The 61,838-nt window shown below is 38.9% G+C and overlaps 2 protein-coding genes across 2 annotated transcripts; one reads left to right on the top strand and one right to left on the bottom strand.

Annotated features, from left to right (window-relative positions):
* Window positions 1-44,215: 44,215 nt before the first annotated feature.
* Window positions 44,216-45,057, bottom strand: LOC122039737. The gene is made up of 3 exons (XM_042599199.1): window positions 44,559-45,057; window positions 44,375-44,491; window positions 44,216-44,303 (listed from the first exon to the last, which is right to left on the bottom strand). The coding sequence occupies exons 1-3, from the start codon at window positions 44,844-44,846 to the stop codon at window positions 44,256-44,258; spliced, it is 453 nt and encodes a 150-aa protein (XP_042455133.1). The 5' UTR covers window positions 44,847-45,057; the 3' UTR covers window positions 44,216-44,255.
* A 2,004-nt stretch (window positions 45,058-47,061) lies between these two features.
* On the top strand, window positions 47,062-52,609 carry LOC122041325 (glutamic acid-rich protein-like). The gene is made up of 9 exons (XM_042600965.1): window positions 47,062-47,299; window positions 48,426-48,531; window positions 49,618-49,907; window positions 50,097-50,202; window positions 50,304-50,681; window positions 50,754-50,833; window positions 50,918-51,042; window positions 51,290-51,514; window positions 52,307-52,609. The coding sequence occupies exons 1-9, from the start codon at window positions 47,199-47,201 to the stop codon at window positions 52,345-52,347; spliced, it is 1,452 nt and encodes a 483-aa protein (XP_042456899.1). The 5' UTR covers window positions 47,062-47,198; the 3' UTR covers window positions 52,348-52,609.
* Window positions 52,610-61,838: the final 9,229 nt, after the last annotated feature.

Below are 61,838 nucleotides of genomic sequence, written 5' to 3' on the forward strand. Positions count from 1 at the left end.
CCATTTTTCGGCCTTCTCGAGGAATCTTCCGCTCTAACTTCTCATCCCTCGAAAATGTCGCACACTTCCTTCTTGTCCGCCAGTGTACTCTTCCGTAGCGCCTCGTCCCTCAGACGTACTGAGCCCGTCGACTCTCTCCTATGTTGTCCTTCTCTCTAACTACGTCTTTTGCTCAACTTTCTATGCTTCTAAGTTCCTGCACACTTAAACACAATGCATCAAAAGACAACAATACCTAACTCTGACTTGGTTAATCACATCAAAACTACCACGGGGTACTTACAAACTCTCCCTTTTTGATGTGAACAACCCAAGTTAAGTTAGAGTAACAAAAAACAAATGACAGTAAGTTAATAATTTACAATTAAGAAAAAATATTCAAAAATTAGAATGTACCCTCCCCTAGACTTGACCTCTAATTCCCCCCCCCCCCCCCCTTGATCACATTAAAAAGAGGGGTAAGCTATGTAAGTAACTTGAAATAAATTTAGAATAAAGTCTAAGGGATAAAAAATTTAACAACAAGCATCCAGAAAGTTATGAAGTTTTAAATTTCGAAAAATCTAAATTTTTACAATTTATAAATTATTTTTGGAAAAAAATAATATGAAAAATATTTTTTAATCTTGAAAAAAAATTTTAAAATTTTTTGTAACAATAAAACAGACATAGTCAAAGTAGAGATAAAACTTTTACTTAAAATTTGAAATTAATCTAAGCAGTAGTAAATTCTTTTCAACATAAAGCCATATTTATCTGAGTGTGCATTATAGCATGTAGCTTGGCAAAAAAAAATCAAAAATAAGTTTTAAAGAATTTTTAATATTAAAAGGTAGCATTTGGATAATTAATTCATAGAAAATTTACCAACGGTCAAAAAATTTTAGAAATATTTTATAAGTTAGAGAGAATGATAAGGTTTCATAGAAAAAATAAAGTTTGCAAAGATATTCCTGAGAAGTATTTTTAAAATGAAAAATATCATTTTTTTTTAAATTAATAAAAAATAATATAATGACTAGAATATTTTGAAATTTTTCCTACTAATAAGTGATGAAATTATCTTTCTCAACAAAATTGAAGAAGACATTAATTTCCAATAAAAATTATATGAAACAATTTATTTAGATAATTCTGAGTAAATAAAAAATTAAATCAATTTAAAAGTACAACTTGCATAAAAATTTAATTTAAGCACGATTTTGGAATCCAATATAGTTCCTACCAACTGGATTAATCAAGAATTTTCTAGGGATATATTTTGATGATAATTTTTTAATTTCTCCCTTATGATATTTAAGATAACAATTAAATCCTGAATGATTTCTAATTTGTTGAACATGAGTGCATGCATAATTCTTCAAATTTTCTATTTCTATTTTTAATTTTTATTTTCAATTTTTATCTTGTCGAAATCTTCTAATTGACAAGATGTTGCTAAGGTTAGTTTTAATTCCTCATTTTCCTCTTTAAATTTTCTATTTTCAATTTCTAATTTACAGAAATTTTTCGACTACATTTTTATAAACTTAAATAACTAGTCAGGAGATAGTGATCGTACCTGACTTACCTTATCGATCTCTGATGCTCCCCTTATAAAATTGCTTTCTTCTGATGTTGCTCCCCCTTTATCGATGCTCTCGATGCTCATCTCCGATGAACTTGCTCCGTCGTCTTCTTGGTGACTTATCATCAATGCAAGTCCGATATAGGCTACGATGTCCGAATCTGATGACGATGTTTCATCCCATGTTAATTTTAAATTCTTGTGCTTCTTCTAGCTCACCCTTGTCTTTTTCTTTATCCTTGTTCTTCAGTTTTAGGCAATTGTATTTGATGTGTCCTTCTTCATTACAGTGGTATCATTTTACCTTTCTTTTCCTTCTTTTACCCTACACTTAATTAAACTTATTTGTTTTAATAAACTTTTTGAACTTTCTTACCATAAAAGTCATTTCATCATCATCAAGAGACATTTTTGTTGAGTCACTTTAGAGCTATGGGGTGAATAGCTTTTCACGCTTTGACGATGATGTGCAACAGATAAAATCAAAGACAAGCTCTTCAATGCTAACAAGTAGATTTACTTGATATTCACCTCAATAAGAGGTGACTAATCCAAGGATCCACACAAGACTCACTCCCCACTATGAAAACACCTCATTCTCATAACAACCGGAGGTAGAAAAGCCTCGTACAACACAAGAACAAGAATACAACTTTAAACAAGAAGTAAATGTAAAAATACAACTCAAAACCTCTCCTTGCTTGATCTCTTGTTGCTTGTGGATGCCTCTGGACCAGTTGGAAAGTGCTACAACACTTGTCTTCCAAAGCTCAAGATCTGGTAAAATGTATGGAGAAGAATCGTGTAAGTGCTACTGAGAATAGTGTTCAAAAAACCCTTTTCTAAGGTTACTGTTGGCGTCTTAATCGATTAAGAATCCCCTTAATCGATTACCACATCTGCAACCTGCATAAATGACTATATTTTCTACCTTAATTGACTACCCTAGTCGATTAGGCATTGTTGAATCGATAAGCCAGATCGATTCAGCAACATTCTGTTCGATTGCGAGACATATCTTAAGCAATCAACTTGATCACTTAAGCTTTCAACAGAATCATTCTATTCGAAGCATAAAGGCACCGTAAGCTATTACCCTAATCGCTTACGATGTCTAATTGATTACATCAATCGATTAGGAAGTCTTTCTTGTGATTCCAAGCTTAAGAAATTACCCTAGTCGCTTAAGCTATGATAATCGACTAACCTAGTCGATTACCAAATCCTAACTTCCCAACTGAAGTCTAGGGTACCTTTACCCAATATTCAGTTAATCTTGACCTGTTAGAACTCCTCTTTGCCTAGTATCTAGTCAACCTTGATTTGTTGGGACTTGCTCATCAAGTGATCGGTCAATTCTTTGACCCACTTGGACTTTTTTCCTTGTGTTAAGTATCCAATCAATCCCTTGACCTACTTGGATTTCCAATCACAAGGTGTCCGGTCAATCTTGACCCACCTAGATTTTCATGTGTCTGGCTTCACTCACCAGGACTGTCACACTGCCTAGCTTCACTCACTAGGGCTTTTTATCTGCTTAGTTTCATTCACTAGGGCTTTTCACCTGACTTCACTCATCAGGACTTTCCTTCTACCTAGCTTCACTCATTAGGGCTTTTCAATTACCTAGATTCACTCACTAGGGCTTCTCACCTGGCTTCACTTACTAGGATTTTCCTTCTGCCAACCTCCCCATTGGACTTTCCCTTGTCTAACCTCTAGTTAGGACTTCCCAGTCAAGTATCCAATCAACCTTGACCTACTTGACCCTTCTTCATGCCAAACTGGCCAAACACCAAAGGGGGCATGCTCCAACAATCTTCCAAAATGGACAATTGCAACTGTAATTTCTATACATTGCCAAACATCAAAACTTAAACATCATGACTCAAGCTTGAGCTAACTTAAGCTTAGTCAAACTGGTCAACCTTGACCTAGGAAAATTACATCAATAATTTTAGATTCTGATTCATCCATTTTTACCCTTAAGGCAATGTTGTACTTAGGCTCCTTCTTCAGATCTGCACATCTAGTTTCATGCACTTCAAGTATAGAAAATAATTCCTCTAATGTACTTACTTCTAGATCCTTAGAGATGTAATATGCATCTACTAAGGTTGACCATTAAGGAGTCCTAGGAAAAGCATTAAGCATGTACCTTAGTGAATCTCAGTTGGTTACCTTTTCTCCAAGATTCATGAGTCTGGTGATGAGTTCTTTGGTTCTTGAGTGGTGTGCGACAATTTTACCTTTTTCTAACTTGAGGTTGCTAATTTAGATCTGGATTAGATCCCATCTTGCAAGTTTTTCTTCCAACATCCCTTCATGTAGTTCCAGAAATTTCTCCCAGAGTTCCTTGGCTAACTCGTTGGCTCCAATCCGGTTGACTTCTTGTTGTAATAAAATGCTCAGCAGATGAAATTCTACCTTACAATTTACCACGAAGTCGGCTTGCTCCCTTTTAGTCCACTGATGTTCTTTTTTGTCCTTTGGTGCTACAAAACCAAACTTCATTATTAATAATAAATCAAAATCTATTTCAAAAAAAATACTTCCATCTTTTTTTTCTAGTTCACGAACTCCCTCTCGAACTTAGGTAAGTAGATGCTCGGTCCGGCCATCGTCTTGTTTGCTTTAGTTGGCGGTTAGTCTTTCTGAGGCATCCTTGCTCTGATACCAATTATTGGTCCCTTGCGGCCGGTAAGAGAGGATGAATTCTCAGAAAATAAAAATGCAAACCTTTCCCGATCTTATAGCTCTATTAAAACATTTGTAAAAGAACTAATTAAAAAGGAGAAGGAAGAGGCAGATATTTTACTTGGTTTGTAATTAGGATATTATTAATCCAAGACGTTTGAAAGCTCACTAAAATATCCTTCTGGCAGAGAAGCTTCTTACAGCAGTTAAAGCACTAGATCATAAAGCTAAATAGAAAGAGGATCGTTTACAAGTGTTGTGTTTAGCTACTAGGATTAGGGTTGTATTTATAGCCCTGATCCAGGTGCCTGGAAGGGTTCCGGGCGCTTGGGCATGGATAAAACTTTATCCCAATCACAACGAATCACAATAGCTGGTGACTCGATAAAATTTTTGGTCCGGGCGCCCGGATCGGGCTGAACCAGCCTCGACTAGGGCGCGAGCCTAGGGTGCCCTGGCTGCCCCAAGGGTCCGGGGTCCGGGGTCCGGGCGCTCGGAATAGCTTCGGGCAATCGGACCACAGTTAACTTCTGGTTGACTTTTCGTCCAGGTCTTCTATTCTGGCTCTGCTCGCTTGGGTGATTTCGGACATCCGGAATAGGGCTCACTCGAGCCTATTTTCTTGCCTTCTCGAGTAATTTTCCACTCTGCCTTCTCGTCCCTCAAAAATGCCTCACGCTTCCTTCTCATTTGTCAGTGTACTCTTTCGTAGTGCCTTATCCCTCGGACGCACTGAGTCCATTGACTCTCTCCCATGTCGTCCTTCTCACTAGCTACATCTTTTGCTTAACTTCCTGTGCTCCTAAGTTCCTGCACACTTAGATACAAGGTATCAAAAGATAATAGGATCTAACTCTGACTTGGTTGATCACATTAAAACTATCAGGGTACTTACAGTAAGAACTTTACAAACATATCCATATATATAGAGAACTATATGAAGTCTTATAGAAAGTCATTCCAATGAACTAGTTACCATAACTAGCATTCACGTTTAACTCTCGACATTCCAATGTCTCCAGCTAGTGAGAAACAGCTGCTTGACCAAACCAAGAAGTATAACCCGTGCTAGTCTTACAGAATTGATGATATCTGAATGCACTCATTCCATGACTAGGGAATTTTCAATACGTTCATAATTATACATGTAGAGATAATCACAAGTTGTGAACCAATCACAAATTCTCTTATGCTATAAATTGTATTATGAACATTCAATAAATGAGTTTAAGATTATTTAAACATATAATATGTACCCAAATAGTGAATCTATATTTATCAAATAAATAATAAAAAATATAAAGCGATTGTCTTAGAACATCTCTTAAAATCTAACACTCCCACTTGACCTAATGCTAATCACCACGGTGTCCTAAATCATAAGTATGGTGTGACTCTCAAACTTACTTTATGGCAAAGTCTTTATCAAAGAATCCACTAGGTTCCTTTCAGTGGAAATTTTCTCGAGTTGTATTTCTTTCTTAGTAATGATGTCCCTGATTAGATGATAGCGGCGAAGCACGTGTTTGGATCACGAATGAGACCTAGGTTCTTTTGCTTACACAATGGCTCCAGTGTTATTGTAGTAAACAGATAATACTTCAACAGTGGATGGAACCACACCAAGTTCGGTAATGAACTTCTTAATCTAAACTGCTTCCTTTGTTGCGTTCGAAGCTATAATGTATTCCACCTCATGAGTAGAATATGCAACAGTTTCTTACTTAGAACTCTTCCAACTAACTGCACTTCCATTTAATATGAATATGAATCCAGACTAGGACTTAGAGTCATCCTTGTCTATCTGAAAACTGGCATCTGTATACCTGTGTATGATCATATCACCATCTCCATATACTAAGAGCATATTCTTAATTTTTCTCAAGTACTTAAAGATTGTTTTGACAGCCGCTCAATAATCCACTCTTGGATCTGACTGGTATCTTCTCATAACACTTAATAATCCATTCTTGGATCTGACTGGTATCTTCTCGTAACACTCAGAGCATACGATACATTGGGCCTTGTACATAACATATCATACATAATAGATCTTATTATGGACGCATAAGGTATCTTATCCATTTATATCCTCTCTTCTTCTATGCATGGGCACATAGATTTCGAAAGGTGAATTTTATGCCTCATAGGTATGGAACCTATCTTGGATTCAGACATGCTAAACCATTTTAACACTCTATCTATACAACTGTGAGAGACCAAGTAACTCTTTCAGTCTATCTCTATAGATCTTCATCCCTAGGATACAAGTTGCTTCTCCCATATCTTTTATGGAGAATATCATGGACAACCAAACTTTAACCGACTGTAGATATGGCATATCATTTTCTATAAGTAATATGTCATCAACATATAATATTAGAAATACAACCATACTTCCACTAACTTTTTGATACACATAAGGTTTATCTAGATTTTGTGAGAAATCAAACTCTTGATCATCTTATCAAAACAGATATTCCAACTCCTAGATGCTTGTTTTAGTCCATAAATGGACCGTTGAAACTTGCATACTTAATTCTTATTAACAGATGTGAAACCTTCAGGTTGTATCATATACACGTCCTCAAGTAGGTTTCCATTAAGGAAAGTTATTTTCACATCCATTTTGTCATATTTCATAATTATGATGAGCTGATATAGCCAAGAGTATCTGAAGGGATTTAAGCTTGAGGCTATGAAGGAAGGTTTTAGCACCAATCGTCCACCCTACTTCGACGGAGCGGACTTCCAATATTGGAAGAGCCGTATGGAGTACTACCTCAAGACCGACATCTCCATGTGGTTCTTGGTCAAGGAAGGGTTCACACCTCCGAAGGACGAAGAAGGTAAGGAACTAGAATCGTCAAGGTGGTCCACCGAGCAAACTCGCAAAGGACAAGCCGATGCCAAGGCGGTGGTCACTCTACAATGTGGGATAGCCAAAGATCAACTTGTCAAGGTAGGTCCTTTTTTTAGTGCAAAAGATTTGTGGAACAAGCTCATCGAGCTCCAAGAAGGAACCCGAGACTCTCGGATCGCCAAGAGAGACTTGTTCCTAAACCAACTGCAAAATCTCACCATGAAGGAGAACGAAACGGTAAGTGAACTACACGGAAGGTTCAAAGAGATCATCAATGGTCTTCATTCCGTAGATGAACGCGTAGAGAATCGCGATCTCGTAAGGTACGCTCTCAAAGCCTTTCCGAGGAATGCCTTGTGGTCATCTATGGTAGATGCCTACAAGGTCTCCAAGGACCTTTCAATTGTTAAATTAGATGAATTCTTTTGTGAAATGGAACTTCATGAACTTGCTAACAAGGGTCAAAAAGAGAAAGGTATTGCATTAGTTGCAGGAGAAAAGAGCAAGGATGGAAGAAGGAAGAAAGAAAAGAAGAAGGAGAAAGAAATTCCTACATCCTCATCCTCCTCCGAGTCTGATGATGAAGGTGGATCATCATCAAGCGAGATGGCCAACTTCGTGAGAAGAATCATGAGAAGGAGCCGGAGATACAAAGGGAAAGGTAAGTCTATTGATCAAAATGTTGATAAGACTAATGTTACATGTTATGAGTGTAGCAAGAAAGGACACTATCGGAGCGAATGTCCAAAACTAAAGAAGAAGGAGGAAAGGGCCAAGAAGAAGAAAGCTCTCAAAGCTACTTGGGATGAATCCTCCTCAAGCTCATCGGAGGAAGAAAAGAAGGAGAAAAGCACTCGCCAATTAGCGCTCATGGCAAGGGAGGAATCGGACTCCGGAAGTGATACATCAACCGCGGCTTCATCATCTTCGGATGATGAAGAGGCATTTGTCAAGGGGGAGCATCTATCAACTTGGTTTGTTGATAGTGGATGCTCCAAGCACATGACCGGGAATAAGTCACTCTTTACTACCCTTCAAAACAAAAATAGAGGTAATGTATCCTTTGGTAATAATGGTAGTCTTAAGGTGATAGGAGTTGGAGATATTCATATATCTGAATGTCTCCAAATCAAAAATGTCCTTCTAGTCAAGGGGATGACCTTTAATCTCCTAAGTGTCAGCCAATTGTGTGATACGGGTTACACAATTGAGTTTCATTCAAGTCAATGTCTGGTCAAACACATTGACACACTTGACACGGTACTAGTAGGCACAAGGGTAGACAACATTTATCAAGTATCTTTTAAAAGTGCTACTAATGCCTCTGCTAAGTGTTTCATGTCAAAAAAAGAAGAATCATGGTTGTGGCATAGGAGGTTGGCCCATGTGAACATGAAGAATATTCGAAAGCTGGCCAACAAAGGATTAGTGCGAGACCTACCAAGCATCAAGTACCAAAAGATAAAATTATGTGATGCATGTCAAAAGGGTAAGCAAACAAAAGCGTCTCATAAAGGTAAAAGCGTTGTAAGTACATCTACTGCTTTAGATTTATTGCATATGGATTTGTTTGATTGCAGTAATGTTATTTCATTGAATGGAAGTAGATACTGCTTAGTGATCATTGATGATTTTACTAGATATACATGGACTTTCTTTTTGAAAAATAAGGATCAAACCATAGATGTTTTTGTTTCTTTTTATAGAAGAACTGAAAATGAAAAATCAACAACAATTAAAACAATTAGGAGTGATCATGGTGGAGAATTTCAAAACCATAGATTTTTAGAATTTTGTCAAGAAAAAGGATATAGCCATGAGTTCTCTACTCCAAGGACCCCACAACAAAATGGGGTTGTGGAGAGAAATAACCGAGTCTTGCAAGAGGCTGCACGAAGCATGCTCAATGAGTACTCACTACCGAGCTACTTATGGGCTGAAGCTGTAAATACCGCTTGCTATGTGCAAAACCGAGTCTTGATACATAGGTTTTTAGGAAAGACTCCCCATGAACTTTGGTTTGGGAGACCCCCTACAATTAAACATCTTAGGGTGTTTGGTTGTAAGGTGTTTATCTTGAACACCAAGGATCATCTTGGAAAGTTCACGGCTAAGGCTGATGAAGGGATACTGGTCGGGTACTCTCTCATCAGGAAAGCCTATCGAGTCTACAACAATAGGACTAAATTGATTGAAGAGTCCTCGGATGTAGCATTTGAAGAAATCCCTAAATCAAATGATCAATCAAGGGATGTAGGAGAAATTCAATTTGAACTTAGAAATCTAAGTTTAAATGATCAAAACATAGAAAGAGTCGAAGTTGACTCCGATGACGATGAGCAAAAGCAAGAGAGGGCTCAGTCTGATCCTTTACCTGATACTGAGCCCTTGCCTGTGTCTAGCGAGACCACTCATGAGGCACCGCCAACACCAAGGCAATCTAGGATAGCCTCTAGTCATCCCCAAGACCAGATTGTGGGAGACATTCAACAAGGGGTTAGGACTAGATCATTCTTTAGAAATGAGTCTAATGAGGTCGCCTTGATCTCAGAAATCGAACCAAAATTAGTTGATGAGGCATTGCACGATCCTGATTAGATCATAGCTATGCAAGATGAGTTAGGTCAATTTGAAAGGAGCCAAGTATGAGACTTAGTTCCTAGACCTAAGAAGACCACCATTATTGGGACCAAATGGGTCTTCAAAAATAAGTTAAACCAAAAGGGAGAAGTCGTAAGAAACAAGGCAAGACTTGTAGCCAAGGGCTATAGTCAAGTCGAAGGCCTCGATTATGATGAGACCTATGCTCCCGTGGCCCGATTAGAGTCCATTCGTTTAATGCTAGCTTTTGCTGCACATAGAGGCTTCAAGCTCTATCAAATGGACGTTAAATCGGCCTTCTTAAATGGTTTCATTAAAGAAGAGGTCTATGTTGAACAACCACCGGGGTTTGTGAATACCGAAGCTCCAAACCACGTGTACAAGCTCAAGAAAGCTCTTTATGGGCTTAAACAAGCACCTCGAGCTTGGTATGAAAGGTTGTCAACTTACTTACTAGAAAAGGATTTTGTAAAAGGTCAAATAGACCCAACACTATTTCTGCGTAGAGATGGTGAAAACATATTTGTAGCCCAGGTGTATGTCGATGACATAATTTATGGCTCAAATAACAAGGGCTATTTGAATGAATTTATCACTCACATGGAAAGTGAGTTTGAGATGAGTCTGGTGGGAGAATTGACATTCTTCCTTGGACTTGAAATTAAACAAACTCGAGATGGCATTTATGTCCATCAAACGAAGTACACTCAAGAGATGCTCAAGAAATTCAAAATGAGTGACTCTAAGGAAGTATCCACTCCAATGGCGACGAACACTCGCCTTGACAATGATGAGAATGGAAAACCAGTTGATCTAACGCAATATAGAAGCATGATTGGTAGTCTTCTATATCTCACAGCTAGTCGACCGGACATACTTTTTGCTGTGGGCATGTGCGCTAGATATTAAGTATGTGCCAAGGAATCTCATTTAATTGCAGTTAAGAGGATTTTGAGATATCTTAAGGGCACAATTAGTGTAGATCTCTGGTACCCTCATACTGAGTCTTTTGATTTGATAGGTATACTGACTCCGATTATGCTAGGTGCAAATTGGATCGGAAAAGCACTAGTGGGGGTTGCCAATTTTTAGGTTCATCATTAGTTAGTTGGTCAAGTCGAAAGCAACATTGTGTTGTTCTCTCCACAACCGAGGCTGAATACATTGCCATGGGAGAGAGTGTATCACAATTGTTGTGGATGATCCACACTCTAGAAGATTATGGACTTTCGTATAAGGGAGTGCAAGTGTTGTGTGACAACATCAGCACAATAAACCTAACGAAAAATCCAGTCCATCATTCAAGGACCAAACATATTGAAGTGCGTCATCACTTCATTAGAGATCACGTAGCTAGGGGAGACATTGCACTCACATATGTTGAGTCAAAGTCAAACCTAGCCGATATTTTCACCAAACATCTTCTGGAAAATGAATTTAGTCATTTGAGGAGAGAATTGGGAATGTGTTTGGCTCAATAGGCCATTAGGACCCCATTATGATCAATTAGGACAATTAAAACAACAAGAGAAATTGGGAAATTAATTTGGGCAACTTGGGAACATCTCACACAAACTATAAGGTTTAACAAATGATTTTTGTTTGCTAGAAATGGGGTGAGATGCTAGGATCAGCCGAATTATTCAAAATGTATTATGCATCCCTTGAATAATAAGGTTGAAGAGACATAAATTGAGTATGGGGAAGACCATTACATAATTCATGTGTATTTGGTTCCTAGATCTTACTCATATATTCCAACCAAGGAAACTTGGTTGGGCCTTTACCTAGATTTTATCTAACTTTGGTTAATGTGTTGATTGATATTTTTGATCGATACCTTTCATGATTTTGATTGAAAATAAGACCAGTTATTGAGGTAATGATAGCAATTTAGTTGTATTTTGACAAACTTGAAACTGAACATAACAAGGTCGAAAATTTCAATTCTCAAGCTTTGAGTTGTCTGTGTTTCGAAATGTCTGGAACTTTCGGGCTATAAACAATCTCAGACCATAATCTTTAGGAAATAGTTATGCATGTAGATTCTTCAGGGACTAGGTACTGAATTTGGAAGTTTTACTGGAGAAACTTCTACGAATTATTGAACACCTTTACGAATTTCAGACACTGATCGGTCTACAGACCGATCAGGAGAAGGTGGATCGGTCTGTCGACCGATCCAAAAATCTCTCCAGCCTTTCTGTTAGTAACCTGATCGGTCCGGGGACCGATTAGGTCAGTCTGGTACGCAGAGAAGGTTACTGATCGCCTTCTGATCGGTCTACAGACCGATCAGAAGGTTCCCTGATCGGTCCAGGGACCAATCAGCGGCTACTGATCGTCTCCAGATCGGTCCAGGGATCGATCAGGAGGCTCCTGATGTCTCCTGATCGGACAGTCGTCCGATCATTTCAACACTTGGACACCCATCTCCCTTAAAGCTTCCCGATCCTTTCCTTTCTCCCTTCACGCTGAAGCCCTAGCCGACACTTTCCTACACCTCACCTCTTCTCTTCTCTTTGCACGCCGGAACCCTAGCCAACGATACTTCAATGGCCTCAAGGTAACTCCATACTTCTCTAGAACTTGACATTTTAGTTTCATTTCTCACCATATCTGTGCTTTTTTTTTCGGGTGTTGGTGGCTCCGGTGCTCACTTACTTGCCCCATTGTATCACATTGTTAACCCTTAGGAAGAAACTAGTGGGTGAAGGAACCTCTAAGTCTAAGTCACCTGAGAAGTCGAAGTCTAAGGCTCTTTCCCTACCTCAACCATCTGTCTCTGGGAGGTTTCCAAACCACCATTTTGAGGAAGCTTTTAAACAAAGAACCTTTAAATTACTCCCTTGTAGGTCTATTGATCGAAAATTCATGGACGAATTTTGTCCAACTATGTCAGAAATAATTGCCTACTACAAACTTGATACACTTGTCTATTTAGAACGAGATATCAATTATGACTTAGTATCTGAGTTTTATAACAACCTTCATCAAACTAATGATGTAAGTTATAAAACAAAAGTTGCTAAGCAAACTCTTGATTTCAGTTTCTCAGCCTTCTTTGATTATCTTGCTTGCCGTAGATGTTCAGGTAATGTTTTTTCTATATATCCTGACTTACCAGACCCCTTACCCCCACCCTTTGATGTATCATCTGACTCTATTTATGAGTATTTCTTCAGACATCCTAGACCAAGTGGGCTAGATGAATTAGATGTTGAGTTTCCTACTTTTGCAGCTTTGAGATTATCTGCCCAAGATTACATCCTCTTTAAGATTGTCACAAACTGCCTTCTGCCAATCATATCTAAACCCTTGTCTGAAATCCGACCATATCATTGCCTGATGCTTTATGGACTGCGTCAGCGTCTCGACTTTGACATCATGTCTAGCATCTATTCTTCGATCATCTCCTATAGTAAGCCAAACAGCTTCACTGTTTATATGCCTTATGGGCATATAATTACAGATTGGCTCGAGACCGTTCAGATTGATGTCTCCAAGGGTAGAATAGTCAAGATGGTCAGGCAGGACTGCAGACTTGGGAAGCGGGCATTTTCTAAGTCTGGCATCATAGGACAAAATGGGAATATTCGGTGGAAGGATGGGAGAGCTCTAGGTGAGTTACCACGGGGACCTCTACGACAGGTTGCGGCTGCTCCTGTTGCTGCTCCTCCTGCTGCTGCTGCTGACGATGGAGAGGCAGATCCTGATCTGCGCTGGCAGATTGCCGAGCTGGAGAGTCGCATTGATCGGCATGATGAGCTGCTGGTTGCTAAGCTCCACGGGATGCGCGTCTGGATTGACCAGCGCTACGATGAGTTACGCAGTTAGCAGCTGGCGACACATCAGGCGATTATGGGATGGATGGCCAGATACCCACCTCCGCAGGATTTCCCAGGCTATCCATCCTCGAGCAGCGGCATGCCACCTCAGGGACCCACTCCTTTCGTTGATGATGCTGATGCTCCTCATGATGAGGAGGCTGATTGATACACATTGTTCTATGATGTCATTTTGATTATCTGTGTTTTGGATGTTGTTTGTTGGATACTTTTGTCTGACCTGGATACTTGCTGATTTCATATATATATGCTGCTTTTTCTTTACGTTTCACTTCTTATTTGCTATTAATTTGCTGTTCATATGTCATGTCTTGTATGTTTCCTATTTCTTTATTACTGTCTTATAATACACTTAGAGGGCATTCTAGGAGATTAAGAAAAAGACAGTATGGGTTAAGGGGGAGTCCTCTAACGTTTTCTTACATAATTCGTACCTTTTCGGTGTTTGACAAAGGGGGAGAAGATAACTAAGTTTAGAAATAAATGAAAGTTTGGCTTTAGGGGGAGGATCATGATTCCCCTATTCGGCTTTAGGGGGAGGATCATGATTCCCCTATCCTTACATGGTGTTGTATCTGTCTTAGGGGGAGGATCTTGATTCCCTTAATATTAGGGAAATATGAATATTTCTGATCTAAACTTAAATCGTGTTGTCAAACAACAAAAAGGGGGAGATTGTTAATACAGTCTGACCTGGCTGTTGTTTTGATGTTGACACTGATTTAAGTTTGTATCAGATATTGATTAGACTCAGACTGATTAATGATCAAGGTTGATCATGTGGAGAGGAAAAGTCTAAGTATGGATACTTGGCACGCAAAGTCGAAGAGGGCTCAGTAGCTCGTTCTCTGGACCGGACGAAGTCGGAGAGGGCTCGGTAGCTCGTTCTCTGGACTAGGTCAGAGAGGGCTCGGTAGCTCGTTCTCTGGACCGGACGAAGTCGGAGAGGGCTCGGTAGCTCGTTCTCCGGACTAGGTCAGAGAGGGCTCGGTAGCTCGTTCTCTAGACCGGACGAAGTCGGAGAGGGCTCGGTAGCTCGTTCTCCGGACTAGGTCAGAGAGGGCTTGGTAGCTCATTCTCTGGACCGGACGAAGTCAGAGAGGGCTCGGTAGCTCGTTCTTCGGACTAAGTCAGAGAGGGCTCGGTAGCTCGTTCTCTGGACCAGATGTGGAAGTCAGAGAGGGCTCGGTAGCTCGTTCTCTGGACTAGGAAGAAGTTAAGGTTTAGGGCTGGGAAGCTCTAAAACAAACAGAAGCATTGGATCGGTCTATTGACCGATCCAGTGATACTTTGGTTGTCTGGATCGGTCGACAGACCGATCCAGTGATACATTGGTCATCTGATCGGTCTCGTGACCAATCAGTAACCACACAAAAGCTTTATGTGGGTTATCTGATCGGTCTACAGACCGATCAGAAGGAAGAGATGGATTCTGGAAAACTATAGGGGATCGGCCTGTGGACCGATCCACCTATAGGCTGATCGGTCCATAGACCAATCAGAATCATCCCGGACCGATCAGGATGTGTCCTGATCGGTCCAGAGGGCTATGGATCGGTCTGATGACCGATCCACAATGATGTCGTTTGTCTTCTGCTGTTTCTCTGTGATTTCTGATTCACCTGATCAAATCATCTGCTGTGAGATTTTTAAGTTGCAGGTTGCAGGTGTCGTGCCAATGGTTAATTTCAAATTAAGCTCCATCAGAAGAAAAAGACCAAATGCTCTTTCTACTGTATTTCGCTGCAAATGGTGCAAATGGAGCATCAACGTTCACTGGCTGCGATCAGTTAGCAACAGTTTGACCCTTGCTTATTGGTTCGAGCTCAGAGACACCAATGAAGACCATGGATGGTATTGGTGTGAGTTCAGAGAACCAGATGAGGAGGAAGAGTGATTGGCGACGCCTAAGTTGGTCGCAGTGATTCGATACACGTGACAGTGATTCGGCTCTGGCTGAAGACAGTGAGAAAGAAGCAGAATAAGAAGAAGGCGGAAGAGAGGTTTGGTAAGATTTTTGAAACTCTCTGTCGACCGAAGCAAGGGTGCTATGTTGTTGAGCTCTTGGCTGAGGAATCCCTTCTGTCTTTGCATTCTGCTCCATGGCTATAAGTTTCATTGTTCATTTCTTTTGGCCACTGAATTCTGTAAGTCCTGTGCTTCATTTCAAATCTTTTCTGTGACTTTGTGGAGAGGTTACTCCACCGAGAAGGAGAAATACTTAGCCGAAATTTGTCCGGGGTGTGATCTACCGAAAGATCAAGGGATCGTCCACCTTACGGACACGCCGAGGAGTAGGGGCAAGTTATCCCCGAACCTCGTACATACTTGTGTAAGCTGTGGGTTGTGTTTCTTTCCTTGCATCAGTTTTCTTTTTGTTTATTTCCGCTGTGCTAACAAGCTTTTGTGAGGAATTGATTGAGTTTTTAGTGGAGGCTATTCACACCCCCCCTCTCTAGCCATCCGAAGGTCCTAACAGATCGTACCGGTTCCACTGTACAAAAATTTTGTACAAGTGTCGAACCTTTTCCTAAACAACCTATTGTGTTCTTTAGAAGTTAAATTAGGAATCGCAAATGGAACTTAACATTATTGATTCCAAATTTAACTTATCTGTTCTTAATGGTTTAGACTTGGATCGCAAGCGGAACTTAACACTATTAATCCAAATCAACCTATGTTATAAATTTAATTAAATATTAATTTCCAAAATTGGCTTCCAGGACTGCATGGCGAGGCACATGGCCTTCTTGGGTATGGGAGCAACCACCACCGCATAGACAAAGCCTTTTAAGGAAAGCTAATATTTAATTTCCTTATATAACTCTATGTTTAACCAAAAAGAACAATTGAATTACAAATTCAAAAAACAAAGAAAAACACAAACTCGAATTACAATTTGAAAAACTAAAATCTAATGCCTCTTGTGTTTGGAATTCATACAAAAGAAAAACTAGTATGATGCGGAAAATAATTACTAATTATACCTTCCTTTGTATGCAACGACCTCTTGATCTTCTACCGTATTCCTCTTCTTATCTCGGATGTTGTGTGGGCAACGATCTACCGAGATGAGAACCACCCAAAGCCCTCTTCTCCTTGCAAGGTTCGGCCACCACAAGTACTCTAAGAATAGATGAGGTTCGGCCACCACCACCAAGCTCCAAGCGATGCTTCCTTTCTCTTCTTCTCCAAGCTAGAATCCGGCCACCTTCAAGCTCTAAGAGATGATGAGGTTCAGCCAATGAAGAAGAAAGAAAAGGAAGAGGGAAAAGCAATAGGGTAGGCCACCACCAAGGAGGAAAAGATAGGAAGAAATAGAATAGAGTCGTTACCCATGAAGGCACCTCTACCCCCTCTTTTATAATCCTTGGTATTGGCAAATAAGGAAATTCAAATAAAACTTCCTTAATTCCTTTGCCATGAAAAGGAAAATTTATTTAATTAAAAAAAACAATTTCTTTTTCATTATTAACATGGCCGGCCACCTATTAGCTCCAATCAAGGAAAGTTTAAATCACACAAGAATTAAAACTTCCTAATTTATTTCCGGAAATTTATTAAAAAATTTCTCTAATAATTTTTCCCTTGGTTATAAAAGGAAATTTTATAAATTAAAATCTTTCTTTTAAACATATGAATGATTTCCAAAAAGGAAAGTTTTCTCTAAAATTAAAATCTCCTTTCAATCTATAAATAAGGAAAGATATCAAATCTTTTCTTAATCTTTTGTAGAAACTTAAAAGGAAATATTTAATTTTAAAACTCTCTTTTTAAATCATGATCATGGTTACAAAAAAGGAAAATTTTATCAAAATTAAAATCTTCTTTTCAATCTACAAATAAGGAAAGATATCAAATCTTTTCTTAATCTTTTGTAGAAAGTTATAAAAGGAAATATTTTAAATTTTAAACTCTCTTTTAAAACCATGGAATCCACATAAGAAAATTTTAAAATAAAAATCCTTTTAATTTCCTTAGGACCGGCCACACCATGCTTGGACTCCAAGCATTGGCCGGCCCCAAACTTGGCTCAATCTTTGAGTCTTGGCCGGCCCTAGCTTGAGCTCCAAGCTAGCTTGGCCGGCCACCAAAGAGTGGGTAAGAAAGTGGGTATAGGTGGGTATAATTCTCTATATACAAGAGGCTACAATAGGAACCGAGAGGAGGAATTGATTTTGGTCTCCCGATGAAATCAAACTTCTCGTGTTCGCCCCGAACACTCAACTTAATTTCATCAATAATAATTCATACCACTAAAGAATTATTATTAAATTACCGCACCAATCCCAAATTACGTTTTGAGCTCCTTCTTATTATGAGTGTGTTAGTCTCCCTGTGTTTAAGATGTTGAATGTCCACTAATTAAATGAGTTACTGACAACTCAATTAATATCTTAGTCCAAGAGTAGTACCACTCAACCTCATCGTCATATCGGACTAAGTCCACCTGCAAGGTTTAACATGACAATCTTTATGAGCTCCTCTTGAGGACATTCTCAACTTAGATTACTAGGACACGATTTCCTTCTATAATCAATAACACACACTATAAGTAATATCATTTCTCAACTTATCGGGTCTATTGATATATCGAGCTAAATCGTACCCTTTGATAAATCAAAGAAATAAATACTAAATATATGTGCTTGTTATTATATTAGGATTAAGAGTACACACTTCCATAATAACTAAGATCTTTGTTCTTTTATTAAGTCAGTATAAAAAGAACTTATCTTAAATGGTCCTACTCAATACACTTAGAGTGTACTAGTGTAATTTATTAGTCAAGATAAACTAATACCTAATTACACTACGACTATTCCAACGGTTTGTTCCTTTCCATTTTTATCGTAAGCAACTATTTATAATTTATAAAGAACTGATAACATAATCTTCTGTGTGTGACACCACACACCATGTTATCTACAATATAAATTAATTGAACAACTACACTTAGCAAATAAATGTAGACTTTTGACCAAATGTGATTCTTTATTTCAAAACAAATGTTTACAAAAAGCTAGGCTTTTAGTATACACTCTAACAATCTGCCACTTATACTAAAAGACTATGCTGTCATATATCCTGTCATACATCTGATTCCCAACCCTTCAACATGCCCATCAAAAGCTCTTGCCTTAAGGGTCTTAGTGAAAAGATCTTCCCTATTATCACTTGATGCAATCTAGGCGACAACAACTTCTCCTCGTTATATAATTTCTTGTATTGGGTGGTACTTGCGCTCTATTGTGTTTACTTGCCTTATGGGCGTATGGTTTCTTCGAATTTGCTACTACACCACTATTATTACAATAAATTATAATAATTTTTGGGCAAACCAGAAATCATGTCTAAGTCCATCATGAAGTTTTTGAGCCATACAGCTTCTATGGCTGTCAGAGGCTGTCACATACTCACCTTCTATGGTGGAGTCTGAAAAAGCACCTATGCTTAACACTCTTCCATAGTTATGAATTCACCTCCTAAAGTGAACACAAAACCCCGTGGTCGACTTACTATTGTCCCTATCTGATTGGAAGTCAAAAATTCGTGTAACCCATAGGGATCAAATTATCTGCCTTGTAAACTCGCATATAATCTCTAGTCCCTCTAAGGTACTTTAGTATATGCTTTACGGCAGTCTAGTGTCCCAGTCCTGGGTTACTTCGATATCTGCTAACTATGCCCTGGGGAAAGCAGATATCCAGTCTCGTACACAACATTACATATATTAGGCTCTCGGTAGCCGAAACATAAGGAACTGCCTTCATGTCCTCTATCTATTTTGATGTCTTCGGAGACATCTCTTTAGATAAAGATTCTCCATGCCCAAAAGGTAGAAAAACCTTTCATGGAGTCTTGCATGCTTAAACGAGCTAGGATAGTATCTATATATGAAGCTTGGGATAGGCACAACATCCTTTTCTTGCGATGTCTAATGACTTTGATCCCAAGAATGTGTGCACATTCTCCTAAGTCCTTCATATCGAATTGCTTGGACAACCATACCCTTACTTCCGACAACACTTTGATATTGTTTCCAACTACCAAAAATGTTATTTACGTATAGTACAAGAAATATCACCACGTTTCCATCACACTTTTTGTATACACAAGACTCATTCAGACACTGAATAAACTCATATGACTGGATTACTTCATTAAATCGGATGTTCCAAGACCTTGAAGCTTTGCTTTAGTCCATAGACTGATTGAGCTTGCACACAAGTGTTGGTTGCTACTTGGAAAACCTAATGGTTCCACTGTACAAAAATTTTGTACAAAGGTCTAAACCTTTTTCCTAGCTACCATGTGTTCTTTTAAATTAAACTTGGATCGCCTAAGGAACTTAACACATTTGATCCAAAGTTTAATTTATTTGTTCTTTTAGGTTTAGACTTGGATCTCCTGCGGAACTTAACACTTTCGATCCAAATCACCTAGGTTATTAATTCTATTAAATATTAATTTCCAAAATTGGCTTCCAGTACTGACGTGGCGAGGCACATGGCCTTCTTGGATATGGGAGCAACCACCACCGACTAGACAAAGTCTTTTAAGGAAAACTAATATTTAATTTCCTTAAATAACTTTAGGTCAACCGAAAAGAACAATCAAATCACAAGGAAAAAGAAAAAAAAGAACACAACATCGAAAATAAATTCGAAATACTAGAATCGCATGCCTCTTGTATTTGGTATTATTTCCAAAAATAACTAGTATGATGCGGAAAGGAAAAATACTAGTTATACCTTTTAGAAAGACCTCTTGATCTTCTACCGTATTCCTCTTCTAACCTCGGACGTTGTGTGGGCAACGAACTTCCGAGATGAGAACCACCTTTCCACCTTCCTTCTTTCTTCTAGATTTCGGCCACAATGAATTTCTTCAAGGATGAAGAATTTCGGCCACCACCAATGCTCCAAGAGATGCTAGAGACGAGGCTTGCTTTCTCTTCTTCTTCTCCTTCCTTGATCCAGCCACAAACAAGAGCTCCACCAAGAAGATAGGTTTCGGCCAACAAGAGGAGAGGAGAGAAATAGGGTCGGCCACCAAAACCAAGGAAGAGAGGGAGGAAAAGAATAGAGGTTGTTCACCCATGAAGGCTCCTCTACCTCCTCTTTTATAATCCTTGGTCTTGGCAAATAAGGAAATTTTAATAAAAACTTCCTTAATTCTTTTGCCATGAAAAGGAAAAATTTATTTAATTAAAAATAATTTTTCTTCTCATTACTATAATGGCCGCCCACACCAAATCTCCAAGCAAATAAAAATTTTAAACACAAATTAAAACTTCCTTATTTGATTCCGGAAATTTTATAAAAAATTTCTCCAATAATTTTTATCCCTTCATGATTGGTTAAAAGAAAATTTTATAAATTAAATCTTTCTTTAAACATGTGGATAATTTCCGGAAAGTTATCTCTAAAATTAAAATCTCCTTTCAATCTACAAATAAGGAAAGATATCAAATCTTTTCTTAATCTTTTGTAGAAACTAATAAAAGAGAATTATTAATTTTTTAAACTTTCTTTTAAATCATGAACATGGTTAAAAGGAAAGTTTTTACCAAAATTAAAATCAACCTTTTAATCTACAAATAAGGAAAGAGATTTAGCTCTTCTCTTAATCTTTTGTAGAATCTTATAAAAGGAAAGATTTAAATTTTTAAACTCTCTTTTAAATCATGTTATCCACATAAGAAAAATTTTAAAAAATAAAAAACCTTTTATTTTAATTTGGGCCGGCCACACCAAACTTGAACCCAAGCTAGGGCCAGCCACCTTGAAGCACCCATGAACCAAACTTTGGCCGGCCCTAGCTTGGTCTCCATGCTAGCTTGGCCGGCCCCTATGGGATGGGTAAGAAGATGGGTATAGGTGGGTATAGTACTCTATAATTAAGAGGCTACGATAGGGACCGAGAGGAGGAATTGGTTTTGGTCTCCCGATAAAATTAAACATCCCGTGTTCGCCCTGAACACACAACTTAATTTTATTAATAATAATTCATTCCACTAGAGAACTATTATTGAACTACCGCACCAATCCCAAATTACATTTTGGGCTCCTTCTTATTATGAGTGTGTTAGTCTCCCTGTGTTTAAGATAACAAATGTCCACTAATTAAGTAAGTTACTGACAACTCACTTAATTAATATCTAGCTCCAAGAGTAGTACCACTCAACTTCATCGTCATGTCGGACTAAGTCCACCTGCAGGGTTTAACATGACAATCCTTATGAGCTCCTCTTGGGGGCATTCTCAACCTAGATCACTAGGACACAGTTTCCTTCTATAATCAACAACTCACACTATAAGTGATATCATTTCCCAATTTATCGGGCTTATTGATTTATCAAACTAAATCTCACCCATTGATAAATTAAAGAAATAAATATCAAATATATGTGCTTGTTATTATATTAGAATTAAGAGCACACACTTCCATAATAACTGAGGTCTTTTTTCCTTTATAAAGTCAGTATAAAAGAAACGACATCAAATGGTCTTACTCAATACACTATAAGTGTACTAGTGTAATTATATAGTTAAGATAAACTAATACATAATTACACTACGACCTTCCAATGGTTTGTTCCTTTCCATCTTGGTCGTGAGCTACTGTTTATAATTTATAAGGAACCGATAACATGATCTTCTGTGTGTGACACCACACACCATGTTATCTACAATATAAATTAATTGAACAATTACATTTATCATAAATGTAGATATTTGACCAATGTGATTCTTATTTCTAGATAAATGTTTATACCAAAAGCTAGGCTTTTAGTATACATCCTAACAACAAGATGCTCTTTGCCCTTTGGAATGAACCCTTCTGGTTGCTTTATATGGGTGTTTTCTTCAAGAATTCCATTAAAGAAAGTTGTCTTGACATCCACTTACTAAATATCATAGTCCATATGAGCAGCAATAGATAAAGGAATCCGGATAGACTTAAGCATGGCTACCGGTGAAAAAATTTCCTTTTCCAACAAGCCTTGATTTGAAAGTTTCCACCTTCCCATCTATCCCTCTTTTCCTATTGTAGACCTATTTACACCCAATGACTTTTACACCATCTGGTGGTTCTACAAGCTCCCAGACTTTATTAAAATATAGATATTCTAATTCTGTATTTATTACTCTTTGCAAAGATGCTGCATCTTTATCTTGGAGTGCTTCGTCATATGTTCGGGAATTAGATTCATGTTTACCAAGGATTCAGTCCAAAGACTTTCCCAAAACATGAATCTTTCAGGTTGCCTAACAACCCTCCCACTACGACGAGACACTGTCAGTAATTGTTTATCATTTGTGATACGTGTTGCAGTTTCTTGTGATATTTCATCTTGTACAGTTGGTACTAGATTAGACATGTCCTTTATTATTTCCTTAAGAACAAATTTACTTATGGGCTTTTGGTTCATTGGTGCTAACCATGACCTTCTGATTTTTAGGACTATAAACCTCCTTTCATTTTTCTAGGATAACACACAAACAAGTGAACTCCTGTCCAACTTATCAGTGTCTTCCTTCAGCACATGTGCTGGACTACCCCAAATTCGAATATGCTTCAGATTAGGCTTACGCCCATTCTTCAATTCTATAGGAGTAGAGGGTTCTGACTTTAGAAGGTACTATATTCACTTCTGTTTCCAGAGTATATCCTCAAAATGAATTTGGTAATTTTCTGAATAACCATCATTGATCTAATCATTTCTATTAGAGTCCTATACCTTCTTTCTACTACACCATTCTGTTGGGGTGTACCAGGTGCAGTTAGTTGGGATTGAATCCCGACTTCTGATAAGTGACTCCTAAACTATCCTAAGAGGTACTTGTCACTACGATCTCACCATAGTGTCTTGATACTTTTACGTTGACGTTTCTCCACATCAGCCTTGTACTCTTTGAACTTATCAAAAATACTTAGACTTGTGGCACATCAAGTAAATGTACCCGTGTCTCAAATAGTCGTCTATAAAAGAGATGAAATATTCGAGACAACCTCTTGCCTAGATAGTCAAAAGTCCACACAAATCAGAATGAACCAATTCCAACATATCTTTGGCTCCATACCCCTTAGACTTAAAAGCTTCTTGGTTATTTTTCCTTCCAAGTAAGACTCGTAGGTTGGAAAGATTTCCACTACCAATGAACCCAAGAGTTCATTGGTTATTATCTTTTGAATCCTACTCAAGTTAATATAACCTAGCTTTAGATGGCAAAGATAAGATTGGTTCATCTCCGAAGGTTATTTTCTCTTTTAAAAGTTAGAAGATGTGTTATTAATTTCCATTTGTTGCATCGTGGAATTTGTTGGATTTATAAATTGTCAACCAACGTACCAGAACAAATATTTTCCCTCTTTTCCTTGATAACAACTTTGTTATCAAAAGAGACAGAATAACAAGTTTAGAAATTGAAATATAGTTCTTTCTAAACTTAGTACGTAAAGACAATTTCTCAAAATCCAAGTTTTATTCCTCTCGGAGGATAAACACCTCCCACTGCAACATCTACTACTTTTGCAGTAGTGCCCATGTAGACGGTGATTTTCCTTTCATATAGTTGTCGAGTTTCCTGGAACCTATGCAATAAATTACAGACATGATCAGTGGTTCCCGTATCTACACACCAGGTACCGGTAGATAACTCCATGTAACAACTAATGAATAAAATACACCTTTATTGTTCTTAGTTCTAAGAAGACAGACCACCTTAATGTCCAAGTCTTATTTCCAATCATTATAATTGGGACCACTAAGTCTATCCTATAGTATAACAACTAGGGAATTGACCAACATTTTAAATCCTAAGAATCACAAAAATATTTGGTCAAGACCAACTCCTTAAAAATCTTCATGAATTTTGTATGTCACGTTAGTGTGGATGTATACAAATTCAAAGAGGAGATTTTATCCATTAATTTTATTATCTCGTCAACCTTACTTTATGACGAATAAAATTAATAGTTGGTCTTGTCTTTAGTCAAATATTTGGTCAAAACTTTGAATTTAAAATAATATTGATTCCTCAAAGCAATATCATTTAGTAAATGAGAAACAGCTGCTTGGCCGAACCAAAGACTATAACTCGTGCTAGTCTTGCAGAATTGATAATGTTTGAATGCACCAATTCGACAACTAAGGAAATTCTAATACTTTCATAATTGCACATATAGAGATAATCGCAAGTTATGATCCAATTACAAATTCTCTCATACTATGAATTATATCGCGGTCATTTAGTAAATGGATTTAAGACTATTCAAACATATAATATGCGCTCAAATAGTGAATCTATATTTATCAAACAAATAGTAAAAAATCATAAAACGATCACCTTAGAACATATCTCAAAATCTAACAAAAAGTGTGCGGGATTAATTTTGATCCATCTGATCGAGCACGATTATCAAGGAACCTTCCTCAAATCATTATTTTCATCCGTAAATCAAACTTCAGTCTATCATATCACCTAATGTGACCTCAATCAAGTACACAATCCTTGTAAGGCTATTGGCCCAACAAGGTTATGATGTCACAATCAATTATGAAGCATGACACGCTTCATTAATAAGCGCCATGTCTCATGAATGCACAATCCCTTGGTACGTGCTTCAATAAATATGGAAGATTTTTGCTCTCTCTATCTCTCTCTCTCCCCATGTGGTCGAAGCACTTAGGTTTTTAGCGAAGTCAATGTCTCCAATCAATCAGGTTTATATCTCCTTCGATTGAACTAGAGGGAGAGGCTTGTGATGTGGTGATTCAAAGAGGGCACCATGTGGCGTCAAGAAGTTAATGAAAAGAATGACGTGGTGGTCAACATATGGAATGATGTGACAATCAGAATCATGACCGCAGTGAATATAATCCTTGTTCAGCTGACCAGATATAGTGCTTCCTGATCGAGAGTCGTCAAGGTCACGGTTGATACAAGCCTTGTTCTAGTTGATCAGTAGTTATACCTCCCGATTGAGCATACATACCTCTGATCGGGCATTCAACAAGTCAATCGAGCATGAACATGACGCTCGCATGTGCCCAAAGGTATATCCTTGAGGCACTGTATGACTAGTCTCTTGTAGCTGAGTCACCGACCAAGGAACCTATACCCCTTTTTATTAGGGTAAATGTTGTTCTGATATTATTTATGTGAATTAATACCGTCTACATTAAATGTCTATTATTAATTAGTGCATGGGGAAAGGGAACAGTCAGATGGAGTAAAATAATAGTCTCCCTCATTAATTAGGTAAGTACTATAGTTTCATTAAATGCATAAAAGAAGCATTATACTTAATGCAGCATTTAATGTTAGAAGGAGAAGACGAGTCCACTAAAAAGGTATACAAGAATAGCACTAAGAAGAGAAAGGGGATATATTTTCTTCTTGAAAAAAAAAAATCTGATACTGATCTACAACATGAATATTATGTGAATAATATTGAGTTATAGTAGCCACATGAATACTTTTGAACATATGTATTATAATATCTATTTCATAACCGGTACTTATCCAACTTACTAATAAAACTAGGTGGCAAAAGATATTAGTATCGAATACGGTATTAGAGGGAAGTCCTCTCATCTTATAAGGGATTGATGGAGGGATTGATGGAGTGAGATACTCGTTTGATATTTTTTTTTGTTTTTTAAAAATGTCCTTTGATGATTGAAGGGCTCTTTTGATTATTGCCCTGAATAATAAAAGAGTTTATTTATTTATTTATTTATTTTACCGAATTCATCCTTAACTCTAGAAAACTTTAAAGGTTTGCATTATTTATTTATTAAGGATTAATAACTATTTTTAAAAGAAAATCATGATTTTTAAGTGTTTTTCCATTTTAGTAAATACATTAAATATTTGACCATTTTTTCAAAATAGTAGTAGCTATCAGAAAGACATTTACTCCATTTAAATAAAAAAGTAGATAAATATTTCTTATAAAAATTTTCTAATTTTAAATATTTTTCAACATTGATACGGATCATAGCGAGCGAATCTAGAAGATTACGTGACGATCAAAATCAAAGTGAGATGGTGATCAAAATCAGAATAGGGGAGCGCTTTCCATATAACTCTGTCGATTACCCCACGTTAAAACTCTAGGATCATGCCCGAGTGATTACAAAGTAAGACGCTCGAATAAAGTCGACCGGCAATAAAGTCGGTTAGATATAAGGACCCTAGTAGTTTACTCTGGAAGTCAGGAAATAATGTATTGGTGCGGTTAGCACTAATGGTCTAACCCTGGTTTTGATGAATGACAAATCGGGTTAAGTTAGGTTTGTTGTGATCTAACACTCTGACCGAGTGTGCAGACGAAGTCCAGACAGGTCGACGGGCTGACCAGATATCTGGCACGAAGTCCAGGCGGGTCGAGGGTTGATCGAACGCTTGGCGAGAAGTCCAGCTAGGTCGACGGGCTGACTGGATAGCTGGCAAGAAGTCCAGACGAGTCGAAGGGTTGATCGGACGTCTGGCAGGTAAGTGAAGGTAAGTCACTGGAAGGGAGTGACTGTGAGGACGCGTTCCCGGGAAGGGAACATTAGGCGTCGATCCGGCTTAGATCCATTTCAGATATCTAAGTCGAGATCGTGACTAGATTCCGGTCTCGGAAAGACGGAATCTAAGTCATACTTTTCATGTCAAACTTATGAACTGTGCTAACACTTTGTTTTGCAGGAAATTTATTATACTTGTCTCGGACTAACCTTGTCTTGCAGGAGAAGGACCTGTTCTGGAGAAAGGTGGTCCGGCCGCCCGGGGGGGATCCGGGCACCCGGGAGGTAAGTTTTATCCCGATTGCACGTCGCCACGTGGAGCTCGCTGGTTGGACCTGCCACGTCTCACCAGGGCGCCTGGAAGGGATCCGGGGTGCCCCGAGCTTCATATAAAAGAAGGGGCAGGGGTGGAGCTTCAACAATAACTCAGAATCCAAGATCTGCTGCTCTGTGCTCTTGCGACGCCACGAAAAGCTCTCCGACTCAGTGTTGGTTTTGTTTTAATTCTATTGTCGGTATTTTCTTTACCTGTCAATTCTTGTACTTAACTCTGTAATATTCGAATTGATAGTGATTGCCCACCGAAAGCGGTCAACGACCGCGGACCTTGGAGTAGGAGTCGACACATGCTCCGAACCAAGTAAAACCGAACTGTGTTAGCCTTGTCTTCTTACTTTGTCTTTACTTTTCCGCTGCGCTTACTCAACGAAAGTTTTAATCGATATTCACCCCCCCCCTCCTCTATCAAACGTTTACGATCCAACAAGTGGTATCAGAGCAGGTACCGCTTTGATTTGGTGCAACCACCAATCAGACAGGGGGTGAACTTTCTATTAAGTTTTTTTTTTATTTTTTTTTCCTCTCGCATAATTCCAAACCGGTAATCTAATTTTTTTTGGAAAGATTCTTTTTCTGTTATCCAAATTGGTGCAACACTCATTTAGATCTTTCTCTCATTTTTTGTCTTCCTATACTGCTAATCCAAGACCAAGTCTTGGGACTTTTTCTTGTCTATTTTTTCTTGTGTGCAAGATTAAAATGTCTCAACTTGAAGGATTCAGCACAGTGCGTCCTCCCCTTTTCAACGGGGATGACTTCCCGTATTGGAAGAAGAGAATGGAAGTCTATCTCAAGACGGACTTCGACCAGTGGATGAGCATCACCAGACCATATAAAATACCAGTAGATAGTTCCGGAAACCTACTGGACCCAGAAGATTGGACGTCAGACCTAAAGAAGAAGGCGTCAACAGAAAACAAGGCAATCAACACCCTACAGTGCGGTTTGACCAGAGAAGAATTGAACCGGGTTGGACCACATAAGAACGCCAAAGAACTGTGGGACAAACTGATCGAGCTGCATGAGGGAACAAGCGACACTAAGGTAACAAAACGAGACTTATTATTAAATAAAATATTTAATATAAGAATGTAGGAAGGAGAAATTGCAAGTCAACTTCACGCGAGGATCAAGGACATCCTCAATGGGCTCCACGCCATCGGCCACCAAATGGAGAACCGGGACTTAATAAGGTATGCATTAAACGCATTTCCACGTAATAGTTTGTGGGCATCTATTGTAGATGCCTATAAAAATTTCTAAGAATTTATCGAAACTTAAACTAGACGAGCTGTTTTGTGAATTAGAACTACACGAACAAACTAACGTCGAGGCTGAGAAAGGAATTGCTTTGTTTGCAGGTCCCTCCAAAGAAAAGAAGAACAAGCCTGAGCCTGAAGCAGACTCTGACCAGGACTCTGAAGATGAAGAGCACCTGGTGAACTTGGTAAGGAAAATGTTCACCAGGAGAAAGAGGGGCTTCACCAAGAAAGACCTTCAGAAAATCAACTCCCCCAAATCATGGAGCGTGACATGCTTCAGATGCAACAAAAAGAGTCATTACAAGAACGAGTGCCCGAAACTGAAGAACGACAAGCCGAAGTTGATCAAAAAGAAGGCGCTCAAAGCGACGTGGGACGACACCTCCTCGGATGAATCGGAAGCCGAAGAACAAAAGAACCAGAGTTACCTCGTGCTGATGGCCCGCGAAGAAGAATCGGAGGATGAATCAGAAGACGGGTCTGAACCCGAATCAAGCCACGAGTCCGTACTCGTTTCCAAAGGTTCCGAAGAGGTATACCGATATCTAAACAGAAAATTTTTTAAAATTATTTCCTACTTAAATAATAAATTAGTAAAAATAGAAAATGAAAACAAGTCACTCCTCGAGGAAAATCAAGACCTCAAAAAACAAATCAAAAACTCAAGTCCAACTCAAGATCTAACACTTGAGGAGGAGAATCTATCACTAAAAATAGAAATTAATAATTTAAAAGAAATATTAGAAAAATTCACAACAAGGTCAAAGAACTTAGATTTAATTTTAAACAATCAAAAGCAAGTTACAACAAAACTGGACTTGGTTACAAATCAAGTTCAACTAAAACTTTTAAATCATTAATAACCCAACACAAACCAACAAAACAAGCTTGGGTTCCGAAAGCGTGTTTAATCACACAAATAGGACTTAATCAATACTACATCCCTAAAGATAAAATATATTATATAAAGTCAAATAAATCAAATAAACCAGAATACAAACCTAAACCAAAAGGGTTAAAATCTAAACATATTAAAACTCAACAAAATGTAAACTATCATCAAGTGAAATTTAATTATAAAAGAAATAGACATAAATCAAGAACAAAGTTAAATTAAATGGTAATTAATTCAAGGGGAGGCTCCAGAATAGCTGGCACCTCCAAAACTAACCTACCCGGCAGGGTAGCCCTAACCAATCTACCCGACAGGGTAATTAGGATTAGTTAAAAAGGGTTCAAGTTTAACTTGAAAAATGGTACTGGTGAAATATTGGATGATAGTACATTAGGGAAGCTTAGTCTATGAATGTCTAGGAAGATATGGCTTCGACCTGGTGCATTTGGCTAAGTGAAACTGATCGAAGCTACCCTTTATGAATCCTAACCAGTTAGACCAGGGTTTTGTACTAAGTCCAGTGGATAGGACTATTTGGAAAACCTCGAAGGCATGATTACTTTAATGATGTCCGAGTGACTCACCATAGCCCAGAAGTTTATCCAGAAAACGCCTATTTGTTGAACCCAAAGCTAAACTTGAATCTAACACAAGTTAAAAACAAACTCCAAAATTGAATCTAATTCATCTCACAAAATTATACGATTCCCTGATTGAAAACATAGATCGGGTGAGATGACTAATAAAATTAAATTAAAATTAAATTAAATTAAATTAAATTAAAATTAAAAATTAAATTAAATTAAATTAAATTAAATTAAATTAAAATTAAAAATTAAATTAAAATTAAATTAAGTTAAATTAAATTAAAATTAAATTAAGTTAAATTAAATTAAAATTAAATTAAGTTAAATTAAATTAAAATTAAATTAAATTAAAATTAAATTAAGTTAAATTAAATTAAAATTAAATTAAGTTAAATTAAATTAAAATTAAATTAAGTTAAATTAAATTAAATTAAATTAAAATTAAAAATTAAATTAAATTAAAATTAAAATTAAAAATTAAATTAAATTAAATTAAATTAGATTAAATTAAATTAAAATTAAATTAAATTAAATTAAATTAAATTTTACCTTAAAACTTAATTTTTTTTATTTATTTTAAAACTTAATTTTTTTTACAATTTTAACTTAAATTTAAAAAAAAATAAAACTTAATTTTTTTTTTTAACCTAAATTTTTTTTAATCTTAAAATTTTATTTTAAAACTTAAAAATTTATTTTAAAAACTTATAAATTTATTTTAACTTAAATTTTTTTTAAATTAAAACTTGTTTTAAAATTAAAACTTAATTTTTTTTTAAACCTAATTTTTTTTTAATCTTAAAAATTTATTTTAAAACTTATAAATTTATCTTAAAAACTTATAAATTTATTTTAACTTAAATTTTTTTTAAATTAAAACTTGTTTTAAAATTAAAACTTATTTTTTTTAAACCTTAAAAATCTTTTTATCTTAAAATTTTTTTTAAACTAAAAAAAAAAAAACCGGAGTCAAAAACCAGGGGCGGGCGCCCCTGGTATACGGACCCGGGTCGCCCGGAGGGGATCCGGGCGCCCCGCCCCACTTGACCCCGGGCGCCCGGAACAGGTTTGGGCGCCCGGACTCCCCTATATATAGGGGGGCAGGGCGCCCCCTCCCTTTCCACCTCCAAGCTTTCGTTCAAAGCTTTCTCCAAGCTTTATTGCGAAAGCATTCAAAATTAAAAATTTTCTCTCATTCTACGGTTAATACGCACTCGCGAATCAACCGAAGTCGTCAGCTCTAAAATTATTTAGCAATGGCTCCTCGGTAAAACTCTTGTCTTCTATTTTAAGTTTATTATTGCTTGTTTATTGTCCTTAATTAGTATTATTTTACTATATAATTTAGGAAACGTTCTAAATCTGGTGCTGAGCTCTCGACTCCCAGTGTTGATCCTAGGTTTCCCACTAATAAGCTTAGGATTAAGTTTGAGTCAACCATCTACATGGCCATTAGGACCAAATGTATAGACAAAGCATTCTTTTTACGCTCTTGCGTTCCAGCAATGGAGGCCATCAACCACTACAACCTTCAGAACCTTGTTGAATGTACTAGCTCAGTAAACATAAGTTTGTGTGCAGAATTGTATAACAACCTAGTAAAAATAGACGACTATACTTATACCACTAGGGCAGCTGGGACTAATATCACGTTATCCCCCACTGCCATCCGAGAGTTTTTGGAGTTACGAGAGTCTACCTGTCCCTTTCAGTGCTATCCTCCCATGGACCTACCCTTTGGAGATCCCTACTCGCATATCATTCTTGATACGATTTATTCGTATTTTTTTCAGGGGCGAGCGAGTACCCACAGTGACCCAGTTTAGGTCAGTTACCCTTCGAGTCCAAGACTACGCCCTTTATAGGGTCTTAGTCTTTTGCATTCTACCTCTGAGCACTCGCGACATCGTGATAATGCGCCCATTCCATTCCTTTCTCCTCTATGCTCTGTGTCATAGGTTAGATATTGACATTAGCCTGCATATCTTTTCCACTATCATTTACTCGGCCGAATATGTGACGAGTGGGCGAGTTCATATGCCCTACTATCACATTCTGATAGCATATATGTCCTCTTTGGGCATTGATGTCACCAGAGGTGACATCCGCTATATGACCGAGTTTGACATTATAGGAGCTAGGAACTTTTCCCTAGCTAGTAGTCATATAGATGATGAGGGCATCATGACCTAGCAGAGGGAGGCACAGCACCAGCCTGACCCAGACGCATAGCAGGAGGAGGTCGATGAGTTCTATCTCGCACTCTTTCCTGACGAGGCCGCTCCTGCCCCAGCACTAGCTCGAGCCCCACGCCATACTCGTCGTACTCTAGCCGATCGAGTATCCGGGCTAGAAGAGCCATGTCGAGCCTCCAGCACGAGTCCTCCGAGTTCCACCGAGATATACGACGAGAGATCTCCGATCTCCGACGAGAGGTACGACAGGAGGTCTCTGATCTACGGCGGGATATGCGGCAGGAGATCCGGCAGGAGATCTCCAACCTACGACGAGACCTACGAGAGGACGATCGGGCTCGTCACACTTAGATATTGGCACTACTTCGGTCGATGGGTTCCGAACCACCTCCGTCATCATCTCAGTAGTCGTGATTATTGTTGGTGCAACCTTAGGTCAAGGTTGACCTGACTCGAGTTGACCTGACTCGAGTTGTGTTTTGATGTTTGACGATGTTTGACGAGAAGAGAAGTCCTATTCTTGATGTTTGACAAGAATAGATGTTTGGGAGATTGTAGGTGCAACCTTAGGTCAAGGTTGACCTGGTTGACCTGATTCGGGAAAAGTCCAAGCATGGAGCTTGGCACGCGAAAAGTCCAAGTATGGAGACTTGGCACTGGAAAAGTCCAAGTACGGAAACTTGGCACGGGGAAAAGTCTAAGCAGGTAGCTTGGCACGCGGAAAGTCCAAACAGGGAGTTTGGCACGGGGAAAAGTCCTGGTGAGTGAAGCCAGGCAGTCGGAGAAGTCCTGGTGAGTGAAGCCAGGCAGTTGGGAAATCCTGGTGAGTGAAGCCAGGTGAAAATCCTAGTGAGTAAAGCTAGGTGAAAGGGAAAACCTTGGTGAGTGAAGCCAGGTAAAAGTCCTAGTGAGTGAAGCTAGGCAGTTTGGAAGTCCTGGTGAGTTAAGCCGGGCAAGGGAAAATCCAGATGGATCAAGGGTGATCGGACATCTGGTGTTGGGAAGTTCAAGTAGATCAAGGGAGTGATCGGATACTTGGCACGAAGAGGAAAGTCCAAGTGGGTCAAAGGGATTGACCGGACACTTGGTGAGGAGTCTTAGCAGGTCAAGGGAGTGATCGGATGCTAAGCATGATGTACCAATAGGTCAAGGTTGACCGGATATTGGTTTGGAAGGTTTGGAACTTGGTTTGGGCAAAAACCAAGCTCTGGATCGGTCTGCAGACCGATCCAAGATGTGAGTCTCGAGTCAAGCTTCCAAGATGCTGCTCACCCATGACGGTCCAGAGAGCGTGCTATCGAACCCTCTCCGACCACAGTCATGGAGCTCGATCGGCCGCCGACCGATCAGGTGACGATCTTGAGGAGTGCGAGGAACCGCACTAAGCCCTGATCGGTCGCCAGACCGATCAGCCACTACTGATCGGTCCCCACGACCGATCGAAGCAGATCAGTAGCTAGCGGAGTTCGGAGAAAGCGCTGATCGATGGGACTCGCTACACTTCGATCGGTCGTGGACCGATCGGGAGCATGCCTGTTCGCAACGGCTATATTCCTTCGTGTTTTTCTTCGCAGGTATAAAAGAAGCTACAGGGCTTCGTTGCTGCTACTGCTTCCTCCTTAGAACTTCTGTTCTTGTGCTCTAGAGCTTCTGCTCTTACCTGCTATCAGAGCTTTGCTGAGCTCCTCGCAGCTGAAGCTTCGCGTGAGCTTCTCGACTGGATTCTCGTCAGCTGCTGCTAGTGTGAAGCTGCTGCTTCATCACTCCAGTCAACAAGAAAGGCAAGCAAGTGTTTCATATTGTCTTTTGCTTTCTTGTATCTGTTGTACTCCTATCTTACTTGTGCAAGAAACATTATGGCGAGGTTTCTCCACCCAGAAGAAGTATATTGTATTAGCCGATTCTCCGGGGACTCATCCACCGACGGATTGGTAGGCTTCGTCCACCTTACGGACACGCCGAGGAGTAGGAGTTCATCTCCGAACCTCGTTACATCCATCGAGTTTGAGGTTTGATCTTCTCACCGTTTCCTTTCTACTGTTTTATTTCCGCTGCGCTAACACGTTTTGTAGAAAGAAACGACGATTTGGGGTCGGCTATTCACACCCCCCTCTTTAGCCACCGTACGAAGGATCCTAACAATTATTACGTAACATTGTTATGACACTATTACAGCCTTTTGTAGTACATATTATTCTACTGATCTTCATTTTCAGATCTGATTGGTTATACTCTAATTTAATAGACTAGGATTTTCAAAATTCAAAATTACTTTCAAATTGACTATTTTAAAACTCTAGGTTAAATTTGTTTTCATTTGTTTTAAAACCTTCCAACTTTTAGAATTTCAAAATAACTTTAGCCTTAGACTAGAAAAATCCCCTTAGAAATCATGTTCCCCCAGGACTAGTATTTGAGCATCTCACCAACACCCTAGATTTACCTTGCTTGTGATTGACAAAATTAGAAAGGGGTGAGATGTATAGGCCAATTGCATGGACTTAAGATGTTTATATCAGTGCATCGATATAAGTCTGGGCATTAAATACAAAACCAACATTAATCAAGTTAAGATATTCAGCTTAGTCAACCACTAACTGATCACAATGAACTTGACTAACCAAGTGAAAGCTGTCATCTTCTGATAGTCAGTAAGTAATTAATTGGTTAGACAGCTATTTTAGATGTCAGGTTTAGGGGGAGGATTAATTAGTCTCATATTTATTTTTCCTTTACTAAAATTGGTTTTTCAAAAATACTTTCTTAAAAATACTTTAAATCTATTTAACAAATCTGACTTATCTTTGTAAAATCTAAGAAACTTGGTTTTGAAAATCTTACTTTTCCAAAATTATCTTTATAAAACTTATGTTTAAAAAGGTGTTTTAACTTTACAAGCTTATTTTGAAAATTTCAATAATTGAATCTAGCTTTAAAGTTTGATTTGAAAATTAAATTTCACTTCATTCTGAAAATCTGGATTTTTGCAAACTTAGTAGATTCTCAAACTTAATTTTGAAATTTTGATTTTGAAAACTCATATTTGTAAAAAATTTCAAGTTGAAACTTATTTTGAAAATTCAATTTCTTGAAACCTGGATACTTATGTTTGAAAATTAGAAGTATACTTGAAAACTAGCTTTTACTCTTTGAGTTTGCAAACTCATTTAATGTTGCAAAAATTATTTTTACTCAAAATATACTAAGTTATTTTTCAAAACTTAGTTATGTTACAAGAATTACTATGTGGTGAAATTTAAAACTCCCCCAAGTTAACTTGACACCATTTCCTATATTTCTTTATGTATTCTGTATTTCTTGAATGTGTTAATTATATCCTTATTTGATGAATGCCAAAGGGGGAGGGATAGGTGGTTAAATTAGAAAAACAAAATATAAAAACTAACTTAAACCCCATGCTAGAACAAAATGTTTAACCTTTTATCTCGCATATTTTTACTAACTTAACCAGGTTGTCATTCCATCAAAAAGGGGGAGATTGTTAGTGCGGTTAGCACTAATAGTCTAACTCGGGTTTTGATGAATGATAAATCGGGTTAAGTTAGGTTTGTTGTGATCTAACACTCTGACCGAGTGTGCAGACGAAGTCCAGACAGGTCGACGGGCTGACCAGATGTCTGGCACGAAGTCTGGGCGAGTCGACGGGCTGACCGGACGCTTGGCGAGAAGTCCAGCTAGGTCGACGGGCTGACTGGATAGCTGGCAAGAAGTCCAGACGGGTCGAAGGGCTGACCGGACGTCTGGCAAGTAAGTGAAGGTAAGTCACTAGAAGGGAGTGACTGTGAGGACGCGTTCCCGAGAAGGGAACATTAGGCGTCGATCCGGCTTAGATCCATTTCAGATATCTAAGTCGAGATCATGACTAGATTCCGGTCTCGGAAAGACGGAATCTAAGTCATACTTTTCATGTCAAACTTATGAACTGTGCTAACACTTTGTTTTGCAGGAAATTTATTATACTTGTCTCGGACTAACCTTGTCTTGCAGGAGAAGGACCTGTTATGGAGAAAGGTGGTCCGGGTGCCCGGAGGGGATCCGAGCGCCCGAAAAGGATCCGGGCGCCCGGGAGGCAAGTTTTATCCCAATTGCGCGTCGCCACGTGGAGCTCGCTGGTTGGACCTGCCAAATCTCACCAGGGCGCCTGGAAGGGATCCGGGGTACCCCGAGCTTCAAATAAAAGAAGGGGCAGGGGTGGAGCTTCAACAACAACTCAGAATCCAAGATCTGCTGCTCTGTGCTCTTGCGACGCCACGAAAAGCTCTCCGACTCAATGCTGGTTTGTTTTAATTCTATTGTCGGTATTTTCTTTACTTGTTAATTCTTGTACTTAACTTTGTAATATTCGAATTGATAGTGATTGCCCACCGAAAGCGGTCAACGACCGCGGGCCTTAGAGTAGGAGTCGACACAGGCTCTGAACCAAGTAAAATCGAACTGTGTTAGCCTTGTCTTCTTACTTTGTCTTTACTTTTCCGCTGCGCTTACTCAACGAAAGTTTTAATCGATATTCTCCCACCCTCTATCGAACGCTTACGATCCAACATAATGTACTCGATTAGTCAAACAGCTGACTAAGTGCAAGGGAGCCTGGTCAGGAGAAAACCTGACCAAGCCTTAAGTGCTTAGGTCTTCTGAAAACCCCTTAGTATAAGACTGGCTGAATAAAGGTCGGTTGAACATAAAACTCTATGTATACACCAGGTCGGGCAAAACCCGAGCGGGCTTAAGGACACTTAGCCTCATAAAGCTCTTAGTATAAGACCGGTTGGATAAAGACCAGTCGAACATAAGGCTTTTGTGTACACTCAGCCTAGCAAAGCCCGGACGGGCTTAAGGACACTTAGCCTCATAAGACTCTTAGTATAAAACCGGTCAAATAAAGGCTGATCGAACATAAGATTCTCTATATGCGCCCGGTCGGGCAAAACCCGAGCGGGTTTAAAGACGTGTAGCCTTATAAATCTCTTAATAAAAGACCTACTGGATAAAGATCGGTCAAGCATAAGGATTTTTGTGTACGCCCAGCCGAGCAAAGACCGGATGGGCTTAAAAATATTTATATTTATGAAACTCTATATATCCACTCAGTCATGCAAATATTGACAAAGTTTAAGTTACCTAATGTCACATTATCTCTAAAATAAAGCTCTAACATATATGATCTATCACATGACTTCTTGAATGAATCTTTGGCATAGTATGGTCAGTATATTAGTCTTTGAACAGATCTTTACATCATTTAACATATGATAGAGCAAATTGATACAATGACAAGCAATATGGCTCAGCCCAATGGACCGGTTGAGATACATTTAGTAGACAAGCAACAAACAATATTTTAATAGTCTGTCATAATTGTTGGGAAATATTATTTTAGAACCCCCTTCAGAGGTTATCCTGTTTATCATTGGTGATTCATTTATAACGGCATCCTCCTCCAATGACTTCAGAGAATGTTTAAGCTATAAATGATAAAAGATGTACATCTGGGGGTAGAAAAAATATTCGTCAGAAACTTTTCAAGGAACTGTTGGACTCTGTGGTAGTTTTGATGTGATCAACCAAGTTAGTTAGGTCCTGCGTTTTGTCTGAACCCTGTGTCTGAGTGTGCAGGAACTTAGGAGCGCAGGAAGTCGAGTGGAAAACGCAGCTAGCTAGAAGGACGGCACGGGAAGGGAGCCGACGAGCTCGGTGCGTCCGAAGGACGAGAGAGCTGCGGAAGAGTACTCTGGTGGAGCGAGAAGAACGTGCGCGACATTCAAGGGACGAGAAGCCGGACGGAAGACTGCTCGAGGAGAAGGCCAGGAACTGGGTTCGGGTGAGCCCTATTCCGGATGACCGCAATCACCCAAGGAGCCGAATCGGAGCAAGTCAACTGGAGTTGACTTATCAACAGTTCGGTCGACCGAACCCTTCATTAACTGCAGCCAGCCGTTGGTGACACGTCAGCAACACATCTGCCAGCAGTGAAGTGATCGGTCGATCGAACCTCATGATCGGTCGACCAAACCCAAGTTTATCCAGAGACTGAGTCGAGTGTTTTCATCGGGCCAGCGCAGAGGAAGACCGTTGGTCGATCATTCGACCGAACATAAGGATCGGTCGACCAAACCTAAGCTCGATCAACAGAGACTGCACCTGGACAGAAAGTCGGGCAGGTACAGCAGGTTCGGTCGACCGAACTTGGGGATCGGTCGACCGATCCCTCTCGAGTCAAACCTGATCCCGAAGGATCAGGTGATCTGATAAGCTCGAGAACCCCTATATAAAGAGGGTCTCGGGCAACTTTAGAGAACAACGATCATGAGCGAAACTCAACTCTTGTAATCTCATTCTCTTAGCAACTACTGTGTTGTCAAAGTGTAAAAGGCTTCTCCACCTTCAAAGAAAGAGTTTCTTATTGCGCTTTCCATCGCCCTAGATTAACAGTCCTCTTGGTTGTAACCATGTTAAAAGTCTGTCTTCAGTTCTCTTTCTATTTAGTGTTGCTTTATTTAGAGTTGAAAAGCTTCGAGGAGGGTTATTTTTATTTGCAGGCAATTCACCCCCCCTTTTGCCGGTCCCCGCTGCGCCTACAAGTGGTATCAGAGCCCAACAGCCTCAGAAGGACTAACCGTCATCTGAAGCACAAAGATCAGAACAATGGCCGGCGCGAACATTCATCCCCCAAAGTTCGACGGAGATTTCACTACATGGAAGCGAAAAATGGAGGTATTCTTTAAAACTGAATTTGATATACTTTTAATAATGAAATATGGATATGCAGCGCCGAAAGATAAAGAAGAAAACACGTGGAGCAAGAAGGAACAAGCCAACTTTGTCGCCAACGGAAAGGCTGAGTTCCACCTGCTCAGCGTTCTGCCACCTCAGGAGGTAAACCGGATCGAAAGCTACGACTCCGCGAAGGATCTCTGGGAAAAATTCCTGAAGCTTCACGAAGGTACTTCCAAAGCGAAGCTAGCAAGGCATGACATCCTCCGGACCCAGTTGACGGACCTCCGGATGAACCAAGGCGAAAAGGTAGCGCAACTCCAAGCAAGGATCAAAGAGCTGATCACGCAACTAACCAACCTTGGAGAAGAAGTAACGAACCGGGACTCGATCCGGTACGCGCTCAACGCCTTGGCCTCCTTAGTAGATGCGTACTACATCTCTAAGGACTTCGAGGTAAGTACTCTAGAACATTTGTTTTCTACTTTTGAACTTCACGAATCTCGAGTTGCAGAGCCCAATGGAGTAGAAAAGATTAGTCAGAACATCGCTTTGAAGGCAAGAACAAACGATTCTGACTCCGAAGCCTCGATCGACGAATCGGAAGCGGCACTATTGATAAGACGCGTCAATAAATTTTTTAAGTCTAATAAATTTAGATCGCAGACAAAGAGGCATCAGCAAAAGAAAAGGGTGGTTCGTTGCTACAATTGCAACGAAGAAGGACATATCAAAGATGACTGCCCAAAACTGAAAAGCAAAAGTAAAGAAAAGAGTAAGAAGCTAGCTCGACCCAAATACAACCTAAAAGCCACATGGGATGATTCATCATCCTCCGAATCCGAAGTCGAAGAATTCTTGGGGTTAGCACTGATGGCCAACCATCATCTAGAAGAAACGTCTAGCTCAGAAATGAGCATACATGAAGGGGGAAGAACAACAGAAGAAGAAAAAAGCTGTGATGAAGGGGGAGCATCGCAAGATGAGGTAAGTAAGGTACGTGCCCTAAACCCTAAACAGTCCTTTCGTTTTATTAAAGCTCTTTCTAAAGAATTAGATAAAGTAGAAAAGGAAAATGAATACTTGAAATCAGAAAATGAGGTTTTAAAATTAGAAATTAAAAAATTGAAAACTGATGCATGTTTTAAAAATAATTTTTCAAAATCAAAACTTAAAATTTATAGAAAATTAAATTGGTATATAAAGAAGCATCAGGGTCAACTTAGGAAAATTCCTAAGAATTATATACCCCTTAAGTTTTTGACTAATCCTGTAGGAAGGAACCTTTATTGGGTTCCAAAATCTGTGCTAAACTAAGCTCTTAAAATTAAAAGCTTTATAGAGAGAAAATTAAACATTTTCCTTATGAAAGCTTCGTCTAAGGAAGTGGTTGTTGCTCCAATAACCAAGAAGGCCTAGTACCTCGCCACGACCTGGAAGCTAAAATATTGAAACAAAATGTTTAATTGACTTTATGAAAAAGTATTAAAAGTAAAATTAAAATGCTTTGAAAGTGCACAAACATTTTTTTTTCTAAGTTTTTAAATTTTTTTTTTTGAAAATAGATTTTTAACTTAGAAATTCTTTTTGAAAATTCTAAGAAATCATATTAGAAAAAAAAATTTTCCCTTAAGAACTTACTTCCCCATTTTTGTTGTGATCAAAGGGGGAGAGAAAAGTACAAGTTTAGGGGGAGTTAGGAAATTTAAAAAGAAAATTTAAAAGTTTAAATTTTTAATATTTTTTCTAAATAGTGTTGCAATTTTACTTATTGCAAAACTTATGCTTAATATGCTAGTTTAGTAATTTTTCTTTAAAATTACTTTTTGTGTCTGTTTTACCCTAACTTGAACTTGGGTTGATGCACATCAAAAAGGGGGAGATTGTTGGACCCCGTGGTAGTTTTGATATGATCAACCAAGTTAGTTAGGTCCTGCGTTTTGTCTGAACCCTGTGTCTAAGTGTGCAGGAACTTAGGAGCGCAGGAAGTCGAGCGGAAGACGCGGCTAGCGAGAAGGACGGCACGGGAAGGGAGCCGACGGGCTCGGTGCATCTGAAGGACGAGAGAGCTGCGGAAGAGTACTCTGGTGGAGCGAGAAGAACGTACGCGGCGTTGGAGGGACGAGAAGCCGGACGGAAGACTGCTCGAGGAGAAGGCCGGGAACTGGGTTCGGGTGAGCCCTATTCCGGATGGCCGCAATCACCCAAGGAGTCAAACCGGAGCAAGTCAACTGGAGTTGACTTGTCAACAGTTCAGTCGACCGAACCTATTGATCTATCGACCGAACCCTTCATTAACCGCAGCCAGCCGTTGGTGACACGTCAGCAACACATCTGCCAACGGTGAAGTGATCGGTCGACCGAACCTCATGATCGGTCGACCAAACCCAAGTTTATCCAGAGACTGAGTTGAGCGTTTTCATCGGGTCAGCGCAGAGGAAGACCATTGGCCGATCGGTCGATCGAACACAAGGATCGGTCGACCGAACCTGAGCTCGATCAACAGAGACTGCACCTGGACGGAAAATCGGGTAGGTACAGCAGGTTCGGTCGACCGAACCTGGGGATCGGTCGACCGATCCCTCTCAAGTCAAACCTGATCCCGAAGGATCAGGTGATCTGATAAGCTCGAGAACCCCTATATAAAGAGGGTCTCAGGCAGCTTTAGAGAACAACGATCACGAGCGAAACTCAACTCTTGTAATCTCATTCTCTTAGCAACTACTGTGCTGTTAAAGTGTAAAAGGCTTCTCCGCCTTCAAAGAAGGAGTTTCTTACTGCGCTTTCCATCGTCCTGGATTAACAACCCTCTTGGTTGTAACCAGGTTAAAAGTTTGTCTTCAATTCTCTTTCTATTTAGTGTTGCTTTATTTAGAGTTGAAAAGCTTTGAGGAGGGTTATTTTTATTTGCATACAATTCACCCCCCTCTTGCCGGTCCCCGCTGCGCCTACAGGAACAACCTAACAAACTCTAACATATGAAGTCATCTCATGATGACAGAGGTTTCTCTGCCCTTAGTCACTAATGCTTCGTTGGATCGTCATTTATACGCAGGATCTTTGAAAAGCTTCATCCAATATCAGAGAGTCAATTACTAATCAACAAACTATCCACCTCAGCTAGTGGCCAGCACCATCTCTTTAACCACAGGATCAAACATGATTACTAATTCTTCAATTGGTAGACTGTTAATTGTTTGCCCCTTTTGAAATTATATCTTTAATCTATTCGCTGTTTAAGCTTAAACATACTAAAAATAGAGAGGAACATGGATTCTATTATTACTAATAAAAGAAAAGAAAATCAACACAAAATCTTTAGTTTACAACCAAAAAAAATAAAAAAATTGAATCGATTTGAACTCTCATGTCCACAGCCTTGAAATCTTTAGTATAAGACCGGCTGAATATAGGCCGATCAAACATAAAGCTCTATATGTATGTTCGATCAGACAAAATCCGGACGAGCTTAAGGATACTTAGTCTCATAAAGCTCTTAGTATAAGGTTAGCTTGATAAAGACTAGTCAAACATAAGACTCTGTGTACATCCAGCCGGGCAAAGCCTGGGCGGGCTTAAGGATACTTAGCCTCATAAAGCTCTTAGTATAAGGTTGACCGGATAAAGGTCTGCCAAACATAAGGCTCTCTGTGTACACTCGGCCGGGTAAAGCCCGAGCGGGCTTAAGAACACTTAGCCTTATAAAGCTCTCAGTATAAGACTGGTTGGATAAAAGCCGGCCGAACATAAAGTTGTTTATGTACGCTCGGACGAGCTTAAGGACACTTAGCCTCATAAAGCTCTTAGTATAAGACCGGTCGGATAAAGGCCGGTCGAATATAAGGCTCTTTGTGTACGCTCGGCCTAGCAAAGCCTAGAGGGGCTTAAGGACACTTGGCCTCATAAGAGTCTTAGTATAAAACTAATCAGATAAAGGTCGATCGAACATAAGACTCTCTATGTACACCCGGTCGGGCAAAGCCCAAGCGGATTTAAAGACACGTAGACTTATAAATCTTTTAATAAAAGACCGGTTGGATAAAGACCGATAAAGCATAAAGATTTCTATGTACACCCAGTCGGGCAAAGACTAGATGGGCTTAAAGACATTTATCTTTATGAAACTCTACATATCCGCTCGGTCACGCAAAGGTTGACAAAGTTTAAGTTACCTAATGTCACATTATCCCTAAAATAAAGCTCTAGCATATATGATCTATCACATGACTTCTTGAATGAATCTTTGATATACTGTGAGTACTATATTAGTCCCTGAATAGATCTTTGCATCATTTAACATATGATAGATCAGATTGATACAATGACAAGCAATGTGGCCCAACCTCGTGGACCGGTTGAGATACATTCAGCAGATAAGTAACAGATACATTTTAACAGTCTGTCATAATTGTTGGGAAATATTCTTTTGGAACCCCCTTCAGAGGTTATCCTATTTGCCATTGGTAATTCATTTATAATGACATCCGCCTCCAATGACTTCAGATAAGGTTTAAGTTATAAATGACAAAAGAGGTACATCTGGGGGTAAAAAAAAGATTCCTCGAAAACTCTTCAAGGAACAACCTAACAAACTCTGATGTATGAAGTCATCTCATGATGACAGAGGTTTGGGAGGTGGTATAAAAAGGGAGTTCTCTCCATTGGTAAGATACGTAATTTTTGCATCTAAAATTTTTATTTGCACATTCTCTACTGTTCTTCCACTTGCCTTGAAGCGAGACTAATTTGAATATCGAAGGACCTTGTCAGGGACCCCTTCTCTATCCTTAGCCACTAATGCTTCATTGAATCGTCTATTTTTACGCAAGATCTTTGAAAAGCTTCATCACATATCAGAGAGTCAACTACTCATCACCAAACTATTCACCTGAGCTAGCGGCCAGCGCCATCTCTTTAACCCCATGATCACACATGATTACTAATTCTTCAATTGGTGACGGTTAATTGTTTGCCCCTTTTGAAATTATATCTTTAATCTATTCGCTATTTATGCTTAAACATACTAAAAATAGAGAGGAACAGATTCTATTATTACTAATAAAAAAAAAGAAAATCAACACAAAATCTTTAGTTTACAACAAAACAGAAAAACAAAAAAATTTAATCGATTTCATGAACTCTCATTTCCACAGCCTCGAAATCATTCCCGTTGCGCGTCTCCACTTCCCCTGCAAATCCAACTTCTCCATCAAAATTCAGGAAAAAAAAACATTGAAATTGCTGGGGAAAAACCAGTTACATTCTCTTTAGCGGCCGCCGTCGCCAGCGAAGGCGCCGCCGCCGCCTCACCTCGCTGCCTTCTGATCCTGCCCCAAAGTCGATGAATCCACGACGGAGGATTCCTCTTCATCGGTATCTAAAAATGGTAACTTCATTAGCAGAAGCGATCACGCAACGAGTCAATGGATGGCGATCGATCGTACCCGACGATCGGCGTGCAAGAGCCCGGCTTTCCACTTGGCCCAGGTGGGAGCCGCGGAGGAGCCCTGCTCGGCGTGGATCCGCCGGAGCTGGCGGGTGTAGTCGAGCAGCAGCTGCCTGCGGTCGTAGCCGAGTAGGTGGTCGCCGACGGCCGGGCGACGAAGGAGAAGCGCGGCGTCGCTGGTTCTCGGCATCGCCGCGGGCTTTTCCTCGAACACCTGGACGATGATGACTCCTGTGGCGGCGGCGGCGCCGCCTTGGGGTTTCCTCTTCGCTTTGCGGTTATCCATTTGACCTAACGGAACGGAAGGGGGTTTGGGAGTCGAGGTCGGAGACGAGGTTTAAAAACGGCCGTCGGTGGAATTGGCCTTCGAAGGACAGTCTTTTATCTGTAGCTTCGTCGAGGTTGAGAGGGGCCGCCGCTTTGGAGTTCATGAAGAACTTTTTGGACCGAACTGTTGCCGGCAAAAATTTGGCCTAAAGAATTCAATTAATGCTCTGTTTACTCCTGGTCTGGATCGAAGAAGGAAAGGAATTGAAGCGGAAAAAAAAACACAAAAAAGGCAAAAGAAACCAAAATTGGCCCTTATTTTATGAATTATCAAAATCACGTGTCACTTTAATTTTGCTTCTGTCTAAATCCTAAATTAGTATGTTTTAACATCTATAAACTCATAACTATTGTACAGTTATAATAAATGTCAATATTAAATATTTTACTTGATGGGAATATGAAATACATAATATTAAAGATAATCTGATGCACGAAACTCTCGTTATATGAAATTTCATGAAAAAATTTATTGTATATAGTCTCATCCTAATTTTTACAAAAGACTATTTTTAAAATTCGAATCTGTGACTTTTTGGTCATATGATAACAATTTTATCGTTACACCAAAACTCTTCTTCATAAGACACACAATATATTAATTTAAAATTTGTTCAAATATCTTTAATTAATTGTATGATGGAACCTATAACAATCTAATTGTAAATTTAAAAAATATTATTTAATTTTTTTAGAGGGTTTGAATAATTTTATTTTTTTTTATGTTGTAGTAACTATAAAATTATAATTATTATAACTGTATAATAATTATGATTTCGTAGCTGTTATAAGTAACTCGAATTGTTCAAGACGGGTTGATAATTGAATGATTGTAAAGGGTGAAATGCTCTTTTTAGAAAAAAAAAAATTAAAATGGGACATCAAACATATTCTTTTGAAAAGAAACAACCGCGCATGAAGCCGCTTAAGGTCGCGTGCAAGGTCGGCTGTAGCAGCGAGCAAGACAACCACGCGTGGGGTCGCCGATGACGATGAGCTGCCTCTTGCAGTCGCGAACGCTGTTGAGAGAGATTCGATAGGCACAAGATGAGGGAGGAAGGAAATTTAATCCCATCCGATTTAGGTAGAAAAAGATATCTAAAGAATATTTGCTGATGAATTTTAAAATTCATCAGTCTATGCCTGTATAATAAACGGTAAAAAAAAACAGATGAGTGACTATTTTCTTTATAAAATAAATTTTGATATTTTTTTATTTGATTATTTTTTAAAATTGTTATTTCCGTCCTTTCAAACAAATAAAGAAAGGGTTGAATGCTATTAAGGCAACAAATATTTGAAAGACAGAAAATAAAACTAGCAAGATTTCATTGCTTTAAAATTATGTCATAACTCACCAGGAATTAGTCAAATTTAGATGGAAGGAAAGAACAGTCGATACCACCGCAAATAAAAATTCTATTTTTATCATGTGGTCCCTGGGATCACGGTGTCGCAGTAGGATATTCAGATTATTATTTAAATATATATGATTTAAACTCTAATTATAATATATTTATAATAATTTTTCTTCTAAATGAGGTGCGTAACCAAATGATGTTGAACTTTTGGGCTGGTAGTCGTGTGCGCTTTCCTATTTATCCTGATGACTGATAGAAAACTTACATGGGATCGAATTGATCACCCCAAAAATAATCAATAAAGTTAATTGAAATTATCATTTTTTTTTTTTTATCCTGCGACAAGGAAAAAAATTATAATATGGTAAAAAAAATGATTAGTTCACTTTCAACACCTCCGTCAACATGTGCTTAGATTGGACGGAGAATAAAAAACATAGAAAAAATAATATGACAGAATTATTTGGGGATCGAACTCTAGTCACCTGTTAAAACTGCCTTATCATGTCACACCGGGATTAAATATGAATCATGCTCATGCTCGTGCTCGTGCTCGTGCTCGTGCTAAGGCCAGTTATTATTATTTTTAATAATTAGATGTTTAATTTGTTTTAAAAAATATAAAGATTAATCAAATCTAAAAGATTTTAAAATAAATATTAGACAATAAAAAAACATATTTATTAATAACAGTTAATATTTTTATAAAATAAAAAATAAATAAATTTTAAATAGGTTAGTAAAATATGTGGTTGGAGACTCGGTGCCTGACTCAAATGAGGCGGCTACGGGTTTAGTATTGACCCACCGAGTTAAAACGGACTCGGGGAACCGGCGAGTCAGAATCGCGTCGTACCTTCTAGGGTTCCACTTGGGATCGCCTAACCGCATCCCCCTCCGCTCTCACGCTCTGGCCTTCGCTGCCCCGCTCCGTGTTCTCTAGCGAGGCAATGGAGGGAGATCTGGATGAGGCGAACGAGAAGGAAGGCGTCGAGGCGGAGATATCCCGCGCGATGAGAGCGCGCGTGAGCGACTTCAAGGAGCGAGCCGAGTGAGATGACGCAATCCCTTTCTCTTTTTCATTTATTTTCCCCATGCCTGCTCTCGCGCTGCCTTGCGCTACGGAAACATCGCCGAAATGTCTGTTTTTGTTTAGCTGTGATTCACATATGAAAAACAAGTTATCTCTAAATTTCCAGTAATTCGTTGCGACTGCTACTATACTTGATCGTTAGAATGAGCAATACCTTTTCAGTTGCAATGGAGGTTTGTAAGAAGTAAATTATAATTTTCTTATGATTTACTGCAATTAATTCACTACTCGGCATGGCTTCTATTTACTTGCTCTGAAGTGCAAGAGATCTTAAGAATAGATGAGATTTTGGAATCTCCTTAAAATTTATGGTTGGTCTATTTTTCATAGAGAATCTGTTTACTAACGAAATAGCAAACCATAGATGAGAATGATGATTAGTACGCTAGCTGCAGAAATAAAACGCATCAGTTGATATATGGTTACATATCAAAGGAATTTGAGCCACAAGGTGAGCATGTGCATGCGTTCTCAAAACTAAGTTGAAGAAGAAATGCAACTATGAGTAGGCCAGTGTGCTTTGTTATCTTCAAAGTCACTATACACTATACTTGAAAATGGTCTAGAACTTGGAAAGAAATCCGTGCGACTGTATCACGCATGGAAGTAACTGTTCCAATTTCTTTTTTTTCTATGATATTGACTTTGTTTTGATCCGATCTACTTTGCTGTCATTTGCAGAAGACTGACCAGAGCATGCCTCTGGAAGCTATATTCACAGTTCTTGTTAGGTGGTCAACCTAATTCTTTTGTCAGTGAGCATGCAACTTCACTATGCTGCTGTATTGTCGCGTGTCAATATGGATAGGTCATATTTGACCTATGTTGCTTCTATTTTAGTTTTATGAATTATTATTATGTTTCACTGTCCTTGTGTCATAGGCTGTATTAAGTTTAGTTGTTTTCTTTTGTGTAAATTGTGGTAACTTATCAAATCAAATCACTTCACATCCTCATAAAAAATACCATTGCTTATAATGCATGGCATGTATTTTTACCTTTCTAGGTTCCATCATCTGTTCTAATCAATTGTATTTGTCCCATGAAGAAGTTTTAATCGCCCTGACAATTGTATTTGTTCCAGCACTTTGACACTAGAAGGTGTTCGAAGAGCCCTAGAGAAGGACTTGGGGATGAAAACATTTTCATTGGATGCTCATAAAAGGTTCATAAAGCAATGTTTAGATGAGGTATCCCACCAGCCAAGCTGTGCCTATAGATTTATAAGATATAATGCATCATGTACTTATTATTAGCTATTCATGATGAACTGATGCTTGTGTTTTTTTCACTTTCTTTTCCCACTTCTGTGGCTTGTATGACCTTTTTCACTTTTTGATTTTGTCAATTTGAGGATGCATTTCTAGTTGGTGTATATAGTTGGACTAGCATAAAACTGCTGTTTCATGTCTGAGCAACTTCTTTTGCTAAAGATGAATAGAAAGGCAGTTAGAACAAGACATTGAATTTTAGGTTTTAGGATCCATAGATAGGATGTCATGAACCAGCTGTCTAACAGCATTATATGTAAACAACATTTGCGTTGTGTTAAAGATTTTTATTCTCCTGTAGAAGTTGTTGTGGGTAGGTGGTAACAAAGATCTAGAATATGTGGATACAAATTCCAGTCTATTATTGCATGTTGTTTTAAGGATTTACTATCTGCACCAAGATAATTGTTTTTTCCATACCACTGATCAACCAGCTAGATCTTTTGTAACTGTACCAAAATAAAATGCAATTTCTTTTTTAAATTTTTAGAAATTTAATAAAAGAGTGTTGCAGGATATTTTGCTTGAACTTTTTCCTGTTTTGGGGCTGAATATCTTTGGTTTTGATTTTGAATCCCACAACAAAATGCTTCACATAATTCTCATTTGAAATTGTGCAGGCCTTTTTTGGGTCTAGGATTATGTTTCTAGATGGAAATAGAGGATGTAAGTATGGAAATATTGGTGTGAGTAGAGGTTCGTTAGAACATCACATGCAATGATTAACAGTATTTTGCCTTTTGTTTAATTTGAATAATATCTGCAACTGCCAAAATAAAGGATGATTTTCTAGCATACAATTTAACTAATAGAAGACAAGTGTCCTTACATGTTCTACTTGCAGATTAGTTCATTTATAATTTTATTATCTCTGTAACAACTAGGATTTGTCATGTTCTATTTCTTTCATTTTCTTACTTTGATGGTTATTTCATTTCTCCATTACTTTTCCTCATAACTTATCCAAAATATTGCACTATTTCACTTTGATTTGGTTGGAGCTAGTGCTTTTATGGTGCTAGTGACGAGAACTTACCCAAAACCTCGGGGGCAACTTCTACTCAGTCACCCAAAGAAGAAAAGTCACTATCTGAAGAGAATCAACCACCATCAGAATCCAGAAAGGATGGTTCTGGCTTCAATAAACAAATAGAAGGTTCTCCAACAACCGCAAATAAGGAAGCTTTGGATCATCGGATAGCACATGATCAAGATTCTGAAAATGATGATGTAGATGAAGAGAAAATAAGGAAAGCAATCGAAAATAGAGCTGACTACTTTAGAGAGTATTGTATGTAAGTAAAATAAAGACATTCTCAACCGTTGACAATAATTTGTTAGATAAAACTATAATATGCCTTTTTATGGTATGCAAATAAGATGAGCCTTTTTTTCAGGTAACCCATTGTAGAATTAATTTGAGGGTTTTATTATGCTTCTGTAATGACCAAGCAGATGATGCTGTTTTGGTATGACTTGTTCAGGTCTATTTCTTTAGCAGAAGTTCGTCGAACATTGGAAGAAGATCTTAAGCTTAAGACAAAAGCTTTGGATGCCTACAAAAGTTTTATCACCAATGAGTTGGATAAGGTTAGTTGAACTTTATTTGGTTAGCTATTTGTTAGCTTCGAGTTAAATTTTTTTTTTTTATCAGTTTTAACTGAACTTTTATATAAAATTTTCTTTGCCAGGTATTACAGATTCCTGCAGATGTGAAACCAACCAACGGTGTCAAGAAGCAGCCTAAGAAAGTTTCTCAAAAGGGGGGTGAGAAAAAACCTGAGAAAGGAATTAAAAGAACTCGCCATGAGTCGGATTCTTCAAATAACAATGACTCTGTTACTGAGGACGAGGAAGATGAAGAAATCAGACTGAACAAGAGTTTAATTGGAAAAGATAAAGCAGGAAAAAAAGGCCCCAAAAGGTTGAAAAAATCTAAAGAGGATGACAAGTCACCTAATTCCAGTGAAGGAAAGACTGCAGAACAAAATTCAGGGAATAGTTCTGAAGATGATGGTGGAAACTCCTCTCAGGATAGTCATTCTCATACATCTAAAGGAGATTCCAAGGTTCTACTACATTTCATTCTGCTGCATGATGGTTTTTAATGTACCAGAGCATACTAATTTTATGAACTACAGAAGAAACAAGAGAAGCCAGTGCAAGTATATGGGAAACGAGTTGAGCAGCTGAAGTCAATAATTAAGTCTTGCGGAATGAGGTATATGAATGTGTAGTTTTACTTTACCATTTTTTTTTAAGATTATCAACTACCTTGATGATGATTTTATTTTGCTTTCGCTAGTGTCCCACCGACTGTGTATAGGAAGGCTAAACAGGTGTCAGAAAGTAAACGTGAAGCTTCTCTAATAAAGGAGTTAGAGCAAATTCTTAAAAAAGAAGGATTAACTACTAATCCTTCTGAAAAAGGTGCTTGATCCTTTAGTACTTGGAGATCATTACTTGCTTGGAGATTTTAGTATTGGTTCATTATTTATATGCACTGCGACTGCCTAGAACTTTGGTGCATAGTGGTTATATTGTTGTTTATCTCATCAATCTTTGCAGTTATATCTTGGTCGACAATATTTTCATGTCATTTTACTGATTGAATTAGGAATTTTTCTGGTTGAATTTCCAATTTACTCTTAGTTTCTTTGTTTAATTTCTCTCCTAGAAATTAAAGCTATAAAAAGGAAAAAGGAAAGAGCAAGGGAATTGGAAGGCATTGATATGAGTAACATTGTCTCAAGCTCCCGACGGAGAACGACGTCAAGCTACATTCCTCCACCAAAACCAAAAATAGAAGTTGAGAGCGAGAGCGATGAAGAAGACGAAGAAAATGAAGAAGACACTGATGAAAATGAGGATGACGGTTCAGGAAGCGAAGACCCTGAGGAAGGTAAATGTTTCTCATTATAACCAAAAGCTTGAATTATCTGAGTGTACGAGCGATATGACTTTTTTTTTCCAGTGAAATGAAGCTAACTAACACAATTGATGCAACAATTTAGTTACAGTTCCATACTAAATAATAATCCTACAAAGATTCTCCTTGCTGGTGGTCGGTCTTCCTGGCCACTAAGTATTTTAAAACTCTTGAATTAGTATGTGTATTAAAAAAAAAATTGTTGACTGAAAATTGAGCAAAATGTCTCTTAGGGTTTCTATATTGTTAGGGAAGTTAATTGTTGATTGGACCATGTGTTGTGCTCGTTCTTTCTTCCTTGTGCCTTCTTGAATGACTCCGTCAATGTCTGACTACCCTTTGTTTCTTGTTGCCAAAATCTCCTTCCTTTGCCCCAATTCCCATCTAGAACATTCCACCCTGTTGACACCAATAATTTTCTCATGGTCTGAGTCTTCAGACTCTAGTTCTCTGATATTAACTGAGTTTGACTCCACATAGTTCTTTGTTTTGAGTTTCTTTATACTTGTTTTTAGTTAAGTTCAAGCAGTATCAAGCCATCAATATCGAAACACTAATTCAAGAAAGGAGAAAAAAAGGATTTTCTATCATCCTCTCTTAGTCATTGCCGAGCACCTACTAGACTGGCTTGCCTAGTCTTTTTTTTTTTTTTAAATTTATACCTTGGCTTCTCTTTTTCTTGGCATATTATAGTGTGTTATTCTATTCCTCTAACTGTTTAAGAAGCCTTATCCCGCTCCTGCATCATTATTGATCTCTTTGCAGGCGAGGAAGAAGATGAGGAAGATGAAGAAGAAAGTGATTGACTGATGGTGTCTGAGCACGCTCAAAGTCCTCATGTAATATATAATTGAATCGGTCATCTCGTCAATTCATTATGCTTGATGTCTGAATTGTATCAGTGTTGGTTAGCAAACTAGATTACTCTTGTCATAAGGATAGTTAGCATACCTTATTCTGCTAACATGTGTAAGCTTAGTCCAGGCCATATTCCATCGGTTATTTCGGATATATATGTTTAGCTCTAAATTGGTTTGAGATAGTAACATTGGACGCTGTTGTTCGATACTTGCATCGAATAGGTTCACCTAGTGATTGTTGTTACGGACTCTGAATGCAACAAAATCAATAGCCTCTGGTGCTTTAAGCTACTCTGCCGTGATAACATCTGACTACCTCATGTTTGCTCAGAGACTGACTGTTCTCGGAAATATATTTCGCAAGTGTTTAGTTCGAATGGTCTGCCTATTAGTCCAACATGCTCTATGGTGCGCTTTGGTTGCTCGATTTACTTGATTCGCCTAGCTTGGAAGACTATTTTGTCTTTGATAATACGATACAAATGATATGGTCTTTGTAATGACTTATAAAATTTGTTCATATTTTACTATAAGGTCAATGATTAATGATACTCATTCATCAATATCAGCAAATTTTTAGTACTTCCCTGATTAAAAATTTTTACAAGGTGCAGGCCTATCAGCCAATTTTATGTGACATTGATGGATGGACCTAAATAATTTCGTATCACTTTAAATAAAAATTAATATACTTTTAGAAGTTTTTTTAACGTATTAATGCCTTAAATCTGACTATGTAAATTGAGAATAAAAATTAATATATTTTTAGAGGGTTTTTTTAATGCATTAATGTCTTTAAATCTAAATTCCATTATGTAAATTGAGAATAGTAAACCTTTTTCAAAGGTCGCAAAAAAATTCGAGCATTCAAAGAAAAAAATTGAATGTGGGGTATAACGGGAATGAGCTGATGTTTTGGAAATTTTAAAACTTAGTTTGTTTCTCTCCTAGTAAGCACAATGAGTATTATAGAATGGAAATGATTATGAGCTTGTATATTATTTTTAAAAATAATGTTTGGTTAATTGAATATTTTTAATCGGAATGAATCTAAATTTTCTTTTTTATCCTTAGAGAAAAATAAGAGAAAAAATTAGATGGGAGGGAAAGTTGAATGTGAGAGAAACATATGGTGAGAGAGAATGATGAGAGAGAATGTGTGATGAGAGAGAAAGCGTGATGGAAAAAATGAAGAGAGAGAAAGTATGATGAGAGAAAATGAGGAGAGAGTGCATGATAGGAGAGATTGAGAAGAGAAAAAGTATGATGAGAGAGAAAGTGATGAGAGAAATTTAAAAATTAAGGAGAGAGAAAGTAGGTTGAGAGAGAAAGAGTGATAGGAAAAATGAAGAGAGAGAAAGCTTGATGGGAGAAAATGAGAGATTGAGGAGAGAGAAAATATTATAAGAAAAAAATGTGATTAGAGAAAATGAGGAGAGAGAGTATAATGGGAGAAAATAAAGAGAGAGAAAGTGTGATGAGAGAAAATGAGGAGAGAATGGTAAGAGAGATTGAGAGAGAGAGTTTGATGGGAGAAAATGAAGAGAGAGAAAGTGTAATGAGAGAAAATGAGGAGAGAATGGTAAGAGAGACTGAGGAGAGAAAATATGATGAAAAAATAAGGAAAGAGTGTGTAATGGGAGAGAAAGTGTGATGGAAGAGAATGAAGAGAGAGAAAATAAGGAGAGAGAGTGTGCGATGGGAGAGAATATTGTTGGTTGCTACTCGGAATATCGTACTGATTCCCCTGTACAAAAATTTTATACAAGTCTCAAACCATTTCTAACAACCTATTGTGTTATTTAGAAATTAAATTTGGAATCGCAAACAGAACTTAACATTATTGATTCCAAATTCAAGTTATCTGTTTTTAGAGGTTTAGACTTGGATCGCAAACGATACTTAACATTATTAATCCAAATCCACGAATGTTATAAATTCGATTAAATATTTATTTCAAAGATCGACTTCCAGGTTAAACATGGCGAGACACTAGGCCTTCTTGGGTATGAGATCATCCACCACTTCCTAGACAAAGCCTTTCAACGAAATTCAATATTTAATCTCCTTAAAGTAACCCTAGGTTTAACCATTAAGAATAATCGAATCACAAGATCGAAAAACAAAAGAAACACAAAACCGAATCATAAATTCAAAACCTAGAATTGTTAGCCTCTTGTGTTTGGTATTTCAAAATCCATACAAAGAAAACTAGTATGATGCAGAACAAGACAACTAGTTATACCTCTCTTTGTAGCTTATAAACCTCACGATCTCCTATCGTATTCCTCTTCTTATCTCGGACGTCGTGTGGGTGACGATCTACCGAGATGAGAATCCACCCAAGCCTCCTTCTTCTCCTTGCAAGTTTCGGCCACCAACAATCTCCTAAAGATGAAGAACTTCGGTCACCAACCAAGCTCCAAGGGATGCTTTTTTTCTCTTCTTCTTCTCCACAAACAACCGACCACCAAGATGAAATAAGAGCTTCAAGTGTCGCCAGCCTCAACAAAAGGAGAAGAGAGGAGAGGGTCGGCCACCACAAAAGAAAGGAGAGGAGAGAAATAGATGTATTGTTGTGAGGTGAGACACCTCTACCCTTTTTTTTATATTCCTTGCTCTTGGCAAATAAGGAAAGTTTTAAACATAATTAAAACTTCCTTATTTTCCTTGTCAATAAAAGGAAATTTTAATTAAAAATTTCCTTTTATTCTTTTAATGGCCGGCCCTTACAAGTCCTCCAAACAAGGAAAGTTTTAAACACAAAATTAAAACTTTCTAATTTGTTTCCGAAAATTTTTAAAATAAAAATTTATATTTTAAAAATTCCCTTCATGGTTGGTTATAAAAGGAAACTTTTGTAAATTAAAATCTCTCTATTAAAACATGTGGATGATTACAATAAAGAAAGTTTTCTCCAAAATTAAAATCTTCCTTTCAATCTACAAATAAGGAAAGATATTAAACCTTTCTCTTAATCCTTTGTAGAAACTATAAAAGGTAAAATTTAATTTTAAAACTCTCTTTTAAATCATGGCTTCCATATAAGGAAAGATTTTAAAATTAAAATTCCTTTTATTTTATTGTGGCCGGCCACCTAAGCTTGGGCTCCAAGCTAGGGTCGGCCACCACTTGAACCCATATCTCCTTGGTTTGGCCGGCCCTAGCTTGGGCTCCAAGCTGTTGGTGCAACCTTAGGTCAAGGTTGACCTGGTTGACCCGACTCGAGTTGACCTGACTCGAGTTGTATTTTGATGTTTGACGAGAACAGAAGAGTTGTATTTTGATGGGAGATTGTTGGTGCAACCTTAGGTCAAGGTTGACCTGGTTGACCTGACTCGAGTTGACCTGACTCAAGTTGTATCTTGATGTTTGACAAGAACAGAAACTTGGGAGGTTGTGGGTGCAACCCTTGGTCAAAATTGACCTGGTTGACCCGAGGTGAGTTGACTTGGCACGGAAAAGTCCAAGCAGGGAGCTTGGCACGGGAAAAGTCCAAGCAGGGAGCTTGGCACGGGAGAAAGTCCAAGTATGGAGACTTGGCACGGAGAAGTCCAAGTATGGGAACTTGGCAAGTGGAAGTCAGAGAGGGCTCGGTAGCTCGTTCTCCGGACTATGGTCAGAGAGGGCTCGGTAGCTCGTTCTCTGGACCGGATGTGTAAGTCGGAGAGGGCTCGGTAGCTCGTTCTCCGGACTAGGTCAGAGAGGGCTTGGTAGCTCGTTCTCTGGATCGGACGAAGTCGGAGAGGGCTCGGTAGCTCGTTCTCCGGACTAGGTCAAAGAGGGCTCGGTAGCTCGTTCTCTAGACCAGGAAGGCAGATAGAAAATCCTGATGAGTAAAGCCAGGTGAAAGTCCTGGTGAGTGAAGCCAGGCAGACGGAAAAGTCCTGGTGAGTGAAGCCAGGCATATTGGAAATCCTGGTGAGTGAAGCTAGGTGAAAACCCTAGTGAGTGAAGCTAGGTGAAAGTGAAAGTCCTTGTGAGTGAAGCCAGACAGTTGGTGAAAGTCCTGGTGAGTGAAGCCAGGCAAGGGAAAGTCCTGGTGAGTGAAGCCAGGCAGTTGGGAAGTTCTGGTGAGTGAAGCCGGGCAAGGAAAAATCAAGATGGATCAAGGCTGATCGGACATCTGGTGTTGTGAAGGTCAAGTAGGTCAAGGGAGTGACTGGATACTTGGCACGAAGAGAAAAGTCTAAGTGGGTCAAAGGGATTGACCGGACACTTGGTAGGGAGTCTTAGCAGGTCAAGGGAGTGACCAGATGCTAAGCATGAGATACCAATAGGTCAAGGTTGACCGGATATTGGTTTGGAAGGCGTGGGATTTGGTTTGGGCAAAAACCAAGAGCTGGATTGATCAGTGGATCGATCCAGTGATACACTGGGTTATCTGATCGGTCTGGTGACCGATCAGTAACCAAACAGTATGCTACTGTATATTATCTGAGCAGACCGATCGAAAGCGAACAAAAGGCAAAGAGAAAGGAGGGGTCGGTCGACCGATCCAGTTCGAGTCCGACCGATCGCGACGATCAGAGAGTTGGGCGAGTTCTCTGCGAAGAGTGCTGATCGGTCCGGGGACCGATCAGATAGGTCTGATCGGTCCCAAGAACGATCAGAGGTCTCGGACCGATGGAGCCTGATCGGTCCGGTATATCCGTTGAGATTCAACGGGTATCTCCGTCTTCTTCGCTGTCTGCTTTGCTGCAGGTTCGGGCTATATAAAGGAGATCGAGGGTTATAAAAGGAGATCGAGGGCTTCTACTTCTTTCTTCCTCTTCTTCCTACTGACTGCTGAAGTCTTTTCGCTTGAGCTTTGCTGAGCTCTTCTTAGCTGAAGCTTCGCGTGAGCTTCCTCGGCTGGGGTCTCCAACAGTTGCTGCTGTATTTGGCCCGTGAAGTTGCTGCTTCATCAACAGCCGACGAGAAGGCAAGATTGTTTGTTTTTACATTCATATTGTTGCTTCTTCTTGTATATTCTTGTACTCCTATTCTTGCTGGTGCAAGAAAGATTGTGGCGAGGTTTCTCCACCCAGAAGGAGTATATATATTAGCCGGTTCTCCGGGGACTCATCCACTGACGGATTGATAGGCTTCGTCCACCTTACGGACACGCCGAGGAGTAGGAGTATATCTCCGAACCTCGTTACATCGACGCGTGTTGAGGTTTGATTTCTCCGCTTTTGTTTCTATTATTTTTATTTCCGCTGCGCTAACCTTGATTTGTAGAAAGAAACGAAGATTTGGGGTCGGCTATTCACACCCCCCTCTCTAGCTGCGACCATCCGAAGGACCTAACAAGTGGTATCAGAGCTAGGTTGCTCTTCGTTGGATCAACACCCGGGGGAGCACGAGCTAGAGAATGGAGTTATTTAGAGAAGACGTCACAATTCCACCTTTCTACGATCGCGACGACTTCGCGTTTTGGAAGGTAAGAATGAAGTACTTTCTTATGACTAACCTAGAAAATTGGAGGTGTGTGCAATTAGGTTTTACTCCTCCATTGGATAAAGAAGGAGAACTTTTGGAGAGGAAGAAGTGGACAAAGGAGCAAATCCACCAATCAACCATCAATGATGAGGTAACGAAAATCATTGAATTTTCTTTACCTAATGTTGTTTTGTGTAGGATAGGTGGATATAACGATGCCAAGGAGTTGTGGAATAACTTGGCAAAGTTCCATGAGGAGAACTCCACTTCAAGTCATGAAGAGGAGTCAAGTGAGCCAAGTAGCTCACATCATGGAGGCATGGATTTAGAGGTTGAGGGCTACTCAACATCTAAGGAAGAAGAGGAGGAGAGTTCCTCTTCAAGATCGGAGCAAGAAGAAGAAGCTTCTATCTCCGGAAGGGATGAAGAAGAGAGCTCACATCCATCCTCAACCCTAGGTAACTCAAGCCATTTAATTTCAAATAAATTACACATAATGTGCTTTGAGTGTAGGGAATTTGAGCATTACAAGAGTAAGTGTCCAAAGAGGGTTAGGAAGACTCCACCGGCGCCAAAGGTCAAGGAAGCCGGAGTCCCGACACGCAAAGGCAAGGAGCACGTGGTGTGCTTCCAATGCAAGCGAAAGGGACACTATAGGAGTCAATGTCCGAGGGGGAGGCAACCTCACAAGGACAAGAGACCGAGCACGTCAATAGGGGGAGCTAAGGCAAACCCTAAGGTAACATTTAAGTCTCATTCTTGCAATAAGACACATGCTAGTAGTTTTATTACAATTGTTAATAATGATAAGCATGTTAACTTTAGGAACCAACACATGAGCTTAGGAGCCAAACATGTTAACCTAGATAAGGATAATACTAAAAATGTCAACCCTAGAATTAACTCATCTAAGGTTAAGGAAAATTTAGGTAGAAATCTCAAATCATCTAGACATATGCCTAGGAATACCTCAAAGAAAAATGATAAATTAAAGCTTGAGGTATTAGAGAAAGAAAATCAAGTCTTGAGGTCAAGACTTGACTCTCTAGAAAAGGCTCTTGAGGATTTGACTCTAGAGTCTAGGGGTCAAAAACCCAAGTCCAAGGACAAGGAAGGTTTGGGTCACAAACCTAAGTCCCAAGTGGTCAAGCCCACTTACCATGATGTTTCATTCGATTATGGAACAAAACCTAGGACTAGGAAGACCATCACCAAGGTCACAAGGGGAGTCACCCCTAGAGTTGATCTTGATGAGTCCCAAATGACCAAGGCTTCAAAGCCTAGGAGGGTCATTAGGAGAGTTGCTAGGGAAGTCATTCCTAGTGAATATTTAGTGAACCCAATGAGCTCAAATAGGTATTGGGTTCCTAGGAGCGTGATTTCATCACGCTAGATGAGTTAAGGTGTGCCAACCTGACTTAAATAGGTAGTTAACCTAATCATGGCAAAAGGTGGCACTTTAGGAATTTTCAAGGTGTGATCAAGCCTTGAAAATGAAATTAAGAATTATTGCTAAGGTGATTAGAATGTGCCAACTACATTTGAGGAGTTCTCTTAGGTCAGTTTAATTGGCACATAGTGGTCTAAACATCCTTGGTATATGATTTTAGGTCTATTACTCTTAGGAATATAGAACCTATGGCAAAATGATCAAAATTATCAAAAATGGCAACTAAGGCTAAAATTAGGTATTTCCTATACCGTTACATGTTATTTGCCATATATTGTTTGTCATATGCCATGTCATGACATCATATTTAATTTAGTATCATTTGAAATGTCATGATAATGCTTAGGTTATTTATATGTCATGCCTTAGTTAGAGTTTCACACTTTATGCCATGACATCATGACATTGGCACATGTTCCATTTATGATACTATTTTATGCCATGTCATCATCTCTTGCATTTATAATCAATGAAATTGATTTAAGGACTAAAACACAATTTGATATGGAGATCAAATTGTTGTTTAGAAAATGCATGAGAACCTAGTTAAGATGACCTAAATTCATATCTCACATCAAAATTGACTTGGATGTGTTTGATACACCTTAGATATGTGTGAGATATTAGGATGATGAGTTAGGATCAAGGTGCATAGTTCTTGTACCTAGATGAGCCTAATTCAAAATTGGAGGATCATAGGAAAAACTTGTGTACAAGTCATGTACATATAGTCCTGAGATTATGGTCCTAAATTAAAGGGTTTAAAATCATTTTAAAATTGATTTGAAAAACCTTGATGAAGCTTTTCTAGTGATAGCATTCATCATTGAGCAAGTTGAAACAAAGTTGAGTTAAATTTGAACTATTTCAAAGTTTTTCGAACTTTGTATCAAGTTTTGAAAATGGAAGTTATTTTCATCGAAAATTATTTTTCCGTGATAATATATGTTATGAGGAATGTATCCTCAAAATTTTATAATTTTTGAAATTTTATGTGATTTTTGAGAGGTTTCTGAATTTCAGAAGTAGAAAAATCAGAAACTTCTGATATCAGAGGTGGGGACCGATCAGAGGGGATTCTGATCGGTCCAGGGCACTTTGGATCGGTCACTGGACCGATCCAGGGAAGTGTGGATCGGTCTGGTGACCGATCCAGGGAAGGTCTGATCGGTCAGGTGACCGATCAGCGCGTGCCAACTTGCTGATTTTCGATTGTTTTGTCTGAAATTTCAGCTGGGAGTTGGTGTTTTGGATTTCTAAAGGCTTGAAACTCTCCAAGACATTGTTGGTGCAATGGTCAAGGGGGAGTTGACCTTTAGGGGGAGTTTTACCTATTAGTCAAGGGGGAGTTGACTTTTAGAGGGAGTTTTTACTCCTAAAGACTTGAGTGATATGGGATTATCACTAAGTTAATTGTTGACCTTAGTATCAAGGGGGAAATTAAGGGTTTCAATGAAAGGTATGGGACCTTCATTAGAAAGAAACTCTTGACCTTGATTCACTCTTTTTGATGTGTGTCAAAAAGGGGGAGAGTGTATGTTTGGGGAGAATGTTCAAGAAAGAACATTAGAAAACCTAAGTTAGGTTATGGTTTTGTCAAACATCAAAAAGGGGGAGATTGTTGGTGCAACCTTAGGTCAAGGTTGACCTGGTTGACCCGACTCGAGTTGACCTGACTCGAGTTGTATTTTGATGTTTGACGAGAACAGAAGAGTTGTATTTTGATGAGAGATTGTTGGTGCAACCTTAGGTCAATGTTGACCTGGTTGACCTGACTCGAGTTGACCTGACTCAAGTGGTATCTTGATGTTTGACAATAACAGAAACTTGGGAGGTTGTGGGTGCAACCCTTGGTCAAAATTGACCTGGTTGACCCGAGGTGAGTTGACTTGGCACGGAAAAGTCCAAGCAGGGAGCTTGGCACGGGAAAAGTCCAAGCAGGGAGCTTGGCACGGGAGAAAGTCCAAGTATGGAGACTTGGCACGGAGAAGTCCAAGTATGGGAACTTGGCAAGTGGAAGTCGGAGAGGGCTCGGTAGCTCGTTCTCCGGACTATGGTCAGAGAGGGCTCGGTAGCTCGTTCTCTGGACCGGATGTGGAAGTCGGAGAGGGCTCGGTAGCTCGTTCTCCGGACTAGGTCAGAGAGGGCTCAGTAGCTCGTTCTCTAGACCAGGAAGGCAGATAGAAAATCCTGATGAGTAAAGCCAGGTGAAAGTCCTGGTGAGTGAAGCCAGGCAGACGGAAAAGTCCTGGTGAGTGAAGCCAGGCAGATTGGAAATCCTGGTGAGTGAAGCCAGGTGAAAACCTTAGTGAGTGAAGCTAGGTGAAAGTGAAAGTCCTTGTGAGTGAAGCCAGACAGTTGGTGAAAGTCTTGGTGAGTGAAGTCAGGCAAGGGAAAGTCCTGGTGAGTGAAGCCAGGCAGTTGGGAAGTCCTGGTGAGTGAAGCCGGGCAAGGAAAAATCCAGATGGATCAAGGCTGATCGGACATCTGGTGTTGTGAAGGTCAAGTAGGTCAAGGGAGTGACCGGATACTTGGCACGAAGAGAAAAGTCTAAGTGGGTCAA

Source organism: Zingiber officinale, chromosome 2A, assembly GCF_018446385.1.
Source record: "Zingiber officinale cultivar Zhangliang chromosome 2A, Zo_v1.1, whole genome shotgun sequence".
In the NCBI taxonomy this organism is placed as follows: Eukaryota; Viridiplantae; Streptophyta; class Magnoliopsida; order Zingiberales; family Zingiberaceae; genus Zingiber; species Zingiber officinale.

Excerpts from the sequence above, each read along its gene's own strand:
- LOC122041325 (XM_042600965.1), top strand. The coding sequence starts at position 47,199 with ATGGAGGGAGATCTGGATGAGGCGAACGAGAAGGAAGGCGTCGAGGCG. Across the intron at positions 50,682-50,753 it reads CATCTAAAGGAGATTCCAAG|AAGAAACAAGAGAAGCCAGT; the intron begins GTTCTACTACAT and ends TATGAACTACAG. Across the intron at positions 51,043-51,289 it reads TACTAATCCTTCTGAAAAAG|AAATTAAAGCTATAAAAAGG; the intron begins GTGCTTGATCCT and ends TTTCTCTCCTAG.
- LOC122039737 (XM_042599199.1), bottom strand. The coding sequence starts at position 44,846 with ATGGATAACCGCAAAGCGAAGAGGAAACCCCAAGGCGGCGCCGCCGCC. Across the intron at positions 44,492-44,558 it reads TCTTGCACGCCGATCGTCGG|ATACCGATGAAGAGGAATCC; the intron begins GTACGATCGATC and ends TACCATTTTTAG. Across the intron at positions 44,304-44,374 it reads CGGCGGCCGCTAAAGAGAAT|GGGAAGTGGAGACGCGCAAC; the intron begins GTAACTGGTTTT and ends TTGGATTTGCAG.